Source organism: Argiope bruennichi, chromosome 4 (assembly GCF_947563725.1).
Source record: "Argiope bruennichi chromosome 4, qqArgBrue1.1, whole genome shotgun sequence".
Classification (NCBI taxonomy): domain Eukaryota; kingdom Metazoa; phylum Arthropoda; class Arachnida; order Araneae; family Araneidae; genus Argiope; species Argiope bruennichi.
Genome location: NC_079154.1, coordinates 23805769 through 23877857, shown reverse-complemented (window position 1 = coordinate 23877857; position 72089 = coordinate 23805769). Strand labels below are relative to the sequence as shown.

Here is a 72089-nt window from a genome sequence, read left to right as displayed (position 1 = left end):
AAGCAATTATTTAAGAAACAAAGGATATTTTTAATTGTATATTTATTTTAAGATGTAAATGATCCAAAGCATTTTGAAAGTAATTGAGATATCTATATAAATTTTAAAATTAATATTTTAGTCTTTGAAATTGAATGGTTAATTAATCACTCTAATAATAACTGAAAATATATTATTTAAAAAAAAAACTTAATCTGATAAATAATTAGCAAACAGGTTATATATTAGTTAATAAAGTTATTATGCTTTATATATCAAACGGAAATATTTTTAAGATATTACAAAATCATTTGAATTAAATAACAGTAATAGTTCTAAAATTGTGGGTGAGCTTACAATAATAAAATGAAAATTAAATGATAAATAATAATGAAATGTTATCAAATTTTATTTTTTAATCTAAAAATATTTATTAAAATTCAGACATTTTTAAGAATATGACTAATACTTCAGAAAACTTATTCATATGTAGTTTCTCTTATCTGTAGATTTGAACTTGAGTTTACATTTATTTCTTTTCTAACTTCAAGATAATAGAACTGTATTTTATCGCAGTTAAATGGTTTATTTATTAATTATTTCAAACTTTTCAATTTAGTAACTTTGTCATTTTAAAAATTGTGATTTTATTTTGTCAAGATTTTAACTTTTAAAATTTGTTTAGAGTATTTGATCTATAATAGTTTTCAATATATTTGCACCTAGACAAAATTATTCTATTATTAGTTTTCAACAGTTATCACTCGCACATAATGTGATATTTTCTTTTATTGATTTTCTTATATTATGTCATGTTAAAATTTTCTAACCATATATAGTAATGGTATTTACATTTTCAAAATAAATTTTAGTTACTTAAACTTATGTATGGGGTTTTCTTACATGATTAAAATTTTATCGGCGATTTGATTATAAGAATTTATTTTTAGGAAAATTCATTTTAATGTATAGACTATCAAAGAGGTATATTTAGTGGTAATAAGTGTTGAATGGCTCCTGCTGGTTATTAAAAGTAAATTTGGTAACAAATTTTTAAAAAATTGTAATTTTTTAGAATGCACACATTTGACGAGATGGAAGAGAAACCTCCTGCCCCTCCAGTCAGATTGACAAGTACCAAGTAAATTATTTCTTTATTTGTGTTTAGATTTTTAAAAAATATGCATAAACTTGTATTGGATGTATTTATTTATTATGCATGTAGTTGTCATTATATGCCTTTATTAAAATACATAAATGTTGTAGAATTTTTTTTGTAACACATAAAGAATTTAAAGACATTTTCATCATAATTATTATTTTGTGATTTTAGATAAAACTTTATGTATTTACTTTTTCTTTGATAATTAATTTCTTTTCCAAATCATATTTGTATTGTACTATTTAAAGAAGACTTGTTAAATTGTATTTTTTGTTGCTTATCATCAGCTTAATCAAAATAGTGCAAAAAATCTGTAGGCCTTTTTTTTTTCTCTCAGCATTAGAAACAAAATGATGCAGTTTAATATGAATTTATATTTAATGTTGCAATTTAATATATAATTATAATTTTTTAAATCCAACATAAAATTTGTTTGAGATTCAAGATTTCAAAACATACTTTTAAATATTAAGTTTATATACTTTGTTTCTCTTTGAGAAATAAGGTTTTAAAAGGAAAAATTCTAAATGTACCTTGGACTCAATAATATATGATATAAATAATGCAATAAAAATAATATACTATATTTCTAAACTTTACTTTTGGTTAATAAATTTCATCCAACATTTTGAAATTATGTAATATTATTGTAACTTTTCAGCTATTTCCATAATAGATGTTTTAGATAAAATACTGAGCATATTATTAATTGTGCAAGTTTTTGATAATTTTTATGTGGCATATAAAGACGTATATTTTTTTTTTACTAATGAAGCAAATTTGGAATTGAATTTTAGAGATCCTGTTCATTGTGTGGAGCTGAAACCTTTACCCAAGGAACCAGAAAATGAAAAATGGAAGCTGAAAATAAAATCATCTAAAAGTTTGTAATCTATTAATCTCATCATTTTTCAATATATATATATATATGTACAAACTTTTGAATATTGATTTCTTTTTAAAATATTTGATGTAAAATATGAATTAAATTAGTGTATATTTTTGTTTTATAAATGGAACTAAACAAATGTTTATACGTTAACAATGTTTAGTTATAAAAAAATATTAATTGCAGTATAATTCATTGTTATCTCTGAATTATTCATAATTTTCAGATGATCTGTTTTTTTGCATTTAAAGAAACTTTTTATCAATATTCAATCTTGTTTTTTCGTGCAAATTCTATCAAAACTCTAGAGACAAAATGTGCGAGTTGTATAGTTAAAGTATAGTATTAGAAAAGTATCAAATAGTATGATAAGTTTATTTTGCTATTTTTTTTTATTTTTATTAGCATAAATGTGCTTTTATGCAACAAGTTTACCAATATTGCATCTAGAATTTGAAATAAAAAGTTGTACATATTATATGTGACTCATTTTATACTCTTTATGTCTGTTTTCAAGCTATTAAAATTGTCTTTTCCTTACCCTTGAATATATCCAATAATTTTAAGTTGTATTTTCCCATTCATTGATTTTGATATGCATTTGAAAATTTAACCGTTTTCAAAATAAATGTCATAATAGTGTTTTAAGCATTTTTATTGGCTAAAAGATTGTAAAAAAATTATTTAAGCATATTTTATAAAGCTTCTTGCAATTTTGGACTATTAGATTATTAATTATCATAAATATTAGGATTTAATAATTTAGCTGCTTCTCTTCATGACTTTTACTGTTTTCTTGTCATGATTTTTAGTTAAATTCTTCCTGATGGAAAATAAATTTAAATTCATAGAAGTTTCTATTTAGAGGTGAAGATTAATAGAAAAATTTTTGTAAGATTTTTTTTATTTTTACAAATTTTTCCTTGAATCGGTATAATTTAATGATCAAACTAATTTGATTGTGAACTGAAATTTGAGATAGGGAAAAAAAAAATTATTATTATTTTTTAATTCTTTACTTAATTTTAGCAATATTACAAGATTTTTCTATTTATATTCAGTTCTGTAATGCTTAAGATTATTAGAACTATTAACTCTTAAGAGATGTTATGTAAATGTTTTTCTTTTTCCTAAAAGAATATAAATCGTGTCTTTAGAAAGTTGCTGGTTTCATTTACAGTGATTTACTTATTGATCTTTTTCTTGAATGTGCAAATATATATAATGAGATTCATAATACAGTATATTTTCTGCAAGTTTTTACTGAAAATAAAGGCTATTTGTTTGCTTTTTATAGATGTCAAAGAGAAGAAAAAAGATCCAGATAAAATAGTAATCTCTCCTCCTCTGAATTTTGAGCACACATTGCATGTAGGTTTTGATCCTGATACTGGAGAATTTACTGTAAGTAAACATGGCATTTTCTCTCTTTGTAAGAAATTGGTTGCTGTAAAAAGTTTAATTTTTTCAATGAACTCAATGTGTAGAAAAGAAAATTTAATAAATTGCAATTTTTTTTTTTTTTTAATATGACAGTTTTAAAACTAAAAATTTTAAATCAATATGTTTGCATTGATATATCAGGAAAAAATAAAAAATTCACTATGTTGCAGTCAATTTTTTATCACATGTTTTGTAAGTGAATCAGTTAATGAAAAAATATACAAGTTTAATTTATCAGTTTTAAATAAAATATCAGATATTATTTGATATCGTAGGGTTTGCCGGAAACATGGTCTATGCTGCTGAAAAATTCAAATATCACAAAATTGGAACAAAAAGAAAATCCACAAGCTGTTTTGGATGTTTTGAATTGGTATGATACATCTACTAAAGAAAATGAAGATTCAAAGTACATGACCATAAATAAAACTTTAGGTAGGTTGAAAATTTTTGTGTCAGACTTTGAATATATGCTTTGTTGATGTGATATATCATTGATCATACTGAACATTTGAAACTTAAGATTATGTAAAATATTATATAATATTAATGTTTGTTATTTTAAATTTTAAGTTTTTCTTGTAATGTTGTTCAAAAAAGGTGTTATCTTTTTATATGAGCAAAATTTTGTCTTATAACAGTAGTTAGATTTCTTTAAATTTTTATTGCAATATGATTATTTGGAGTCTTTTTTTTATGTGCCAAATAATCATATTTAGTTTCTATTTCAGCAAATTTGCTTTAGTTTCATTTGTAATTGTAATTTTTTTTTTTTTTTTTTTTTTTGTGTCAGTTATTTCATTCAGTCTTTTTTTTGTTGTGCTATGTTTAAAATAGGAAAATTTGAGTACACATGCATATTATATTAGGAATGACATTCAAAGGGCTATAATAAGATTTTTGGTTTTGAACATGCAGAAAGCACATTTGGATGTTGTAAATAAATATTGTACATCCTCAAATTTATTAATTATTTGATATGTGCATTTTATGTTAAAACTATCCATGCTTTGTATGATCTAGAATTTTATCCAGATCTTTATTTTTAATTAAAAAAGGCAAAAGATTTTTGATTTTTCTAAAATATATTATTACTTAACTTAATTAACTTTTTTTATAACTTAAAATTAGTGAAAAAGAGTATTAAGTCAGGCAGATGCATTTTAGCTAAAAATATTGCATATTATAAAATATTTTTCTTTATTAGAGACATAAATGTAATTTAGAATATAAAAGTTTTTACAATCACACAAATATCTAATCAAAACTTTATCATATTTATTAATATCCATACTGATATTATTTAAAAATGTTTAGTATCAATGAACTGGTGAAATAATGAAATGGTTAGAAATTAATTCAACTTATTGGTGGTTTACTAACACCATTATTCTTCTATAGCTGAGCTTGTGAGTCTTTGGTGTCCAAGTAGGTAGCATCAATTCACTCTTTTATATTTTTAGTAGAATGTTTTTTTAAAATTATTTCTGCATGTTTGTATTGATTACTCTTAGTGTTATAAGAGAATGCAAACTACAGTGTTTCAAATTCTGTTTTAGTTTAACCTGCTTTTATTGGTTGGCATGAGATTCTAATGTGAACAAATTGCAAGGAGTATGCTTAGTTGCATCTTATGATTATAAAATTTGTTTTTTTAAAAAAAATTGGTTTTCTTTTTTAAGATTTTCCTCCCCTTTGACTGTTCTTGATTCTCATTGGGAGAGTGATTGGCATCATTTTGTTGTAACATTTTTACTTTCATTCTTTTATTTCTTTCTTCTGGAAATTTATTATATTTATGGTTGGTTCAAGATATGAATTCCTGGATTTTCAATCCTCCTATCGCATATGTACACTTAATGATTCAGTATGAAAATATATTGATGTAGTTATTCTCAAATTTTATTTTAAATTTTATGTGCTATAAATATAATTTTTCTTCATTTTGTTAAGTTTGTTAAAATTATTCTTTTAGAATTGCATTTTTTTGCTAGTTGAATTTTACAAATTCTTGAAAGACAGTTTTATGTTTTTAAATTAGATTTCCCCATCTAGTCTCTTGCAATTGCCAGTGATTTCTTTTGTTTCTTCCTTCCTTCATAAATATATCATCTGAAATTAAATTTTAATAACTGTATTTGTTCATAAGTTTATTTTGTTATCCACGAACCTGTTTTTATTAGAAATGTAGAATTTAAATTGCATTAAAAAGCTTTGCATTGTTGCATTTAAAAAGCTTTTTAGTGTTATTAAGCTTTTTCCTGTAATACAATTTTCTTTGAACTCCTGATTGCTTCAAATTACATTGAATGTGTCAATTGAATTGAACTACTATACGAGTGATGGCCCATTTAATGACATTTAACTTTTTTTGACATCCTTTATATTTTATCAAATATGAATTTTACCATATATTTTTATTTGGTATTATTATCCATTTTAAATTTGTAATCCACTTTGGGACTTAAAAAAATTAGCATAAAAAATCAGGTGTAATTCATCTTATACAGAGGATTACAGATTGTAGTGGATATCTGATTGATTAAGCTTTTTACATATTTTATCTCCTTAAACTTATTTTTACTTTCCAATCTTTATTTAACTTTAAAAAGGGGAATGCCCTTACTGCTCATTTTGGAAAATTTAATTATTTTTTTAAATTAGAATTATGAATAATCCTTTATGCATGAGCAATTTTTAAATGTTTACATGAATATTTAGAAATTAATTTCTTTTCTTTATCTATCATGCCTTAATGCATGCATGTTATTTTATATTTTCTTAACTTTGTATGAAAACTTAATTTTTTTTTTATAAAATTTGGATTGGGCATGAACTTAGTTTTTAATTTTCTTTGCCATTTATTCTTGTCAGTTTTGAATATGTCTCTATTTTTATATAGATCCTGCTGTAGGAATAAGTTATTTTAGTGATCCTGGATCATGCAATGCTTTAATGAATGTAGCTAGTGTAAGTATTTTACTTTCATTTAACTATTTTTTTATTCTTTGTTAGGAAAATATATTTATATATTTTTCAATCTACAAAAGAAAAAAATTGTATATGTAATTAAAAATATGTGTGGATGTGTAATAAAATTGTACTTATTTACACTTTTGTTATAAGAACTGACTATGAGATTGCAGAGTCAGTCATATGAGTCTATTTGTATTCAAGAACAGGTGAATATAACTAGGAGGATAGAGCATTTGCTACCTGAATTAACTTTATTTTAGTGGTAGTTTTTTAAAAAAAACTGCTTTAACAATAGAAAAATGTTATTTTTGACATAATTAAGTTGCAATTCCAAAGTTATTAATAAAACACTTATTACAAGGAAATGTCTTAATTTGCATTTTATAATATCTTAATAAGAAATCAATTTGTTTAATTATATATCTAATAAGACAGAAGATCTATAGTAGGATGAAATCAGTAATGTAAAAAAAAAGAAAGAAAAAAATAAGAAAAGAAATTGCATTGATTAAAAAAAGAATTGTTGCTTTTGAAGTTAATGTTTTACTTTTCTTTTATGTAACAATTATTTTTCTCTTGTATTAGCAACCTAAATCAGATGTGGTACAGTTCAAGAAAGTAGAATCTAAAGAAAGTGTTAGTGTAGTTTCTTTGCCTCCTTCTAGTCCTGAAAGCACCCATACTGTTGTAAGTTATTTTAAATACTCATTATTATTTCTTCTCTTAAAATAGTATAATATTATGAAAATTTTCCTTTTTTAGCTGTACATATTCAGTCTGTGTAAGCTCCTCAAATAAAATTGTTGTTTCGTGAAAGTCAAAGTTCTCTAAAAATCTGCAGTTGCAAAGTGTTTAAAAACTTTTAATTCTCTATCAGCATCAGAGGCTTGATAGTACATTAGTATGATCTGTAACAAAAGTCATATTGAGAACACTGTAATTGTATAACTGTGTGTGTGTGTGTGTGTGTGTGTGTGTGTGTGTGTGTGTGTGTGTGTGTGTGTGTGTGTGTGTGTGTGTGTGTGTGGAGAGAGAGAGAGAGAGAGAGAGAGAGAGAGAGAGAGTTTATAAAAAGCTATTATTTAGCCTAATTTTTAAAATAAGATCCTGTTAAAATTTTTAGGTATTCTTTAATCTTTAATTCTGAACCAAATCATAATGACAATCTTGAGCTTATGAAATATCTTGATGTAAACTAAATTAGAAGTAATCAATGCTTTGACATGAAAAAAATATCTAAGATTTGTTTATATGATATTTAGCATCAAAATTTTTCAAATTTTTACAAGGTTGGAAAAATAAAATATTTTTTAAATAATTATATGTCTCCATGTATAATTTAATCATCATAATTGCAGTAGTTTTTAATTTCATTATTATTTTTATTTATTATAAATGTATTTTATTAATACAAAAACTCAGAGGAATATTCTCTGGATTAAATAAAATTTAAACTGGCCAAAGATTTTTTTTTTTTTATTCTGTTATCATAATCATTGTAATCATTTTGTATTGTGCATATTAATCATAAGATGTTTGCGTTTTACTTTGTTTCCAGATTACTAATTGTGAGAAAGTATACTCTTTGAAATTTTTTCTTAGTATTGTAAATAATTTTGAAATTTAAATAAATTTGTTTTTTAAGTGAATATAATTTTTATTTTTTAGTATATGAACCCACTTTCAGAAGAATTTGATCGAGCTTCCTCTGAAGTAAATGTTGATGTTCAGTATACCACTGAACGTACTGTATCGAATAATAACAACAATATTACTAAAGTTAAGAAAAAGAAGATATCTGATGAAGAAATTATTGAAAGATTAAAAGCTATTGTATCATCAGATGATCCAAATACCAAATATCTGAAAAATGAGAAAATTGGCCAAGGGTAATCTTTTTTTCGTTACTGTCAAAAGAATTTATTATAATTGTATATAATTTCATTATCACTATAAATAGTTAATTACAAAGTTTGTTATTGAATAGTCATGCATACTAATTAAAATCTTCTAAAAAGATATAACTTATATAAAGCATGAAATTTCAGATGAATTATTTTATTTATTTATGAATCGATTTCATAATATGATTAAAAGATGTTTATTAAAATTGAATTTTAGGACAATGAAATATATTTATTTTATTTTAATCTTAAGTTAATTGATCAAAGTATTGAATTTTGGTATTAGTATTGTATAAGTTATTGATATTATGTCAATGGAAATCCCATAATGGTAGAATAGTTATTTAAAAAAAAAAAAAAAAAAGGAGAGAGAAAGATAAATTTGAATTGCATGTTTGCTTAAGTAATTTGTTTTGATTTTTGAAGTTTGAATGATGTTTTCATTTTTCAGAGCCTCTGGCACAGTATATACTGCTAAAGAGAAAAGCACAGGCTTAGAAGTTGCAATAAAACAAATGAACTTAGCCAACCAACCAAAGAAAGAACTGATCATCAATGAAATTTTGGTAATGCGTGAAAAGAAGCATCCAAATATTGTTAATTATTTAGATAGCTATCTCATCGATGATGAATTGTGGGTAAGAGATATTTTAAAACTTTTGTTTTCAAAAGAAATTTAAATTTTGTAATTTTTTTGTAAATTTGAAGTACTTTTGTCCTGTTTATTTGGTATTATGATTTATTGTATTTATTTATGTTGTTTTTAATTATTGTAACAATAAAAAAATAATAAAATCTCAATAATAATAACAACAAAAAAAATATGAAGCATTTATTTAATTGATGAGTTGTTTAGCTAGATTTCAGAATTTTTAAATATTCTCCTTGATACATGTTATTGTATAAAGTTACTAAAACTATTATTTAGTTAAACTATTATTGTATAAAGTTATATGCAGGTGCATTAATATAAATATAAATATTGTTTTGATACTTTTTTAAAAATAAATAACTATCAAGAAATTGAATATAAAAACATTTTACTAAACTGTATTCATTGTATTTATTTAAATAAAAAGTGACTGAAGAGAAACAGACTATCTTCCATTTTATGGAAAATATATATTTACAATTTGCTTTAAAGGTTTAAAAAATTTTGTTGCTAATTTCTTATTTTAACTAAATATAAAATTGCAGACAATAGAAAGTTATATTAGGTTACTTATTGGCAAAATTTGCTAGGAAGCATAAAAAAAATCACTAAAAGGCTAATGGGCATGATAAAGCTATAGAAGGTGTTTTATTTATATAAAGGAAAGCAAAATATTGTGAAGTTCTTTGGGGGGTTGGGGTCATAAAATTTTATTTCTTTAATATTGATGTCATTTTTGTCTTAGACTAATGGACAATTTCTTGTGATATTGCCCATTAGTTGTTGTTGAGAAATAAAGGCTGTTTTGAATATCATTGTTCTGGACAAACCTCAGCATGCTAATGATTTGCCTAACAGTAACATTTTCTAATCTTTCCAGTGTCATAATGTGGGTTTTACAGCCGTCATCCATATGGAAAATTTATAAGAGATTAGAGGCTGCAACATTATAGTACAGATGATAAAAAAAAAATTTCCTTGAGAGTTTGGATTAGACTTATGAATTGGATTTAGTTTTTTTGGATATGATTTCTAAAAGTAAGATGCTTGTCAAGTGTTTTGCCAAGATAGGGGGTATAGCTTTTCCATAAAATATTTTTCCTAAAAAGTTTAGATGGGAGAAGTCAGTTTTTTTTCCCCTAATACAAGTATACTGCTTGTCATTTACCAATATTAATTTGGATTTTCTATAAGATAAGCCTTGTTTTTTTTTTTTTTTTCCCCTCACTTTTAAATGCTCAAAGTTTTTTGATAATGAAGTTGGAATTTTTAGCAGTATAGAGCACTGCAAAGAGACTAATTTAGGAATTTAGATACCTTATAATCTTGAAATACCATTAATGTAAATACTGAAGCAACTGAAACTGAGTTTTGGTCTCTGAACAACTGCTGCAGGGATATTTCTTGGCGTAGAAAATGAGTTTATTACTCGTACCTCAAACTGCTTATTGAATACCATCAGTTTAATATCATAAGGGATTTTAATATAAATCATTTTGTTGCTGAATCCATCAGTCCAAACTCAATCGCATGCTTTGGTGATAACTAAGAATACAGTACTGGTATCTGGACAATTGTTAAAAATTTGTTGGATGTTTTTAATCATCTTGAGAAGTTACCCACCAGTTGATAAATTTTTAAGCCAGTTCGGAAGGGAGAGATATGGTCTTCTATGTTTTTGAGTCTATTCAAAATAATTTGTTTTGTAATTTTGCTGACGCTAGTATGGAGACTTTTTGGACAAAAACTATCTGAATGAATATGGTTTTTGCCCAGCTTGTGACCAGGGACTACAATTGTAGTTTTCTATGTATTAGAAAGTCTGATGTAGAAGTATTAAATTGAGGATTTCAGTATGGCAGAACATTTGTCTGTGAAGAAATTTTTTAATTTTATTGGTGCTATTAATATCCAAGCTTTTGGTAATTTTAAAGTGACGACTTCAGATCTGAGGCACTGTGTTATTTCATGCTTGGTAGTGTTTTTTTTTTTTTTTTTTTTTTTTTAATGTTCTAGTCTAAGCTGTTCTAAATTCTTTTGAAGAAAGCTCCAGGGGTTGTTTTTAAATTGCTGTTCCAATCTATTTGCAACTGCTTTTGCCTTTTTAGAGTTTGGATATACTACATGGTTTTTATTAATAAAAGAAGGCATGCAACATTAATTTTTTAAGACATTATTATTAATCTCCAGATTGAAATATTGTTTGGGAGTGACTCATAAATGAAAATGAACCAGCAATTTTGCACTTTACTATAAAAGAGGTTTTGAAGATAAATTTGGGCCCAGTTGAAAATGTTTTTATTTCGATATTCCTTGGTAGACTGCCACTTTTGCCATAGTCTATTTCTTGTTGTAATTTCGTTCCTAATAAATAATGGAAACTGGCTAGGACTGTTTATGATTAATTTGAATGTTTGCATTAATGGTGTAATAATTTCTTCTGTAAATCATCATCAACATCTTGATAAGAATTGGGATGGTAGGGTGACTGAGAAGATTTAAGAAGGAGATTTTTTAAACTCCACCCAATTGAAGATAAACACATTGTTATTGGCTGGGGTGTTGTTTTAAGAATAATTTGAATTAGGTATTCACTGGAGAGTTCACTGGGAGTGTCAACAATGTATGGCTAGATAATTTTTCTTGTTACAGCAAAATCAATCATTTATTAATTATGGTTATTACTGTGCGTTTGCATAAGTGGTGCAATAATTTGGAGGTTGAGGTCATTGAAGAATGATTTGATTCCTTTGCCAATTTGGTCAGTACTGATACAGTTCAGTACATTGTATTTTTTAAAATGCTTTAACATTAAAAAATTATCTAAAATATTGCTATTATCTTTTTCTGTCTTTTCTTATTACTGAGAAAAGACAAAAATATAAAAATGGTAGTTATCATTACTGTATGTAACAAACAGGAATGCAAAAAATTTTACTTCATGGAAAATAACTTTGGAAGTGTAAATGCTTCTTGGATGAGATAATACCCAATTTTCAAATTTTTATATTTCGAAAATTCATTCTGTACATTACTGAAATTTTCTTTTCTTGAAATTGTAGTACATTAATTCTTATTTTGATTATCTTTTCTATTAGTTTTTGGTCATGTTTTTTCAACTTATTGTATTGTTAAGTTTTTAAATAATATTCATATTAATTTACTTTTTTAAACTCTGTTTATTTAGGTTGTGATGGAATATCTGCCTGGAGGATCTTTGACGGATGTTGTGACTGAAACATGTATGGATGAAGGTCAGATAGCAGCTGTGTGTCAAGAGGTAAATTTGAATTTGATGTCCCCCCCCCCTTTTTCTTTTATGTATATTGGAAAGTTTTGATCTGTAATTAATGTCTAAACAAATTGTTTGTATCAACTGCAATTTTTAAAATAAAAGTAAAGCTTCTGAAATATTCAGTTTGTAAGTTAATTATAATTTCTAATTATATGGCATGAAAAAGGAAAGGATTTTTTTAAAAACTGAAAATAACTTGAATATTTATCATTTTCAGGGACTTAATAGTTTTTCAGTTTTAGATACAGCATTTATTTTTAAATTTTCAGTTCCTTTGAAGAAACTACTGAATTATGAAGCCTTTATATTATTTTAAAATTTTCATTTTGTTTCAAAGACATAACACTAATGATCATTTAATTAAATGCATGCAAATCCAGGTCAGCCAATCTTATCTCTGTAAAAAGAAACATTGAATTTTCATTCCCTGAAATAGAGACATAATTGTAGAAATTAAGTCGTGAGGTTTATAATGTTTTTATAAATGCATATTGTATATATAACATTCCAGAAGAAAAAAAAAATCCTTAAATCTTCTCAAATTCAATCTGTCATCATTTCATTCTCTGTAGTAGATGATGCCAAGGACAAAACATGTTTTTGTTTATGGTATGAGAATGAATATGCTGGAAATTAGGAAGTTAGTCAACATATGTTATGGCTATTAACCCTTTGAATTGCAATTCATTTGCTGTTGGCATTTTTCAGGCAGATAACTTAATTTTCTTAAGAGTAAGGATTGATATAGAAATTTATTTTTTCATGAAGGATATCAATTCTCAATTTCTAATGAGTGCAGTTGTTATTTTCAATTTTCTCAAGAAACTTCATGAATAGTTGGACTTTTCAGTTTAAGGGGCTAATTGGCTTTCTGGGGATATTAACACGTGCTTTTATATTGATTATATTGAATTTGTTGTTGAAAATTATTTCAATAATAACAATGCAAAGTTGCATTATCTCATTGAAGGGCTTTTACAAGTGATGTTAAATAAAAATAAATATTTATAAAAATATCACATTTTTAATTTTCTGTAAAGATTAAAAGCTGTGTTTCATATTTTAATGAATCATAATTTAATTCCATGCTTTGATTGTGCATTTATCAGAAAGAACATGAAAGAAGTCACTCTTGAGAAATTTAACAATATTAATATGAAGAAAATCTAAATACAATATTTTTTTTTCCTTCTGCATTCTTGTTGATAATTTTGATTGTTGAGTTTTGCAAGGAGTTTGGTAATGAGATTCACCTTATATGTTTGTCAAAGAATATTCCCTTTACTTTGAATTAAAACAAGATATCTGTGTAGATTGTCTACATTTCTAGTTTTTATTATTCTTTTATAGTTGTGGGGTGAATCTGTAGTCAATAATTTTATTTTGTCCTTTATATATAAATTAATTGCAAGAGAAAAGCCAAGCAGCAGTTACAGAAAAGTATTGATCTTTTTATGAAATACTTGGTTGGGAAGAATATCAGAAAACCAGCATATTTGTCAGATGGGGGGGGGGCGTGTAACTGGAATACTCTCAAAGACACTAAACAAAGTTTATTAAAACTGACAGGGACATTTTATTTAGATTGAATTCCATTTATGAGAATATTTTGTTAATACCATTTTTAAACTCATATGTATATTTATAGATTTTATTTTGCAAAATCTATGTAGTATTTAATATCTTGAGGGAACATTTTTGATGATTCAAATTCTAGTATTTTAATGATATATTACATGACTTGGGAAGATGCTTGCAAACTAAATCTGGTAAATAAAATACTGCCAACTCCTATATATTATGAAAATAGAAAAGAAATCCATTATAAGATTATCAACACTTGAATGGATTACAATATATTATACTGAATCTGCATTTTAGAAAATATATCAAATCTTCGTATTGGAAAAGTGAATATATAATATTCATTTGTTGTGATGAATATATATATTGAAATTTTGCAGGTTCTAAAGGCTTTAGAGTTTCTGCATAAAAATCAAGTGATTCATAGGGATATCAAAAGTGATAATGTACTTTTGGGCATGGATGGCAGTGTGAAATTAAGTAAGACATTCAATTTCATTATCATTGTATAAAATTTATTAATGTAGGTGATTTAAAATAAGTGTTTAATTTTTTTTACAAGTTTCAAGAAGAATTATTCTAATATTGATTGTGTTTTCTTGCCAGATATTGATAAATAATTGGAAATCATCCATTTCAGTTATCATAGTGTTAATATACAAGTAGTTAATAGTAAGAAAAATATTTTTAAGAAAATAAGATTAGTTGATGCTAATAAATGTTTTGAATATTTTAGCTGATTTTGGTTTCTGTGCACAAATATCACCTGAACAAAGTAAACGAAACACTATGGTTGGAACACCTTATTGGATGGCTCCAGAAGTGGTAACAAAGAAACAGTATGGGCCGAAAGTAGATATTTGGTCTTTAGGCATCATGGCTATTGAAATGATTGAGGGAGAACCCCCATATCTGAATGAAAATCCTTTACGAGTATGTGAAAATTTAAGTTAATACTATTGGAAATATCTGATCATTTTTGAAATTGTTATATTTTATAAAAATTATAAAAGCTGAAACAATAAATGAATTTTCTTTCTGAAGACCTTGAAATAACTAGTTTTTTTCTTTAAGGCATTGTATTTGATTGCTACCAATGGAAGGCCTGATATCAAGGACAAAGACAAACTATCTTCCACATTTCAAGATTTTCTTGACAAGTGCCTAGAAGTGGATGTGGATAAAAGATATTCTGCATCTGCTCTTCTAAAGGTAAATGGTTGCTTTAGTGTGTGTGTGGTGATATTTTAAAATCTAATTTTATCTTAAATAAAATCTTAATTGTTAATGTTAATTAGCCCATGTTAAATTCATTCTAAAAAATTCTCTTTCTTCTTGATCTAATTCACAATTTTTTATTTATTTCTAACACATTCTCTTTGAAACTGATGTCTTTTTCATTCTCTCATGCTAGTGCAAAGGAATAAAAATCTCTTAAAACCCACATATACCTTTCAAAGATGTCTAAGATTCCTTGCCTAAATTGACACATGGCAAAGAAATCCCTATCAGAATCTCAGAGTAAAATCACTGAAGGGGAAAATTTCTGTCACTTTGCTCTTGTATTGTGGTGCAAACAGACTTCAATTTATCATTACCTCCCCCCTGTACAAATTATGACACTGTATAAAATAAATATAGGTCTAATTGTTAAAATTTCTCCTTTTCTGCCTCATAGCTGCAAAATTATCTTTATATATTCTATACTACATTATTTAACTAAAATATATATATATATTGCATTTTAAATGTGAGATATATATTTGAAGTGTTTTTTTAAAATAATAAATAAATTATTTATTGCAGCATCCTTTCTTAAAACTTGCTCAACCATTAGGCAGTCTTCACCCTCTCATTGTGGCAGCCAAAGAAGCCTTAAAAGGACATTTGGATGTCAGTTATTCTTAGTACAGCAGTTTCTTAGATGAAATTGCTTGCAGCTTACTTTTAACTTAAAGGAATGAACATTCCTAAGCACAGAATATGTTCTGCTCTATAAGAAACCAACCTTTAAAAGAACATGGTTTGTATATCTGAAGATCATTATCTGTATGAAGCCTTTAAAACCGTTGTGTTATTGTGGCAAGCAAGACTTTTCTGCTTGCATGTTGTAAGACAGGTATAATTCATTCAAAATGTGGATGACATGATTAGGCTTAGATAGTTGGTTATTTAGTGCTTTTGTAATATAAAGTACTTCAATTTATATCTCGGTATAAACAAATAATACAAATAATGCTTCCTGAAATAAAGAAAATATTCCTGGTAAATGGAAAAGGTACCTAAAAGCTATTGTATTATTTAGACCTCTTAAACCTCAAAAATAAATTGTTTTATATTAAAATTTTAATTAAAGTTAATTGTAAAAATAATCCATCAAAACTGAAGTTGTCATATTTGTTGGAAAATACTTGTATACCTGCCTGAAAAAATATAATTTAAAAATATTTCTTGCTAGCACATTAAATTCTGTGCACATGTTCTGTGTGATAAATATTGCTCCTACAGCTAATTCTGTGGGCAAATTTTTTGTAACGATATTTGACATTTAACGTGAATGTGTATACAAATGTATTAACATGCTTGCTAAATTTAAAATTCATAGCACATTAGAAATATTTAGAATGGAACTTCGGTAGCATTTTCCTGATTATTAGATTATTAAAATGCACTAATTTGTTTCTAAATCTTTGTCTTCAAAACTATATACTGTTGATATCAAAGTATGTCTAGTCAATGTTTGTATATTTGTTTGAGAATCACCTAAATTGTTAATTTTTATTAACATAGCAGGCAGTCCTGAAATTTAATCTTTGTTACACTAAATGATTTTCAATGATGAAAGCATTTGTTATACAATTTGATTAAATATGAATATTTAATAGTTTGTAATTTCGCCTTGGTATAAAAGAAAGATTAAAAAAAAACTATCAGATACTTCAATATATCTCTTCATCATATCTGTTTTAATGGGTTGGAATTCTATATTTTAGATATGCCTCTTGTTGATGAGTTATGATTGACTATAAAATGAAGCATTTTAATTTAAACTTTCATCCTGTAGTTTGATGATTGCTGAGATTGTTCCTTAAAATTTCATACCTACTTATTCAGGAAGTTACAAATTATTTATTTTTTAATTAATGTAATTATTATTTATTTTTAATTAATGAAAAGATCTAGAAAAAAAATAACAAATGTTACAAATTATTTTGAAGTTGATTTCTAATTTGAAAGGCAATTTTTAATTAGAACTGTTTCATATACATATCATGATTTATAAAGTGATATTTAAAATAACTTATTACAATTTTTATAACTTTTTTACTGTTACTACTCTTTCATTTACATCTAAGCATGCCATTATATAAATATTGTTAATATAACCTGCACTATAATCCTTAAAGAATAAATTTCTGCCAAAAATAGACTATTTAGAAATTTTTTATTTTGAATACAAATATTTTTCTCTGGTATAAAGTTTACAGTATTTCAGTAAGGATCATATTGATTTTGTTAGAGGTATATTTAAGTAATAGAATGCATGTGTTTAATCCTTATTCTGCTTTATATTAATTTATTACGACTTTTATAATCCATTATTATTGGATCAGGCGATTTTTCAATGCCTTATGTTAATTGCAGTTGCAGTTTTCTATAATTCTTATTGTGTTGGAAATATTTAATTTGCAATATATTTTGGAAAAATGCAAAAAATATTTATATGAGTAAATATCATAATTTTTAACAAGAAATTTAACACATTTCGTATATTTTCAATTATCGCCTATAAAAAAGTTCATTTGAAAATTTGTTTGTTCCTGAATGGCTGATCTGATAGAAAAGCTATTGTTTGCAATCACTATAATAATCACCTTTATACAATTTTTGTAAAAAACATATTGCAGCTCAAAGCTTCAGTTTTCAGAGCAAATAAATAATTATCTTTTGTTTGCATTTATTGATTTGAAATTGACAAAGACAGGATTTTTGTACATATCTGAAGCAGTTTCGCATTAACTATCCACATCCCTTATCTCTTTCTATTCTGCAGTTTTAAAATAAAAGGGACGGGAAGTTTAATATGCATATTTATTTCTAATGTTCTATATAATAAGTTTTTATAAGTTCTATGTATTGCCAAATAAGTATATTTTATTTGGAAATATATATAAATTCTATTGCTATTTTATAGGTTGTATTTTTTTGTAAATAACTGTATCAGTTATTTGTCTTAAAACGTTTTTAAAGCTACTTGGCATTAAACTAAAAAATGTTCTTTGAAATCTAATTTAGAACTTGATTTTCTAACAATAGATCAAGTTAGTTGACTTTGATTATTTTTAATTATGCAGAGTATAAATTAATTTTTAAATGCATTTTTCTATTTAATTCATTGCATTTAAAACTTATTAATCATCAATAATTTTGCAAACTTTCTTTTTTTTTAATGCTTTTAATATTTTTTGTATAAAAATTAATATTTATACATTATTGTGCATTTAAGCAATTGTCTTTAAAACAATTGATTTTACATTAATTTTCTTAATTTTCATTTTATATTCCTCTTACATTTAAGAAAACAATATATTGTAAATTGAAGCAGCATGTGTCATTCAATATTTTGTTTGGTTTCTTTTAAATGGTTTTGATTCAGGTCATATACATAGCATTTTCAGTTTTATTTACATTTATAACTTCTTTTTTACTAAAATATACATTTGGTTATTGTAAATATTATATATTTCAAATGAATTTAGTTTATTTTTAAGTAATTTTTCAGTAGTTAATTTGGGCATCTATGTGCATTTATTAAACTATTTTTGATTTCTTTTTTACATAATGTTCCATTATAAACATTATTTGTTCAATATATTAACCAGATTTTTTTACTTATTTTCTGTGAATACAATTTAATTTTTTATTTGTACTATGTACTCATCTTAAGCAATTTGCAAAATTCTTTGTGAAGGATTTGCTTTTCTAGTTTATTTAATTCTATTTCTTTTTCTGGTAATATACTTTTTGTGTGAGATTAGTACTTATTTTGTGCTTAATCATATATGAACTTAATAGTTCATTGGTTGTTAAATCTATGAACATAGATTTGTTACTTTTAGTACACATCAAGTATTTTGATTTTTTTTTTATACTAGAATTTAAAGGATCCCCTTTTCCAAAGGAATTAATGAAGTAATAATTGAATGAAAAGATGTCACTCAGTAGCTTAAATCTAGCTATTATATTTAATGGAAAGATAATTTTCTTGTATCAGGCATATTAAATTTTTTAGATATAATTAAATTTGAAATGTTTATGTTAAGAAACACATGAAAGGACACATATATATGTATATCATTTACAGATACTGGAAGTTAAATTTCAGTACTAAACTTCTTAACATGCAATCAATTACCTTTATCCCCTATTCGATTTGTGTAATTTTGTATACAATAATGTATGCAAAATTTACAGAGAACAAATAATTGTGTTATTACAATGTCCCTCTTTTGCCTGTGTATTAATAATTGCATAAAGTAGTATAAAAGAATATTTATAAACAATTTGTTTCAGCTAAAATTCTCAACAATAAAGTGCTTCTCCCTATTTTTAGATTTATATTTCATTGAAACTGCCAAAACTTAAAAACCATATCATGTTAATACAAGACAAAAATCGAACCTACAATCTCTGGGGACATTAATAATTTGTGTTTGAAATTTCAATTCCAAATAAAACTTTTCCAAGTTTCTTATGAAAAATATTGCTTCTATAATATGTAAATTCAAAGTTTAAAAAGTGTTAGTGTAACCTGTTATCTTAAATTATAGTATTTTCAATTGGTTCTAAAAATTAAGATTAAATCAGGTCACTTCTGAAGTAATTATAAAAGAAAACAATATATTTTGTAGTGTAATTGCTGTGTTTGATATTCCTTTAAATTTTGGTACTGATATTTTTCAAATGTTTATGTGCAATCATTAACTAACATATTAATAAGAAACCAGTCAAGTAATATAAAATTGTGGACCAAAACATTCTATTAATATTTTGAGAATTTTAAAACTTTTTCATATGTTGAAGTAATGATTCTTGGTATTTGAATGGAAATCTTTATACAAATCAACTTGTTTATCAATTAATATTTAGGCAAATGGACCGAGATCCTAGATGTATAGTGCTTAATCATGATGAAACTGTCTTGTGTATCACTTTTTGTAATCTATTGTGTGCTTACATATGAATGAAGGTGTTATTGGGAAAACTTGAGACTCATGTGTTCATACTGAATATTTTAAAAAGGTTGTGTGATATTTTATTTACTTTTTTAATTGTATTTGTATATACTCTTTTGTATGTATGTTAATAATATGAGCAGTTACCAAAAAATTATATCATTGCAGTGTTCATATTTTAAAAGTTTTAACTGTTTTGCAAGTATATTATGGTGCATAAGGTTTTGCTCAGCACATAAAAATCATTTTAAATTATAATTCATGATTTTAAGGTTTGATTGTTGTTCTTTCTCATATTTCATTTTGAAAATTATAGTGTATGTAATTGTTTTAAGAAATTTATTTGGATATGAAAATGCTGTCATCTTTATTTATACTTTTTTATGTATTTTGAAATAAAATTTTACAGAAAAAAAAATGTTTTAAGAAACGATGCATGTTAAATAACAGCCTCGCATGCATACAATGCTGATTAGATGTTCAGCTTAAATAATAGATCTAGATCAGGTGTTCTGAAAACTGAATTCATTTTCATCAGATATTTCTGTTAAACATCTTGCAAATAATTATGAATAATAATTAACTGCACATTAATCATTTTAATGTATGTTTTATGACCCCCCCTCCCAACTATCAGATTTAAAACAAGATAATTAAGTAATGGGAACATAAAGTAATATTACAGATAATTACACAGTTTCCTCTAATAGAAAAAGTTTTTATTTTAAAAATTGATGTCATTTGTTTAAGATTGGGATAATGTGAAATAATTCATTACCATGCCTTTATAACATTGCTATATTAGCAGATTTTTTTCCCTTCTACACCTCAGTACAACTATGTCAGGAAATAATTAGTTCCACTTTTCTCATGTAATTTTATGTAACATTTAAATGCAATATTACTTTGTTTCATTATAAATGTGATATTGAGATTAGACATAGTATTAAAAGATAGCAATCTTATTTTTAAATGATTTAAAAAGAAATGGAGTGAATTTTCTGTTCCTAGGTCAGATGCTTTCTTTTTTAATAATATTAGAGATTTCTTTTAGGCCTTAATTTTTAAAAGTCAATCCTATTTTAATATAATATTCCTAGTTTTGATGTATTATTAAATTTTAAATGGCTGTAATGCTGCCTTTTATAAATTATCAATTCGGTTTTCATGTTACTTTTATCTTCATATATCTGTAAAATGGTTAATTATTCCTCCTTAAAATGCTATTAAATTGGTAACTAATTTTTTTTTTTGAAAACAACTTCTAGTTAGAATTATTGATCATGTTTCATGTAATTTAAATCATCTATATTATCCATCAAAATTCTTTTAGCAACATATTTCATACTATGATAAGCATTTAACCTATACTATTTATGAGCTTTGTGCTTGTTCTGTTTTTTTATGCTTATGCACTTGCCAGTGATGCTACATAAATATTTTAGTTTTAATGCAAAGTTCAGCTAATACAGCATACCTTTTATTTAAATGCTCTTAAAAATGTTTATATTTCTGCACTAAATATGTTTCATATCTTGAAAGTTTTTTTTTTTTTTTCCTTCCCCCTCCCCATATAGATACAACAACAAAAAAAAAATCAATTAATAACAAAGAAAAATGCTAATTTGAAAGTTTTTTATTATCATAATATTTAATTTGTATCACTTTTGAAACCTTATATTTCTTGTGCCTGCATCTGCCCTATTAATTTTTTTGTTGTTGTCTCAAATGAAATTTTGTATAATGTTTTTATTCTGAATATCATAATTCAAATTTTTTAAAACTGCTGGAAGGTTTATATTATTACATCCTAAAATCTATATGTGTGAAACATATTAAGTAACTCATGTACAATTGTCTTTGTAGGGTGCGAGCATACACATATTTGCCTTCTTATTACAGATAAAAACAGCACAGTAAGATCCATTAGTAGGAAATATAATTTTATTTATCTGTAATTTGTCTTTAAAGAATCATTCATAAGATTAATATCAGACACTTGATTTTTTTTATTAAAATAATTTAAAATTCTCAAATATTATCCAAAAACATAAGTTTTGTTACATTTTTTTTAATCTGAACTAAACTTTAAATAGTTAAATATATTTTTTAATAGAGAAAATATGATTAAATTGAGTCAAATTATATTTACCTACATTCATCTTACAGCTCCAAGGTAAAAATTTCAAGAATGTTTAATTACTAGTACATTGAATTATTAAAAGTATCAAACAAATGATATAAATAAAAAATGTTCATTGAGAATTAATAGCTATTTTGGTAACTAATGATTCTACAGGAAAAATTTTAATGTTTTTGCTTATCTTGATGATTGAAGGAATCTATCATGATTCCTTCTGCAGAATATTTATAAGCATCAAATTAGATGCAATTAAAATTGTACCATTAAAAATTTAAGTGTGTGAATAATATATTTCAGGTTGCATTTTGTTTTTGCTGTTAATGAAATTTCATTTTTATTCCTCACATAAACTAAAGAAATTAGCAGTGTTCTTTCCTTAACTTTCAACAATGGAAGAAAACATATGATATATTAGTGAAAACTTTATTTACTTAGTTTCCAGCAATTTATATTTTTAAAATATTGTCAAAATTTAAGGGGAAAAATAGCTTAGCAAATACATTGTATAATCTAAAAATAAATTTTTAATTAAAATTTCAAAAACAATCATTCTGGAGTGAATATTTCCATTCTTCAAATTCTATCTATGCTGAATTTGGTGGCTGTAAACCAAATAGATATTCTATCAAGTGCTAATACACACATACATTCTCCTTTATTATAAACATATTTCAGAATCGAATTTTATCATTCTTGAGATCGATTTCCTTTTATGTAATAATTCTACAACATTTATTATCTCAAGCACTTTTTGTGCAAATTTATTTTATAACTCATTTAATCAAACTTATTTTATTCACAGTGTTTATTTTTAAAAAAATTTGTTTGGCACTATTCATTATTTCATTTCAGAATTTTTTTTTTAATCTGTCTGTTATTATTAGAAGAGATATTACATTTTAATTTTAGTAGCAGCATAATGAGTATGATATTTAACAATATAGACAACAAAAATATTAATTACACAATATATTTTCAAACATAACTACTTTATTTCAAAAACAACAAAAAAGCAGGGTTCAGGTAACAAAATCACTAAAACTGAAAGAATAACACAACAAAATCAACAAAAAAGTACATCAAAATATCTTTAAGTAATACCTGGCATCACAGCACATAAATTTAAATGCAAAAGGGATTTTGCTTTAAAATACCCATAAAACTTTTCATATTTTAGATATATTGATTATTTTTAATACCAAAATTTAAAAATAAGATTCATAAACATATAAATTTAAATGCAAAAGGGATTTTACTTTAAAAAAAACTTTTTTATATAATTTAATATAATCTTTTTAGTGCAGAAAGAATTTTTCCTAAATATTTTCAAATGCAGAAATATAAATTTAAAAATAAAATTCTGAATTTCAATACACTTTAGAGAGTGTAAATGTAAAAACATCTCTTTTAAATCAATATATATTTATACTGACTAAACTGGCCTCGAGATTCTAATTTTAATGAAATTAAATAAGGCATTCATTATACACTTCAAACTCCTAGCAGAAATTTAGAATAAACTTTATTTCATTCAAAATGAATTTTAATAAAACCTTGTTATTATGGATTGAATATTCAACTATTTCCTCAGATATCTCACTCTAAGTTAGATTTATCAGAATTCTCAAATCTATTAAAGCTAGACTACTGCCATTTGATTTTTTTTTAAATAGATATTTCATAGAAAATATTTAATCATAATAGTAATCAGAATTTGACAGCAAATTAATATTTTTGTATTTCAATACAATTAAGGGTCTGGCCTATAAGATGGATTGTTACTAAATAATTTTAATTAAAAATATATCAAAGATAGAAATAAATCAGTAATGAATTTTTCCTCATATAAGTGTTTTTCCCCAGCTTAAAATTAATCATGGCATTTCTTTGTTTAACAAGAAGGAAATTTGATAAAAATTATCAATTCACACATAATGTGGAAAATATACTGTTATAGAAACATACTGAATGCATTTAATATAAAGAAAATAGGAAACTCAAAAATGACTTTTTTTAATTATTAAACAATTGAAAGCATTCCACTAATATCACTAAAGGCTTACTCCCAAAATTCCTCATGTGTAGAACAAAGACAAGGATTATTCAAAACATTTCTTAGTTAAATATCAAAAGATATAAGTTTAATCATAAACCAATATAAATCATTTGCATTTTGAAAGGTATATCACAAATATTCATGTCTTCAACTTGATAAAAAAAATAAATTATAAAATGCATTCATATCATGGTAAGTACTGCAAAATAAAATTCAAAATAGCAAACTTTATTAATTTTATATAATAATGTTTATTTTCACACGCATATATTTTCTTATATCATGCAATAAAAATTCTTTTTAAAATATGAGATTTTCTAAAAGACTATCTGTTGACATTTTTTTTTTTTTAGCAATTAATAGAATTACTGCAAGTTGCTGCATTTTTCTAAAATATAAGTAAACCTCATAAAATTATTTCATCTTAAAGCTTTTCGTATTTTTAATTTAATTCCACTTCTGAAAAAAAAAAAAAAAACATTGACTTCTTAAAAACACTTATATTTCATCAATACATATCTAGTTATATGTATTGGTGAAAACAACTTATTTATCATTGGAAAAGTTACCATTTATCATTCAGCAAATTATTTCAAATACAAAGATACAATTTTGAAGTATTACAATTAGAAGAAAATGCAAACATTCCAGCAACTTGAAAATTTTAAGAAAACAGTAATGCTATTGCACAGCATAAAACTGCAACAAACCTATTATGTTCTTAAAAAAAAAAAAATACTGATAGAAATTAAATACTATTTCTAATAAACAATTTATAGTTTTATACTCTACTTTAATAGCAAATCCAATTTATGGTACTTGAATTTGTGCTATCTTTTTTTGAATGCTGTTTATATATATATATAATGTGCAAGTTCAAAAAAATTACAATTTATAGTTATACAAGTTACATTTCTGTAATAAACCTGTAAATGGATTGCCATTTACAGGTTTATTACAGAAGGAATCCAATCCAGGTTTATTTTAAGAATCCAAAGGCACCATTTCTATTTAAATTGATTTTTTTAAAAAAAATTTCACTTTGTAATCCAAAAATGGCTTACAAAAATATAGCAAGAAAGAGGGGAAACAAATGTAAAACTGCATTAAAGTTCACTGCAAATTCCACAAAGATGAAAGCTGAATATATAAAAGTTTCTCACTAAGTGAAGAGAACAATGATATATATAAGTAAGAATAAGTAATACTGTGTTTTAAGGCTCAAGCTGCTGTGTTAATATTAGTTATTTAAAAATAGTTATCAATAACAATTCGCACTAAATTTGTAAGAGTTTTTAATAAATATACTTTTTAAAATAAAAATTCTTTAAAAATTGACATATACATTGCATAGCTTTCAGGAACAATTATCAAGAAAAGTTACATATATTGCATAGTTTCCAGGAACAAATATTAAGGAAAGGTGGGTTTTTTGCATTAGATACTTAATTTTGTTGCCTTGGTTATGCTAGCATAATAAATATTTATATTTTCAAACATTCAACAGCAATATAAAAATCAATATATTTATAAATACTCTTTTATGATTATCACTTTGGCACTTCTTTCTGTCATGATTGATCAATCTCGGGAAAAGTAACAACCAAAACTGTGACATTATCCATTGAGCCATTTTTCAAAGCTTGCATAACAAGACTACGTGCTCCTTTATATGAATCACTGTTAATATTGTCTTTCATAAAGGCAACTGCATCTTCATTATTAAATGTATCCCACAAACCATCAGTAGCAAGAATCATGAATTTGGGATTTAGATCTGCTAGATCAAATGTCAATATATCTGGGCAAGCAATGACTAGATTTCTGTCTTTCAGTGGAAAATCACCCAGGGCTCGGGAAGTAGCAAGAATTCCAGCAACCCTCCACACACCATTAAAGGAAATAAATCCACCGGCTTCTTTGATGCGACGGCATTCTTTCAACTGAAAATATCAATCCATGTTGTAAAATTAAAATATTTCACATTATCAATACATTTAAATTGATAGAACAAAAAAAGACATGTAATCACAGCCCCAACCACTGTACCAATTACATTTTTTTTATATAAAAGCTTGTGATTCTGGATGCATTATCAATCATTGCCCTGCCCTCCAATATCCTCTAGTTTTGAGAGAGAGATACTGCAAAATAAAACGTCAGCGGATCACCAGTTACAGAAGCTAGTGATTTTAACAATTTTGTCACTTTGTAAACATAATTAACCAAACAGAATGCTCTTGGCTTATTATGCAAGTACAATACAATTTCAATTTTAAATAAAAATTTATTCATCGAAATTAACTCACATAGTTAAATTAATGCTATTAATATACTAGATGAGAAACTAGACACTGAAAATGGCAACAAAAAATCAATTTATAAATATGCACTAGTACTATTAATATTTTAATTAAGAATGAACAAAATTTTGGATTTGTATAAATTCATTATCTTCTCAAATTTTGTACTAGAGTACAAATCTAATTTAATTATTTTTTGAACTTTTAAAGTGTATGAAATTTAAGAAGAATTAATTTCTTATCTTCTCCTCATTATGAACTACCAATTATTAATAAAGGAAAATATGTAATATGTAAAATATGCTTAAAACTAACAAAAAGTTAAATTAAATTTAGCACATATTTTTTGAAATGTTTATACACCTAAACTGTAAAATATAATAAAGTAAAATAAATTAAATGCTAATCAAATCTTTTAATTAAACTATTTGGTTTATTAATGGATTAGTTAAGAATTATGCAAATATGAATATTATTATAATCTCACAAAGCAATTTTTCAGATTTATGAAATTAGATTGTAATAAAATTCTCATTATTGTTTATATGATGGATTCTTTTCTTATCATTGGACAACTACAAAATTTCTTCTATAATTTTACATTCTTATAATAATGCACTATTGTCAACCAATTCTGGCAATATTTTTATGTCAACAATGCTAAGTAATAGCTATTCTCTTATTAAAAAAAAAAAAAAAAAAAAAAATGTCAGCCAAAGATTGTATCAACTATTTTTTATGTTTAGCATGAAGTATAACTCTGCATTGTCTTAGTTTCTAAAACATGGTCGGTTTATGCTCATAAATTCATCAATATGAAATTTATCTAATCTAAATCAAGAACATTTTTAATTTCCAGGGCTCACTAATTTTGCATTTTACACTCATTACTTTGAAATGATGACAAAAATACAAAACTAAAAATGATTATGTATGTATTATGTATAAAAATGAAATCCTATGAAAATCATTATATTTTTAAATTTTGCAGCATTACATATTCATTATAACTTCATATAACTGATTACTTTATATAATAGTATATCATTATAATTTTTAGGTGAATAAAAATAGCATTAGTAACAGTGTCCAGCAAATGGGATACTTAAATCTGGTGGTTCAAGAAAATTTCTAAGATGAAACAAAATTTCAATTCTCAACAATTAGCAACTGTAATGTAAATCATTCAGAATGATGAATAACATTTTTGTTAAATGTTTCATATAGCACCAAGAAAAATATTTTTAGAGTAATATTTGTTATTCTATAAATAGAGTAAAAAAATTAATTTATTTTATTTTTATATCCTTTTTAAAATTCTAATGTTAACATCTGAATACATTAAGGAAATCTTTATACAGGGGAAATATATCTAATACTTGAATAACTCTATATGTGCCTTAATTAGCATTCAAATATATAAATATTAAAAGTGTAAAAATACAATAAGTTAATAAAACAATTTTTACTTTCTTGTGAATTTTCAATATCATTTAAAACATACTTGATAAATAAGAATAATGAAACACTTGGAAGATTGCCACAAAGACCACTGAACTAGGTTTCACTCTAAATCACTGCAACATTTGTAATCAGTCAGGACTATTTTTATGTCAATGACTCTTCTCTTTTTACTTTTTTTAATGATAAACAAAAGCAAAGTGCTGGCACTTCTTTGAAGTAGAATTACACAAGGGTTCAAGGGATTCTTAAAGGAAGGGGAGGGTGGAGGAATAAGGGCGGCTATCAACTCAATTTCTTTGTTTCAAGCAACTATAAACAAGTTTTTTATGGTAAACTTTTAATCAGTTAAACATGTCTAATGTTCAAATTGATGTATTGATTTTTAATAACAAAAAATAATATTTCTTTTCACACATAGCTTTATTAAAGTATAGGCTGTTATTAAAAGACGTACATAATTAGGAAATATATACAAAATAATAGGTACAAAACATTTAGTTCAGACACAAAGAACTCCAGAACTAACTATTAAAAATATAACAATCATTCAAGAAATTTTATACATTTACTTTAAAAAAGAGTTAAGTGAAAATATGAATACTTTATTATAAATATTGATTAATTATAAATTTCACATGGGCAAAAAATTCATTAATCTCAAATTAACAGCATCAATATTTTCTTTGCTCTTAAACATTTAAAACTCATTGAAACAGGAGACAGTAACAGAAAATAAATCTATAAAATATATAAGAAAATATATTTTAGAAAGACAGAATAGGATAGAAGCGAAATGACAAAAAAAATTAATGCTCACCTGAATAGGTTTATGATCAAATGATAAAGGAATTGTATTTCCTTTAGCATCACAAATAACACCCCTAGAATCACCAACATTAGCTACAATCAGACGATTTTTATAAACAATTGCTACTAAAGCTGTTGTGCCTGTAAAAATATTTTTAAAAAATAATAAAATTAAAAATACAAAATGTATGATAATATAAAACAAAGAATATCCTATTATTAATGAATCCTAATCCTAGTTTAATAAAATTCAAACTGATAAAAAAAAGAAATGCAAAAACAACAATGTTTTTATTTTTTTTTTTCATGTATTTTATTCTCTGATATAGAAACATTTAATTAAATAAAATAGGCAAAGAAAAAATTAGAAGGAATTAATAGTCGAGAATTTTACAATTAAAATAGTAATGTCTTTTAAGAATAAATCAGATTATAATATCAAATTCTACCTAATATTAGATATTATTTTAAAAAAATCATAAATCTAATAAAATCTGGCATCATACTACCTAAATCTTTGTAATATTTTCTTAAATATAAAAAAATAAACGGATAAATATCTTTATATGTATAATTTATGAGTAATTCTTTTAAAAATAATCTAAAATTTGTTTACCTGCAACATTTCTTGCTGCTTTCACTTTAATTAGCAATTCCATATCAACTTCTAAGATTTCTTTTGTTAAAAGACGTGCAAATTCTTCAGTTAATTTATTTTCTTTACTTTTGTCTAGAATTGCAGCTTGCAGTTTCTTCAAAAGTCCTTTAAATAAATGTTTTTCTACAAAATCGGCAGCAAACTAAAAAAAAATATTGAAAACATTTAATTAATTATTTGAAGATGCAATTATAACATAATTAATATTTCTCTAAGTTTAAAAACTTTTAAATAAAATAATTTTATTTTAATAAACCATATTAATTTCAAATGTTCAATCTCAGAACATCAAATTAGATGATGTTCTTACAAAGATGTATAACAAACAACTTGGAAAAAGTTTGAATTGAAATCAAGTAATATTTTTATTTAAGCCAATAATAGATTTATGATATGAAGTTCAATGTTACCAGATTTGGTATATTTCTTTAAAATGCTATAATTTAATATGTAAACAAAGATATGGCAAAGAACATTTTAGAAGTTGAAGCAGTTTAAAAATGTGTTTGTAAAATATATTATTCATTTTCCACTTCAGCCAACAGACAACAGTTTAGGAAATTGTTTGCCTTGACAGGGAGAAGGAAAGTTTAATATCAAGATTTTAAAGGACTTCATAATTATCTTCTTCAAAGATGAAGGCTTTCATAAAAGCTTCATCTCTGAAATAAAATCCACATTTTGGTGGGAGGTAAAGATCATTAAGCATAATTCACTTTCTCATATTATTATAGCTTGAATTCATTTCTCTGTAGTTAATATAATAATCTTCATTCATCAATTCGCCTTCTTTTTTCAACAGAAAAGAAACTTTCCTGACTGTTTGAAATACATGAACAACACATGTACAATATAAACTGGTTATCTTCTACAGAACAATTACCCCACTGAAACTGTGCAATTCATCCTTATTTCTTTCAGCTTTTTTCTGAAACAATAGTTGGTAAAAAGCCAGATTATAAAAATAAAATTAAAAGGATAATTTTTTCCCTCTCACAGAACAATCAGCAATATAAAAAAAGTTGTGGAGTTTCTTATAAGTAATCTCTTTAAGTTTTTTTTATAAAAAATGCTTAAGAATTTATTATTTTTATGAATTAGTACATCTTAGTACTTTATTTATCTAGAAAACTTAGGATTGGGACTTTTTAATGTTTGTTGTTATTGAAATAACTATTTAAAATCATTGATTATAATGAAAAATTTACTTGCATAATACTTCTAACAACAATACACATAATTAACTTCATTGTTTCTTCAATGAATTAATATTCACCTTAACAATTTACAGGAATGCTGAAACTGTTTGGATTGTCACACTTATTTTAAGCTAAGAAGAGATAAAAGATAGCATTTAAAACTTCAATGACAAAATTTATTTTGAAAATGAGTTGAAAAACATAATAAATGATAAAATATGAAAAATATAATCTTACCAGTGCAAATATTTTAAAAATCATTCCTTATCAAAATACATTTTAATTGTAAACTTGAAATAGTTTTCATTTTTTCAAAAATTTGACTAAGTTTTTAATACACAAAATTGCTGAATGCATACCATTCATCCTGAATTTTAACATAAGCTTTAACCTTCTATATATTTGATGTTTTAATTTAATTGCCTCAAGATTTGAAAAATTCACTTTACAATTTAATAAATTGAAAACTTTTAATAAAATTTTTAAAGGCCAAAAACAGAACAGACACTTCACTTCACAGACATAGGGAAACCACAAACTAACTGTGAGAAATTATAGCTAGGCATTATTCTTGGTGTCATTACAATAGTAGTAGCCATGGAAATCAAGATGTACCATAATGACAGTGAATGCTTATAACAGTGACAGCAAACTTTTTTAAGATGTGGATCAAGTGTCATTATTTTTTAATACTAGACCCAGAATTACTAAGTCAATGATATCACTTGGTGAAGTGCAAGCAGCCTGCAGTAGCAATACTAATTTGACAATACAAAAAAAAAAAAAAAAAAACTATGAACAAAGAATTAAGAAAAGCCAATATATATTATAAAACATTTTTCAATAATAAACATAATTATAGATATATAAATGCCCGTCAAAACTCATTCATTAAAGTATGTATGAGTAATATGAAACCTGTTATTTATTTTCAGATAGTTTCTTAAAATTAGATTCATAGTCTATATTCCTTAATATATCACATTTTGTCATCAATTCTTTTCAAGTTTATTTCTATTGGTAAATTTTTTTTTCTTTAAGGAATTCATTGAAAAAAAAAGTTTTTCATATGAATATGTCTGAAACATTATTTAAATGTGCATAGCAAGTTTCTCCACTGATATAAAAAATTTTGTTACAGAAACCCATACATTAAATAATGTTTAATTTTCAGAAAAAGGTCATTATTATCTCTATTACTTTCATAAATTTCCCCTTTCATTTTAAAAATCAAGTTTCCAAAGTAATTTTTCTACACTATGCTACTATGAAATTCAACCAATTCCATTCTTAAATTATGGACAACTAGCATATAAATTTGACTGACATCACTATTTCAAATTTTATTTTGCATGGATATAGAATTAAGTCAAATGTATTTTCCAAACTTTTAAATTGATTAAATCTCGCCTGGGAACCTTGTTAAATCTTTAAATACTTCAAGATACATACACCAGTTAGTTCAACACATCAGAATTGATTCCAATATGTGCACAATGCTTATGACTAATTATCATGAGATGCAGCAATAAGATAAAAATCAGAAAAATGACATCTACTTGGAAATTTTTTGGTACTTGTCGGTTTTAACAACAACCAAAAAGTGCCAAGAAAAAATTTCAACAATTTAGCGATTTCAGTCATCAAACTATGTAGCATGTGATTTGCATGTTCATAAATGCATGTTTGCAATTTTTTTTATAAAACAAGCACTATTAAATATTTATACTAATGCTGATTTATAAAAATATCTTAAGCTTTTTAATTATTTGCTCTTTCTTTCATGATGTGAAAAATACATTTATGGAAAATATTGCACAGTCATTTAAAAACCTTCATTCGTTAGTGTCTAATATGCAAGTCATAGATTCATCACCACTAGTATAAAAAATAATATATTTTCTGCTCATACTCTTAAAGCTTAACTAGCAAAAATCTGAATAGAAAATTTCTTTTCCTTTTGATCTTAAGTATTCCTCATAGGATCCTGCATATCTTACAATTACTCAACTACATTTCATTTTTACAAAATTCAATAGCCTGATAAGAATCTGAAATATAGATTTTGTCATACTCATGCATGAAATTTAATGCACGATACTTAAAATGCAAAATAAATAATTGTTTTTTAATTATAATTCAATAATACTCAATAATCAAAAAAAATTATACCCATTATTCTATAGAATTATTAAATGGTTATATACACACTTTCTTAATTTATAAACTTTAAAACAGATGAGAATAATCACGATTTAAATTATGATCATATAGAATTATTTATTAAGATAATGTTTTTGTGTATTTGCACAGAAAAAAATAGATTTCTTAATAATTTCATCTTTATCAATAATAAATGTATTAATTGCCTTGTATATATAATAAATGTACTAACAATATTTTATAATTCTTTATTCTTATTTTTAGAAAATTGCTCCAACAAGTTAAAATTAAAATATTATAATTTAAACTGAATGGTTTTTGCTTATAGTGGCTTAGGATAAACTTGCTTATAATTGTAGAATGTAAATATATAATTCTGAAGGTGGGAGGGAAATCACTTGTGTATTAATTGTAAGGTATTGGTGATCTCTCAAATTAACTGCATACCATTGGCAAATACACTCAAATATTAGTAATAAAAGAACCTATTAGTCAGTAATCCTTTGCAATTTTTTTTGGTGATTAATTATTAGCATGCAGCTAAAACACATTTGCCAAAATTTTCTCATTCTATTACTTAATTTTTAATATCAGAACATTTAATTATAAGGCTCAAATTCTAAAATCATTCTTCATTTTTATAATGTTATTAACCACTTAAAGAAAAATATTTCATCATTGAAAGTGTTTCAATTAATAAACATTTATTATCATTCAATTTATTTTGAAAAGATATAATTTTATTTTTTATAAAATAGATAAATTATTTCAGTCTTTTAAATTGATATTTTTAATAATTTTTATTATTTGCTCGTTACAGGCATTATACTAAATTCTGTTACTATACAAATAATATTGCATAATACATATAATATCTTATATATATTGTTGGTAAATTAAAATTTATGATATAGAATAATGGAGTAAAAAGTTACAAAAAAGGGATAAAAAAACATGCTTTATGATAACACTAAATAATGCTACAAATTTACAAATTCAGTAATGTAATTTTTTTATTTAAAAAATTACATTACTGAATAAACGCTATAAACTTACCTCTCCACCATGGCCGTCAAATATTCCATATAAACATACTCCAGTTTCTTTATCTTGAATAACACTAAATCTATCTTCCATTTTCGGTCTTCTACCTTTAACAGCATAAACGCAACAATTTTCTTCTTTCAATTCCCATGTATCACGATCTCGAATGAATTGGACGGTATTGACTAGAAGCGATCGTTTAACTCGCGCGGAAAAATAATACGATAAAAACCTTCGTAATAATTCAATTGACTGGTAAAGAATGAAAGCAAATGTTATAATAGCAAATATGGTTAAGCATATTTCTAATTTAGAAGTTTGAATGCAGCTTTGATCGAAAAAAAGATTAGAAATGTAAGTAAATGGAAAGCTCCAAAATACACCAGAAACTAAGCGAAAATATTTCAAAGCAGCTTGATAAAATGCCAAATCTTCTGATTCTTCTTCCATAGTTTTAGTTAAAAGTGAAAATGCGAAATAAAAACTGTTTGTTTTCTACAGTAAACAAGTCATTGAGCTTCCATGCTTTTGATTTGTTTCATAGGTTATTGCATGTTGCCACTCAAAATAGAATGGGTTATTACAATTTTTTTATCCACAATTTATCCCTCTTTGCATTTTATAAATTTAATTTTTTTCTAGATTAAAAATAAATTGGTAGAAATTCATTAATTATTATAATATGTTATAGTAATTTTTTGGTAACTGTTTATATATAGATAGATATTATCAATGCGTGAAATTTTAATTAGATATTGCACTTGTTTTGGTAATCTAATCAAAGGAGTTGTCAACACACTTTTGCGTGTACTTGCCCATCTATTTGCAAAGGAATTAATTAGTCTTAGACACACAATTTTTGGAATCTAAAATATAAATTATACAGTTAAAGCTTACTGACAATGGAATAAATTAATAAAATATACATTTACTCTTATCTGAAATTTATTTGCACGTTTTTACTAAACTTATTGTTTCGTTTTATATGGATTCGTTTTGTTTACGAAGATTGTTTTTATGATAAATAGCATTCAGGTGCTTAGAAATTTTTTTTCACTTAACATCCATTGTTATTAATTTGATTTCACATAGATTCAACTTAATGACAATGCAATTTTTCAGATATTCATAGAAAATTAAAAGCGTTTCTGTTGATTAATTATGTAATATTAGTTTCATTTTCGCTTTTTTTTACAATTTTTACTGTTCTAATTATGCAAAGAAAGTTATTCAAATTTTCTTATTAAATATTAGAATTGGTAGTCGAATTACATTTATAATAAATTGTCAATCTCATACTTGGAATCAAAGAAGTTTAAAATTAAATATAAACTTTATTGAGCTCACTTGTCTATTTTAATGGATTTAAATTTTTTAAAATTTACAACATTATTAAACATTTTCTAGATTTTATGTATGTTATCTTCTTTGATAAGGCTATTTACATCTGAAACAATATTAAATATTAGAATGTATGGCCGTAAAAATTTATTCTGCACAAAAGGATGACTAATTTTTTTAAGTCCGCATTTGTTTATTGCTTTTTTTGTTTCTCAATTATAAGAAAAATCATTCAAGAAATTATATTATTAAATTTAAGTGAATGACATAAAATTGTCCATAAAGATACAACCAAGTGATTATGTATAGGTATTCATAATTGCCTAGTGTCCAATTCAGAAAAACCTCTTAAATATTTTTATATTACTTTGTTGAAATATCAAAGAAAAAATAGTTGTTCAAAACTGAATTCTGGTCCTTATTTAGAGAGGAATTTGGACATATGGATGCTATTTAAAGAGAGTAAATATTAACTTTTATACTCTTCATCAAATTATTTACTTTGAAAAATCTATAAAAGAAAATAAACTTATAGTGCACTGATCTTAAAAAAGAACCTTTAGAATGTAGAATTTCAGTCCTTTTAATTATTAACTAAACAAGCATTTTTGGTTATTAAAAAATAAGAGCTAAGTTATTGTTTATCCTGTTTTTGTAATCTTTATATTATTAGTATAAAATTTATATTGCTACTTTTAAAGCTTCAACTGTTTATTATGTTCCTTAAAATATTTTTTACAATTAGATCATGAATCATTTCTTGGATTTTATCAAATCAGTAATTTTCTTTAGTGAATTGAAAGTAATAATAAAATTTAAATGACAACATAATACATAACCTTATTAAAATTCCAATAGTATGTAATAAATAAATTGTACAAATTATGAAATATACTTTGCATCAACTTCATAGCTTATATTTGCAAGTCTTCAAGAAACCTTTGTTGCTAACGGAGATTTCATTAAATGCCATTAATTAAGAAGTTTACTTACTTTTATTACAGTATTTATTAGCTGTTTTGATCTTTCATTATCTTTATATTCTATTTTCAATAATTGCACTTATAATAAAAGAAAATTTTTAACTGTTTTAGTTGAATTTCATTTTAAAAAGTTAATTTTATTTTTATAGGAAAAGATTTTTATGGGGGAAAACACATTATCTCTCACATGGAATTGTATAACTTTTTCTCTGGTGCAAATGGTGAGTATTAATATCTTATAGTACTGCGTGCCAGTAACTAACTGGAAAAAAAATCACAAAACTTGTCATGTTTATTGTACCTATTGATTTATTGCCAAAAAAATCACTAAAGATGTCATGTTATTCTATTGATGCAATTAAGCCAAAAATTTGCCCCTTGCTAATGGCATACAGTTAATACACAAATTCCATTTAATATATTTTTTCTTATATAATAATCTTAAAAATAAGTACAATCTTTTTTTTTTTTTTTTTATAAAACTTTCTATATTTAAAGAAAAAAAATAATCTGCTCATACAGTTATTAACTTATCATCAAATTTATGTTCTGTTAATTAGTTCAATATTTTGTTTGATGTTTCAACCATGGAAAAATATTGAATGCAGTAATATGTCTTTGATCTTGATTTATTAGTCTTGCAAGTATTATCATTTTTAATTATTACCTTAAAAATTATATGCAATTATAGAAAATAGAATGATTTTTTTTTTAAATTTATGAGCTTTATTGATAATATTGTTAAAGTTGTAAATTTTATTCTGTTTCAATATTTAAGTCACTTTATGTTCAACTATATAAAAGTATTGTTTTTGTGATTCATGTTTTCATAAAACCCTGACTGTCCTATATATCTATCTAGTTGCAGCATTATGAATTAGTTTGCATATATTTGTTTAAAAATTCTTCCTTTGTATGGTATTTTGGTTATATGAATTTCTTGCTTTTTAGGTCAATCAGCTAGTATAATTGCTAAGAAAGAATTCAGTGATTTCCCTCCTACTTTTGACAACATATGGATTTTAGGTAAAGAATATCACGCTTTGCATGGTAAGTATTAATTTGTCTGAATTTCCATTTTAAAAGCATCATACTGCACATATTAGCTTGGAAATTTGATTTATTTATAAAGCATTTTGTTTAGTGCTTCCCCCCCCCTTTAACCTTTCGAATGATGTAACCAGCTCATTCTATTTTTATATTTATTTCAAAAGTGAATAATTCATATTATAAATATATTTTTTCAATATCATGCAGAAAATATCCTTAACTTTCAGAGACATGATTAAATACGAAAGAGTTTTGTTTATTTATTTTTTCTAAGCTGAATGATAAAAATAATTGGGCACTCAAAAGGACAAACCTCAAAACTTTATGCAAACAGTATAGATGCTATTTGCACAGATTTCTTTCTCTCCCCCTGCTCCCCCCTATAAAAATAAGTGATAAAATTGCTATTTTTTAATTGACTGAATTTTATTGCCTAATTCTTGGATGAAATTTATTTTAGCAGATAATTTTGCTGACTTGCCGTTTTCACTGATTTTATATGTGATAAATAGATTGATTGCTATTAAGAGAAGATATTAATAGTAATTGTTTATGGAGTTGAAGGAGTCATATACCTTGTGTTTGTATAAAGAGGGGAGGAGGAATTTCCCCTGTTTTTTCATAAAAGTCCCATTTTTAAAGGATGCTTGCAATTTCCTTTGGAACTTAAGATTTGGTTGAATATGGAACAGTTATATATAAACAAGAAATTGGATTAAAAAATAGATTTTTATCTTATTGAAAATCAAGAGGAGGATTTTATGTTTTAATGAGAGAAAAAAAAACTTTGATTCAAATCTAGAATAGCTAAGTAGAGTCTTTCTAGTTAAAGAATGTTGTTCATATTTTAATTATTTATAATCACATATGATGTTTTGTTATTTAATCATTCATTACGGAGGAGATTTTATTTATTGAATATAATTTTTTAAATAGAGACTTAGAAGCAATAGAACATAGTAAAACCATTTAATAAAATTTTCGCATAAATAATTTTCTCACTTATGAAGCCTTTATGATATGGATTTAGGAATATATATATGTAGCTCCCTTTCTTTTTATGTTTTGAAAATGTATCTGTGTTAGTCATTTTGACTCTTTGTATCCTTACCTACTTACTTTTAATGGATTATTCTGCTTGTTATACATTAAAGGATACAAATGGGGCAAAAGAGTATAACTTATTACAGAATGTTTAGAGATTTTGCAATTTTGCCATCTATAGATAGTTTAATTCTTAATGGCTCAGTGTTACCATTGACTGTAAATATATATATGTATATATATATATATATATATATACACACACACATTAAAGAAGTTGCTGTTATAGCATTCATATCAGCAATAAGGAAACAAAGGAAGTTCTCTTTGTTTCCCAATTTTTATTATCAATCTATATAAATTCTTTCATAGTAAGAATATGTATTAATTATGTAATAATCTATAAATAGTCAGTCGTAGATCATCATTCACATTTGTAGGATTCATGTAATAAAATGAAACAATCTGACAGTTACAGTGATGAATTTTTTCATTTTTGAATTGTGTTTGTAAAAACTTCCATTGAAATTTTTTATGTGATTTATATTTTTATTTGATGAATTTCACTCTCTATTTCAGATTTAGAAGATTTAAGGACAGTTGTGAGAAGCAAAATATGGTTTTCATACAGAAGTGGCTTTCCACCTATTGGTATATAAAAATTTAAGTTATATTCATTTTTTCATGTTATGTACATTTTTTTGACATTCAAATAAATATAAAATGACATTAAAAATATATAAATAATATTCATATTTTGCTGTTATATTTATGCTGATTCGTGTGTGCTGTCAAATTCTTTTCATCTCTTTGAACTAAATTATTTAAATTGCTATACCTTGTAATATAACAACTCTAGATCTCTATGCTAAGAAAACATATCAAGGTTGCCACGCTACTAAGAAAATAAGGTAAAACATAGGAAATTTTAAAAGGAAAATTTTAAAATTTTCATAAAAACAGAGAAAATACAGGGAATTTTAAGCTTTAGACTTTTTATCATCCAAATTGTGCCAAGATTGGAAGAATAACTGATCATTGTCACAGCTTCCAAAAACGAAACAATACCATTTGTATAATGGGAGACTCGCCACTTTTCTCTCTCCCTTTTTTTTCCTGTATAAATCATTCCAGTTTCGATTTCAAGACAGTTGTTCTTTTTCCTTGAGATTCCAGAATTGCAGCTAATGAGCATTCACGAGACTTCTGCAGTTGCACATAAGAATAGAATACATATCTCTGGCAAGATTAGACAGCCAGTTTGCAGAAACAGTGTGGTGGTGTTTAGTCTACCATGTTTGATTTATTGAATGATTTATTTATTATTTGAAAAAATGTGAGTTTATTCAAAGTAGATTAAAGAATATTTTAAAATCAATGAGCTGCTCAAACTCCATATGCAATATGAATTGGATGGATAAAAGAAACAATCTTTTTCACATGAAAGGAAGATAATAAGCCTAAGTAAGAAACAGGCACATACTAGTCAAAAGAAGAAAACATACAAGTCTTGTTGAGAAGGTGACTAATATACAAACTTGTTGCATCGCCTTCATCCTTTAATTCATTCAATGATATATCAGAAATATTTTCACATATGTTCAATGAAATTGAAATAGCTAAAAAATGTACGTTAGGCCATACAGAAATGTTGTATCTTATTTGTTACAGATTAGGTCCATTAGCTCCATGAAACTGATGATTGAAAAATCGGCCAAAATTGATGCCCAAATACTTAAATTTGCAAAAATGAGTAAATAAGAAAGAAAAAATTTGTGATATTTATGTTAAGTGATTTTTAAATGATTTATATCATGATAATAAAAATGTTTTGTGTTTTATTTTGACCGAGTCCTTAATTTTGTGCGACTTACAATTCAAGAGTATGAGAGATTATATATCCACCTCCTCACTATATAAATTTTATTTTGCTAAATTCTAGGTAATAATTTTTTTTCTGTCTATAAATATAAACCTTCTTTTTGTATGCTATTATTTCAAATAATATTAAATTATTTCTTCCTTTCCTTCCCTTTACCACTCCTTAAAACCATATTCCATTCTAACTAGCCTATGAGTGTTATTCGCACATTTTCTCATATCATGAATAAATCTACAGAGAAAGCACAGGATTTTTTTTTTCTTCCAGATTTGAATGGCAACTCTGATATATATAATAAATTATATCTGGTAAGGCATCGAGAGAGAAATTCTTTTGAAATAAAAGTTTTATATGCTTCTTTTGGATTAAGCAGAATGTTCCTTTTTTTTTCCCTATGGTTTTTTAAAACTTTTTGGTAAATCATGACTGATTGATTTAACAAAGAGCTACCCAGGTGACACATTTTGCAAAGTAAGGCAGAAAAAGCAGCTTTATGAAAATATTTAGAGCCTGTATAACTTTAAGGGCATTTATTTGAAATTTGACTGGTCAGACATTTATTTTAATCACTTTATTTTCATATGATACTGCAGCTTAACATTGGACAGACAAAAATTAGTAAAATCCTGTGGAGGATGGAAAAACGAATGAACTCAGAAATTAAATGAAATTTATTTTCAAGTCACTAGATAATAATTAATTTTAAGAATGCAGATAAATAAAATTTATTACATATAATAATGATTGAATGTATGAAATAATGATTAAAAAGAATGATTGAATGATTTAAAAGATTAAAAAGAATTATAATTTTTTAAAAATAATGATTCAATTTTAATTCAATTTAAAAAGTTCTATTTCCTACTAATATGTATATTTTTTTAAGCAGAAAATTATTTATTTTGTATTAACTAAAATATATTTCGTGTTGTTTTTCTGAGTCAGTATGTTGATTTATTTCATAAAAAAATGCATACTCTTCAAAAATTTGTTTTAAGTTTAAAATAGTAATAATAATAATTTCTCAGTTAATAAATTTCATTTTTGTAAAAATAAGTGATTTATGTATGTGATTTTATTATATAGTGGCAGAAGTGATTAATTATTGTTTTCTGAAAAATGTATTCATATAAAATTAATTAAGTTTTTTCATTATCTTCATCATATATATATATATATATATATATATAATGATATTTTAACTCTAATTTCAGTTTAATTAATTTTCAAGATTTTATCTTAATTTAGCCCATAATAACTTCATTTAAAATATTCTCTTATTTCGTGATCCAATTCCACTGTCTCTACTTAATTAATTCAAGAGAAGCTTTGTTAAATTGCTGAATCAGCTAAAAGCCTAACTTGCCCACACTCCACGTGAAGAGCCAAAATACCGCTGATCAGGCAAATTCTTTTTAAAATCTCCCTGTGTTTCCCCTACCTTGTCCACACATGTAATGAAAATCCCTATCGAAATCTCATAATACATTAGCACTGTAAAGAAATATTTTCCCTATCAAAATCATAGGTTATATAAGACCAGGGATAAAATGTCCAAGAGCTTTTTCCTCATTCCTTTTCTGTGTGCTCATCGCTTGTACATATGTCTGCTTCTTCAAAGTGAAATAAATGACTTCACGAAATTAAAAGTATCTTCACTGTCTTCAAACTGCATTCTGCTTCACATAAAATAATGCTTACATATATATATATATAATTACATAATAATGAGTTTGCTCATTCATATGTAGTTATTATGAGTTTACTCATTATTTGCTATTTAGAATAAAATAAAAATCCTGTAGTGTAAGCTTAAGGATGCAATTTATATATAGTAACTACATTTTTATCTTTTTATAAAACACAATTAATTCATAAACTTCAATACTTAGAAATTATGATTCATATTCTTTCATGCTGTGTCTTGAATTAAAGAATAATTATAATATAAAAATTAATGCTTTTTGAATAGGTGGCACTGGTCCTAAAACAGATAAATATTGGGGGTGTATGTTACGATGTGGCCAAATGGTGATGGCTGAGGCTTTGATATGCAGGCACTTAGGAAGAGGTATTGTTTGCAGATGTTTTTGTGTTTACATATTCTTTTTATGCATGTATGTGAATTTCTTTAAGGGATTTTTTTTACTTCTATTTTTCAAATATGAATGTGTTTATGCATGTCTTAGTTATTAGAAGGACCGCGTTAAACTTGTGGTAAGGTCTCGGCTTCAGAACCGGAGGGTTTCAGGTTCGAGACCCGATTCCACTGAAGAACTGTCGTGTAAGGGGGTCTGTTGCACGTTAAATCCGTCCTGACCAAACGTCCTCCCGCTGGTGTGGAGAGGGGGGTGCCAGCTCAGGTGTCGTCCTCGTCATCAAACCACGCTTCAAAATTACAAGGTCCGTCCCAAAATAGCCCTAGTGTTGCTTCAAACGGGACGTTAATATAACTAAACTAAATTAGTTATTAGAAATTTCAGATTCCTAGACATAAAAAAATTGAAATTTTTGTGAACTGAAATATTATCTACATTTTTAAATAATTTTAATAGTAAAAAAAAAGATTTTGATATAGCATAATGTCAAATAAATTTATGTAATATATGATTCACAGGCACCTAGAATTATGTGAATCACTCTAGTGTAAAATTGAGGTATAACAGTATATATTTTTCATTGTTTTTGTGAAAACCAATAGTTTTCATTAGTATTTTTATTATACATTTGATTTCATATATAAATGCTTTTTAAATTTTGCAATGAGGATATACCATTCTGTTATACTTTTAATAATTAAATAATATCATCTTTTCAACACAGTCATCATTTAAAAAAAAAAAAAAAAAAAACTACCTGATATTAATTTAAATTATAGGTTGGACATGGAATCCCATTGATCCAGTTTATATGGACATTTTGAAAATGTTTCAAGATAAGAAAGATTCTCCATATTCGATTCATCAAATTGGTAATTTTACATATTTATTTATATTAATTTTTATGAATCAACCATAAAATATATTTAAACTAATGTTTAATTATTGTTGTTGCTGGCACATATTTAGTATACTTGTTTTCTTCAAAATTTTTATTTCTGAAAGATTACTCTTATTAACTACTCTAGTTCCATTAATTTATTTTTATCTTTTTAATCTGAAGTAATAATATTGATATTATCCGTCACTCTGTTGTTTGGCATTTAATTTATTATTAAAAACATATTTATTGTAAGGTTTCTTTAGAGAATACCTTAAATAACAGCAGTATTTTTTGAAAGTTTGAAAATATTGTGATAGCCATAATTAAAATAGTATGTTAATTAAAATAATTTATAACTATGCAAAATATAAAATGAGTGATTTTTTCTTATATAATGCAAATAAAAGTTATTGCATAAAAAATGTAAAGATTTTGTTTACATTTATAATCCATTGTTAAAAATATTTGTCTATTATTGCAGCTTTATATTGTTTTTTGTTTTTTTTAGAATGTTTCAAAAAGCTAAACAACCTTCAGAAAAATTGCAGAAGTGAATAATTATACATTTGAAGCATTGACAACCAAAATAGACACACTCCTAATTTTTGTCAAGTTGATCTAGGCATCATATTAAAAAAAAAAAAAAAAAAAAAAAATTTCTTTTTAAATTGTGTGGATAAAATTCATTCCAAATATGATACAATTAACTCATTCTTAAAATTAAATAACATAGTTAAGTATAATATAATTGATAAATTTATAAATTAATTCATTAGCATAATAAGATTGCAGATCTGAACATGAGAATGCAGTCAGATGAAAACTATATTTACATGATATAAAATTTGATTTAATCAATTGTCACTAGAGCATATTGGGTTATGTATTCCACATACTGTTTCAATTATCAAAATTGTTTCTCTTCACCAATTTAAAGCATGTTGTGGTAAAAAAGGTATCTTTTGAATTCTTTTAATGAATGCTAGTATAGCTTTCTCAATTTATCTAAACAATTTAAGTTAAAAGAAAAAGCATCATAACATCTCGGATATGAAATTCTCTTACACTTTTTATTCCAATTTTTCAAAGTTAATCCATATAAATTAATTTCACCTTAGTCACCTTAACTTTCCATTTTTGTAACAGTTGCTAAAAATAGCAAATAAAAAGACAAGATAATTGTATGCTAATATCAAATACTTTAGAATACAAATACAAAGGATGATTGTATTCTAACATCATATGCTGTATATAATGTATATAAATTTTATGTATGGTCTTGTCAATTTTAATTGACCTGATCATACATAAAATTTTTTGGGGGAGTGTTATGTTATATGCAAAAAATAAAATCTTTTCAGATTTTTTTTTTTTTTTTCATATGCTCCTTTTTATTTTTAATTAAAACAATCGAAGACTAAATTATTTTTGAGTGGAGATAGAATGTTTGAAAGCTGTATGTGAGTTTGCTGTTATCAGATATATTTCAGCAACAATGTGAAATTGGATAATCCTATAAATTAGTCAGTACATAATAAAGCACAGTTAATAATAAAAAAAAAATCTGAAACATTGCCTTGTTTAAATTAAGTGATGAATGGAATTTTGTGTAGTGCAAGAACAGTTTTTGTCTGTTATGTATTGATCAGAATGACAACTAGAAATGATAGTAGTATCTCAGAATAGAGTAAAAGTGTATGTATCAGCAAAATTGAAAATGCGTTTAGATCTGATGTAAGAGGAAAATCAAAAGAAACTAAAACATAAGCAGCAGGTGGCGAATAAAAATTCAAAGTAATTTTTTTATTCTTACTGTAAAAGCTGATTATTCAGAAAGTGAAAAATTGTTATATGAATCAGTTAAGAAATGTGTAGAATTTCATGTCTATTTATATTGATTATTGAATTATATATTTTTTTAATCTTTTATGTAAATTTATAAATGCATAATTTGTTATTCATCTTTAACGCTAAATTTTTCATTTTTACAAAGAAGTTATATTTAAGTTTGAACTAGTTATATATTAACAAAAATCTTTTTTTTTAATACTTATCATTAAAATACACAAAGAAATCAAAATGTATATCAAGATAGATTGTTTTTATCTCTTTCATGCTTGATTTATCTCTTATATTTGTCATCTTTTTTCTTCAAATTTGAAATGTGTTGAAAAAATTGTTTTTATTGATTATTAATATAATTTAAATACACTTTTTTTTTAGCACAGATGGGTGTCTCAGAAGGCAAAGCAATTGGTCAATGGTTTGGACCTAATACAGTTGCTCAGGTTTTGAGGTAATAAATAGTTTAATGAATACATATTGATCTAAAATAAAATAATTTTTATATACTTTTAAAATTATATTTTTGATTAGTAAATGAAAAAGCATAAAATTATTTTGTAGGAAATATATACCTTTTTTAATTATATGTGTCTATTAAGTTACATAAAAATATATATTATTTTTTTTCCATTTGCTTTTAAAATTTGAAGAAAACTGTCTGTGTATGATAAGTGGAGTTCCTTGGCTGTTCATGTTGCTGCTAATAGCACTGTAATTCAATCTGATATTAGTAAGTTCTTAGTTTATTCTTTTTAATTTTATTTGCTTTATATATTTTATTGTTCTTTTCAAATGTGCACTGAATATGAAACATTTTTATTGATTTATTATTATTATAACTATGAATGTGAGTAGTTATATATATATATATGTTTCCTCTTAATTTATCTTTTGAACCACACAAATCAATAAATTCATTGAAATATGTGGCATTATGTTGTCTGAATCATTTTTTTTAAATTTATTTTAGATTGATATTTATATTAAAAAGCAATATAAATAATCAAAGTATATTTAAATTTTTGTATTCTTGAATGTATTGAAATTATTTTTGAATCAGGTTTTTTAATTTAATTTAGATTTGATGTACTAGCAAATAAAAGACTAATAGTATATTTTTTGATAGATTTTAAAGCTTTTTTTTTTTGTTCAAATTTGTTAGTATTTTTGAATTTTATATTTTATATTCTATATAGTTTTGTGATTTTATTTCTTTTATAGGAACTCTATGTCACTATCAGCCATCATCTCCAACGCCTAGTCCTTACCTTAAATCCTATAATACAATTTGGTATACAGATTGTGTCGATCAATCATGTCCTCGATGGCAAGCTGCATCATTAACAAATACAGACTCTGTTTCATGGAGACCCATGTTATTATTTATTCCACTCAGGTTGGGGTTGTCTACTTTCAATCCTATTTATAGTAAATGCATTAAGGTAAGGCTGGTTCTCATGCGCGAAATTCTATGTTGTGTTCTAGAAAATGTTAATTGATATTGTATAGTGTTACGGCTGCATGTAATTTGCATGTTTGTGACTAAATCTGTTTAAAATATCTTAATTAGTTTGTTTAGAAGTGATGAAGAATACTTTAGAAGCATCACTTTACAATGATGTACAAATTTATTTAAAAGGATTCTAACTAACATAAAGGATAAATCAAGCATGCTCAATTTCACTCAACAAATGCTTTACATCTCAATATATTGTTGAAAAATTATGCTATGTGTGAATGATGTAGAAATATAAATTAAAATAATTAAAATTGCAAAATAAGTTTATTAAGCAGTGAGCCATATTTTTTTTTTTTTTTTATAGAAACACTCAAATGCTTTATCTTTGTAAGTGTTAAGTGTATAAAAGATCCAGCTTTTCACAGTTTCTATTATGAGCATATAAGCAATTTATGTTGAGGTCTGCAATTGTTTGGAAATTATTCACTTGTCCTTGTTTATACAATAAACCCACATCTGCCGTTATCATAACATTTTTGAGTGGAATAGTGACCAATGTTGCCTAATTTGTTCCTTTAACATCCATTATTAATACGCACTCATGACATTCCATCTTCATATTTCTTCGTAAAACGGATTTGTTTTGGTATATTTGACCTATCTTTGAAATTAGATGGAATCTTTTCAATTTATGTCTACTATCAGTTAATACTATTTGTCCTTTTCTTATATTGTTTATCTTATACAGACAAAGTATAATCATACTTATTTTCCTGAAATTTTAGAAAAAATAGTTACCCTTTTTTGTATTATTTAACCTCATCTTTCTTTCAAAGTTTGCAAACAATTATTTACTTATCATGATAAAATAAAAATATAGGAAATAAATTTGAGCAATTTAATCTAAAAGACAAAAATTTTATGAAAGAATTATGAAAAAGTATTTCTAAAAGTTTTAATGATTCTGTCTTGTTTTTAATGAAAGCATAGTGTTATTTAATTTTTGTGTTTTTTCTGACAGAATACTTTCACTATGAAACAAAGTCTTGGGATTCTTGGTGGAAGGCCTAGGCATGCTGTATGGTTCATTGGATATACAGGTTAATTTTATTTCTTTGCTTTGAAATTCTTTATTAGCAGTATTTTTAATTAGTGGAAAAAACATACACAGAAATCTTATGCTTACTTTTTTTTAAGGGAACGAGCTCATATGTTTAGATCCACATGTTACACAGCCTACAGTAGATCTGGAAGACAAATTTGATGATAGCTCATACCATTTACCATTGGGAGGTAGCAAACGCATGCACATTTCCGATATAGATCCTTCAGTAGCCTTAGTAAGAAAATCTGTATTTATTTATATTTTTATGCTTTAATTCTCTTTTCCTAGTCATGCTGTTTCATCTAACTATATAATTAATAATAACTATAACTAACTATAATAACTATATAATTAATAATAACTATAACTAACTATATAATTAAGAATTCTTTTGTATAAAATGAAAAAAAATCTTAAATGCTAATTTTCCTCAATTTTTTTTATCTTAAAATTTCAGATTTTATTATTCTGAATTTGAAATTTATTATGTATTTCAATTATGATTTCAAATATTTTTAAAATAAAATGCATAGAAATGGTGTTTGAGTAGAATTCTTTATTTTAATAAGCATCATAAGCTACTGTAAACACATTAAAGGTGTTTAAAATAATTATTCCATTTTTTAAATATGTCTATTAAATAATATGCCTTATTTTAAATAGATTATTTTAAAATATATTGTTTAAATATATGAATATCTTTCTTTTCACATAAAACTTATTTAATTGAATAAAGCATCAATTTATCTTTAATTACATAATTATACATTTTTAATTACATGGAGAGGACAAAGGCTGAAATAATATATAATAAATAAAATTTTGTCTATTAATTTTTAAAAGTGGGTGCATTTTTTCTCCATAAATCATATTATATGCTTATTATTCATATTAAAATTTATTATGCATTTCAGTGTTTTTACTTTGATACAGAAGAGGATTTTGATGACTGGTGCCAAGAAGTGAATAAGGTAATTATCTAATTATTATTTTAGTTAACTATTTTTTAAAAACATCAGAACTTTTCTCAAAGTTTTTCACATAGGAAACATGCAAAATTCATATCTATAGATGAGACATGAAGTTATTTTGGACAATAGAAATGTCACTTCTTTCTGTTTGAAAAAAAAAATTATTCAAAATGTTTTAAATAGTTTACCTACTTTTTAAAATTATAGTTTCTTGGAGAAATAGCTAATTGGAATTAATATAAGTATTCCTGTTTTATACATGTGAAGTTAAATTTTGTTTCAAACTCATTATTTTATATATCCTACTTAAAAATTAACTAGTGATTTAACTTAATAAATTTAGTGTGAATATTACATCTATTTAAAAGCTTTCAATTTTATTATTTCTTTCTCCCCTCTTCTGCCCCCCCTTTTTTTTTCTTTTCCATGTAGATATGCAAAACCAAAATTCCACTGTATTAAAATTTATTTAAATTATGCTAATAATATCCTAAAATAACTATGTTTAACTGTTAGCAAATAATATTTCTTTTGTTTACAGTCAAATTCAAATCATTAAAAAAATCATACTTTAAAATACTTATAATAAGAAAAAAATGTTATTATGCATTTGTTATTTTTTTAATATAAGATATACTTCCCACCTTTGGTGACCAGCATGTTTATTGAAACTATTAATTGTGTTTAATTTCAATTAAATCTTTAATACATATTTTGATATTTGATGTACTTTCAGAAAGTTTTTTAAAAACTTAAAATGGTGGTTATTTTACATGGCAGATTGTTTGCTGTAATGAATTTATCAGGTGGCTTTCAGAAATCTAGCATTTACACAGTGATAAAATCTTCAGCATATGTAATTGATTTGAAAGCAAACTATGTGAGGGACATTCAATGTAAATTCTTTATATTAAGTATAGGCAGGGTTTTCTAGCAAAATATTCAAGAACTTTCTGACTACCATGGCATTGACTATAGATAATTTTAAGGAGTGCCTTTTTCTTATGTATAACATGAGTATTTGAAGAGGAAATATTTTCTTCTCATAATTTTCATTTAATTCAAAAATGTCATCATAACACTAAAAGTTATGTCATCAAATTTCTTTAAAAAAGGATATAGTTATTGAGTCTCCAATCATGTTTATATTTTTTATTAGTAAAACATTTGTTAATAACAGCCAAGCCTAATTGACATTATAAAAAAAGTAATATTTAAATCCAGAAATACTAGTTTATATGAATAAAACTCCTCTGCTACTATTATGATCATTGCCACATCAAATTATTTTTGTCCCTGTATATTTTTCAGAATGTAAGAAGATAAATATATGAGATGTGTGCATATGCAATATATATATATATATATATATATATATATATATATACTAAATAAATTAATCTCCCTCTCTCTCTCTCTTTTTTCAACACATCATAGTCACTATGTCACGTCAAATATCATGTGAAGCATTTTTTTCTAAATATGTTGAAGATTTTGTTTCAGGAAATAGGTCTTTCTTAGGTCTTTTAATTAAAATTCTATCATCCATATTTCAATTACTCATGTTCACAATAAGGAAGACCAATTAATATTAAAATAACTATGTTTTACACAAAAAGGTCAAATTTACTTTGAAGGAAAAAAGATTTTAAACAGTAGAAAAACATATATATGTAAATTTGCATTTGGTCCTGTATGGTTCTATACGGACTGTGATGGTAAAACTGTCTTTGACTCTTCGTCTCTCTGTCTTTGACTCAGTGGCTGCATAGCTACTGCCACTGGTAGATTGACTGCATGTTTATTTTTCTGTTTAATTTGAAGCTTTTAACTTACTTTAGTGTTCTTCTGTCGAATGGCAACGGAGATTGATTCACTGCCATTGAAAATGTAATATGTAATTAGTCAAAGGAAATAAATATGGAAGTGCTGTTATTTTAATTTTACATTTACACATTCTATGTATTTTCCTAATAGAATTAGTTAAATTTATAGAGTTATTCCATAAAAAATTTTGTTGTCTACATTATCTGACATGTAATTGCATCTTGCTGTTTCCTTTTTTTCGTACACTGTTCATTTTATTAAATAGGTTTGGCACAATTATATGTATTATATAAGCATATGTAGCATCATTTAAGCTAGATTGAAACATGCTGATAAAAAAAAATAAAGGAATGATCAGTATAATTATACTGCAAAATTATGTTAATTACCTGGTATATGAAATTTCTTAAAAGAGTTTGGAAAAAAAATGAAAGAAATAAAATCAGAAACTGAAAATCCATTATGATATTGACATTATTATGACAATTTGAAAATATAAACAGAATCGCCATTCTGTAGCATTTAGCAATAAAAAAAACACAAAATAAAAAATGTTATGAAATAAGGAAATAGTGTTAGTTTTATTGGAACTATAAACATTTTTGCAAATTATAAATAAAAAAATTCTTTAAAAAATTGCAAAATATGGCAAAAAAATTTTATATTATAAAATTGATAGTAAAAAATTATTTAAAACAGTGTATAAATAACTTATTCATGCTATAGCAATTTCATAAGTTATTGATAAAAAAATCAAAATTTTGTTAAATTTTTAATTAATTTTTAAAAATTCTCCAAGATGCATATTCTTGCCATTCAAAGTATGCTTGTGCTAAATTTGGTAGCCCTAAGTCCAATAGTCAGTTCTGCAGAGTGCCATTAAACTGACATAATCACTTTTTTTTATTGAGAGTGATAATTATGTTTTAGGATATATGCCCTAAGTGAAGAATATTCGAGATATATTTTAATCAAGCTATTTTAGCACCACATATTAATGTGCTATTGAATTACTCTGAAAATTTATATTAAATGAAAAATTGTCATATTTATTTCAGCTGATAGTGCCTGAGAAGCAACCGCTCTTTGAACTTATAGATGATCGGCCAAGACATTGGCCTCCTTTGGAATTGAGGCCAGATTTGAATTGCAGCAATTGCAGCTTAGGTAAGTTAAAATAAGGATATAAATAATGTGTATTTCACTTATTAAAAGAAGATACAGTTCATAAATATGAAAATAAAGTCTGGTATCATTTCAAAATACTACGTTGTTTTTTTTTTAATTTTAATTTCATTTTTTAATGCAGAATTATTGAGAATTTCAAGACTGCTGATGTAATTTCTGATTCTGCATTCTTTTTGTGCATTATATGTTATGCATTCATATCTATGATTTATTGCATAAATTGTTTTTAGGATATAGCAAGTCAAGTAATAGATTTTTGGCCTTCTAATTCTGTATCTTTCCAAAATGATATATATATAATATTAGAATACCTAACTGGAAAAAAAATGTCATTATTTTAATCTTGTTTTGTTTATTTGCATTCATCTGTGTTTTTACCAGATATACGTTTTCAGCTGAATATACCAAGAATTTTTATTGCCTGGCATATTTATCTTGAACTGCATGTAATTTGATCATATTATAAACACATTATAAACATATTATTCTTATATGTGCTTGATGGTTCATTTTATGATCACATATGTATATATGATGAAAATATCACATATATGACTTGCTTATGTAAAATTATTTTTTATTTGAATTAATATGATACCTTCAGCAGCCAGCTTGCAAGTCTATATAAATTGTTTGGTCCCATTGTTTGTCTATATAAAATCATTGTTAAGATTTTTTTAAAAAAAGCAATCTCACAGCCACAATCACTGTACTGATTTTGCCAATTTTCAGTTCTTTTTAAAGTTAATGATATCTAAATATGCCATCCAGTTTACAACCACTATTCATTTTTGAGAGGAATCTCAAAAATACTATAACATTTAAAATTCTCTCAGGTGAAAAACTGTGTAGAGATATGTAGAGGTCATATGCATTCATATGAAACAAAAATTATCAAAATCGAACTAGTGATTGGGATTGGGTGGCTAGGTTTCCATAAATATATAAATTATTATTCAATATATTTAAAGTATCTGATGTTTTAATTTATATTTTTAAACTATTTTTATAGAATACTACTTTGTGGAACAAGAAAGTAATGCTGATATTTCTGATGAAGATTTTGAAAGTGTAGAATCCATGGTGTGCCTCCCAAAGAATAAATGAAAAAAATATATTAAAATTTTCTTTGGTTGTACTGAAACTCAACATGAAGCTTGGCATAAGCTTAACCTGTACTAATTCTGTTGATTAATTTATATTATTTTGTTACTTTCAAATAATGAAAACTCTTTCAAATTTTATTTAAATGTTGCTTATTTGAAAGAGAGCATAATCAATAGTCTGCCTTATTATTGTTTTTTTTTTTAATGAAGAGGTGAGTGATTTGTGAAAAGCAGTATTCTTGTAATTTATTTTTATACCAAATGCTTATAAATTAAGTTGTGGTCCTGTATATACCATAAAATGATTAAAAATATCTTTTTTAAATCCTGGTTGTACTTTTTATTAGATTGGTATAAATATTTATTTTTTCAACTCATAGGAATTTTTTACATGTAGCAAACATTTACTATGAAATAATATGCATTCAATAAAAAAATATATTATTGAATTTGAATTTGAAAATTTTTAATCAAGCATTCCAAATAAATCAATTCACTTATTAGAAGTCAAAAGGATTACTGATTAGATTTGTTATATTAGTATTTGAAAGATTTGGACTTTTGTGCCAATTGAAATATTTAATTAGCCAAAAGCATATCTGGCTACATATTATATTAGAATTATGAAGATACACATGCATAAGATAAGTTGAATTTATGATATAATTTACTGAGAATGTTTGTAAAGTGAGAAGCTAAAAGCTGATGTGAGTTTAAAAGTATTCATACAATTGCTGGATTTTTAAAGAAGCTTGGAAGAATACAGTCTTTGTGGATTTCTACTAGGAAAAATCCTGAATTTTTTTATAACAGTGTGGAAATAAGATATACAATATATAATAAAATGTTCAGAGGAATATCTTAAGAAAAATTTATGCATTACATAAAAATTTTAACTATGTTCTTGGGAATTAAATATTTTTTTTTTTATATTTATGCAAATTATTTTGAATATTTGTTAAAATGCGTTACTAGAATTAGTGGCACAGATTAAGAAATTTTTTTTGTTATATAGATTTGTAGCTTATAAATCATATAGATTCATTTATAGTCTTGAAAATAGAAGTAAGAGGCAACTATTACCTTTGGAGAAAAAAATGACTGTTTCCTTACGGTATATTTAAAAACTTTTGATAGCTTTTCTGATTCAGTTTTCTTTAAAATAGAAGAATTGCATTCGAAGTTAACAATTTCTAATTGTTATCTATGTATCAAAATAAACAACAACATAAAAGGGTTTAATATTTATAATTCATTCTTTAAATTACTATTGTCATATTTTTAATACTTTGTACAAAAAGACAGTTTAGGTATCAGAGATTTACAAAGAATGATTGTGATATTAAATAAATAAAAATAATAATTAATTTCTAAGTGAAATTGGTGTAGTAATGGGGACAAGAAAGATATAGAAGCCTTGGATACTGCTGTGTAAGTCTTGTCTGTGTCACTTTTGAAGACCAAATATGATAAGAAGGCATATGTATGAATATATTCTTGGTGCCATTTACACTTGTTAAGTGACTGATAGTTGGAGGTAAAAAAATATCCTGGATGTCACTACTTTCATTATATTACTATAAAGCAATAGTTTAAATTTTGTTTTGCTGTTTAATTTCTGTCTTAAATTATTGGTTTAAGTAAATTTAATAATGCCCTCTATTTTTCGATGTTATATTAAATCAGATTTTTTTTTTTTTATCAGTGTGCCTCAGAGCCTTAGATATTTGGAGATATTGGGGTAACAATGCAGGCCCATCTTTATTTTTTCTCTGCCATAATTAATTTTATTAATATTTTAGGAACTTTCTATAGTTTAATCGAATAAAAAGTTTTCCAATAAATATCTCATTAACAAACCACTATTTTTAGTTTTGATTCTTATATAATCCTATTAAATGAGAAAGAAATATGGCATTCAAAGTTATTTGATGTCAATAGCTTAAAATGCATAGCTTACTATGAAATCTATATGATATAATTTAGGTCAAATGTTTATTTTCAAATTATACATTATACTTTATTTATATATTTGAATTTCAACAGAACACTTCCCTTAGTACCGTCTTATTATTGTTGTATTTTTTAGCAATCTGTAGTTTTTACCAGCTACTTTTTATGTTAGGTTTTCTGTATTCTGTTGCTATCAAATAAGAGGATCAACATAAACTAATTAGTCATTGATGCATTCATCGGTATGATTTTTTATTTAATTAGAAAGAAACTTTATTTCTGATTAGATTGATAATTTCGTGACTTGAAAAGTAAAAAAGATATCAATAGAAAAATTAAATTTTTTAATTTCTTAAAATAAAATCCCAAATTGTTTCTAAAATAATCAATATTTTTTTTTTCTTTTAATGTGAGTGTTGCACTACACTGTTACTAATGATTTATTTATTTTTCTCCATCAATACACTTGGTAACAATAACAAATTTGGGCGTGTTTTTTTTCCCCCTCCTCTGATTTTTGAGTGTTGGTGAATCCATCATCTGAACTTTTTTATTTTTATTTTTAGATAAGGAAAAACCTTTTTTTTTTAAATATAAAAGACAGCTTATTGCAGTACATTTTATATATATATTCTTCCATTCCCCTTGTGATTTTTTAAATGAAGCAAAACTGTTGGTAGTTTTCATTTGCAAAATATTCCATTGCAAAACATCTTATTCCTTTTGCATGCAAATTCATCTGCTCATTATAAAGAACTTAAAATAATTTATAGTAAAATTACTTAAAATAGTTTTAAAAAAAGCTTTAACTAGTGGTCTTTAACTAGTTTGATGATGAGATTTGTTCTAGTTGTTCTGCAAAAATGCAATTATCAGTAAACAAATTGTTTTTATGGAAACAAAAGTTAAAAAATTCGAATGTTTATTAAGTTAATATTTCTTTTTACAATTATTCTTTGCCAATTCTGAAAATTCGCATAAATGTTCAGTGGCAAGAAAGCTTTAATGTCATTGCTCATAACGCAACTTAGCAAGAACCAAAATATTAATATTTTGAAAGAAATGAAGGCAATTAAATTCTGATATGCTTGGAGCAAGAAAATTTTCATACGGATTTTAAATTATTATAAATGTTAAAATAAATATCAGATTACTTACTGTATGTTACCTTTTTTCTTAATGTTGAAATCTAAAAATTCATAAAGTAAACTAAGTTAAAAAAAAAAAAAACTGTAAATTGATTTTGAAATCTAATAACTCCTTAAACATTTCATTGTTACTTATTCTGAATAATACTGGAAGAAATTACATTGCACAGTATCGAAACTATATGATTCGTTATTCAACAATATTAGAAAATTTTTGTCTTTTTCACTTTTTTAATGTTATAAAGCAATTTCATGCAATATTACCTTCTCAACTTTCAATATTTCTGCTATTAATACAGATGAATGTGTGTGTGTTGGCGCTCTACACGTCAGATCGTTCGACTTTGAGTTAGCAAATTTGGGATAGATATATATGGGGGGTGAAAATATGTACTTCTAAACAATTTTTTTGCAATTTTAATTAGAATTTTAGTTAGTTAAATTTATGTTAAATTTTAGCATTTCCTTCGAGAAATTCAAACGATTTCAAATTTTTTTTAAATACCAATTTAACAGTCGTTTTTGCCTAATTTTCAACAATATATTACATTTATGCCCTAAAATTCAAACCATTTTCATTGTTTATTCAAATATTTAATGCCGTGCATTACTTCCATTGTTGAAAGCTAAATAACAATTCTGTTTAATATCTATTTAAAGTTTACAAAATAAATAAAAAAGTGAATTTGTAATATCTCGAAACTTAGAAGATAGATGAAGCGGACATTTATGTTGTTAATAATGCTAAACTCATCGAGACGGATCTCCATTAGAAAAATTCTTGTACACAATAACAGAATTTAAATAAGATAATTAAAATTACATGACTATAATGTCATCCTGTTTGAAGGAATCACGGATATGAAGTTATATCTAAATGATTCATCTGAAGCTAAATATGACGAATATTCTCGCCGAACTTGTCACCTGAAGCGACTATTATACAATATAGAATGTTACTTGGAACGGGTCCATTTCATCTCATCAGTCACTATTCATGTATTCTTTGAGACAGTGTTTCATAACCTTCATTTCCCTTCTTGGATTAGACTTATTTTTGAGTGCTGCCTTACTCATCTCTTTCACCCTTGAATCCCATCGTTTTTAAATATCTTTTCGAGCGAAATTTCTATTTATAACATTAAACGCTTAAGACTTGAATAGGAGTTAATTTTGTTTTTATATTTTATTCCATTTTACTAGTATTTCATCTCTTTACAAATGAAAACAGCAATGAAATAATTACACATTAACTTATGAAAAAAAGTAAAAATCGTTCATCATGATTATAAATTATTTAAATGGACGACAGCTTTTATTGTATACTTTGAGCTATAATTTTCGAAAAAATTAGATTCAAATAAGGACATGTATAATCTCATGTTTATAACTTCATTAAGCTTGTTGACTTTATTACTAGTGGCCTTTGGCTAACATTTGGTTCGCTGGTATTATTGATTGTTAAAAATTTCAATTAAATAGCCTCAAAAATATTTGAGAGACAAACTACTCATACTAAATTAGAAGCTTTATGCTGTTCTGTTTGTTGCGCTATGCGTTTCCCTAATTTTCTGTCTGTTTCTTTATACATCCAATTGTATCTCTATAAAGAGCCACAAATGTGGAAGTACTTTCTAAAGAAAATTCATCATTGCTTCGTTTTGAAGTTAAATGTAAGAAAGACAAAATTTCAAATACTTTATTTAAACGTACCATCTACTGAAACTTCTCAATATGGTTAAAATAAAAAGTTGAATCTTTTCAGAATACGTAGCATCATGAAAAGTGCTTAAATTTGGAAACCGTTTTTAAGCACCTTAAAAGTGCTTCATTTTGAAATAAGGTCCTTAAAAAGTGCTTAATTTTCTCGAGAAGTGTAAAGGCAGCATTCCCCCCCCCCATACGTTAAAAACAATAATTCGAAAGCATAGGCATGAAGGCTTGTTTATCAAAAGTTTCAAGAAAGAAAACCAAGAAATGGGGAAAATTCGGTTAAGGGATCCAGGGTGAAATAGATCCAGGGATTCCAACACATACTAAGAAAACGCTTAATGAGTCTTTTTTTTTTTTTTTTTTTTTTTTCCGGCTGCCTTTTTCTTCAACAATGTACATTACTGTTTATTAAAATACTGGGATAATTATCCGGTAGGGGCAGTACGAAAAACGTATTGTGCCATACCTGTTGTGGCTCGAAGTCCGTTAGATTTTCTTTTTTTTTTAAATTTCTCAAACTTAAAAAAATTGAGATGTTGTTAAGTTATGCCTGGTAGGTACATATGCACATCTTTTTATGTGTTGTAAAAAAAGAATACTCAGATTGGCCTTATCAACGGAAAATAAGAATACAACAGAATGAATTTGGAACCACTGAGATTTTTCGAATATGGTAAAAGGTACTGTAAAAACACTTGCAGTGTAGCCTCTTTAGTACGTTAAACATTCGATCACCATTCTTATTAATATGTTGTTTTGGAGCAATCTTTTGAATGGCTTATTAGAGAAATTTTAAAGTACTATACTGAATTGTAATTAATTGCGGTGTGTCATTTTGTTAGTCGATTGTGTAAAATCTAGTATGATGAAATTTTAACTTCAAGCCGTATGTTTCCAGTGATCGTGATTTCTTTCACGGTGTACTTTTTAAATGACCCATCCATTTGAAAATGATTATTTGTTGCACCAATCTCGCCAAATTTTAGTTTTTACTATGAAAAACAAACAAACAATGCCAGTTCTGCATTTAAAAATTTTAAATAAATAAAATACTTTTCAGAACTTTTATTCTTCAGGGCTAAGATTCTATTATTTTATAATGATTTTTCCTTTCTTTTTATTTTTTTATAACTCTATAGAATTTTTTCCCCATTGAAATCTCTTTTTACATATAAAGGTTTGTCCTGATTGACAGAGCAATGCGCAACATAAACCACTCATGTTAGAAGTATGAAATTTAGAAAGTTACTTTCTGGGTGTTAGATATTGTGGTGAATAGCTTATAAGCCAGTTAGCAACTACGCTGCACGAGCAATTGCTTTTGTATCATGGTCATGTTACTGGACTGCAAACTACAAGGTCCCAGGTTCTATCCTTGCGCATCTCAATTCGCCACAATATCCACTAAAAACGGATATTCGAAAATTTTAGTCTGAAGTTTAATTTAAAAATAAAAACAATTTTAACTTGTCGCTGCAACATCAAAGCATAACTGCTAAAAATTATTTTTATACCATTTTAAAGATTTTTAAAAAATAGCTTTTGAATTATACCAATTTTATTAGAATGAATGCATCCTCCCATTGAGTTTTAGCAATTTTTGAAAAATTAGTTTGGGCATAGTTTGTAACAATCATTTTTATTATAATGAAATTCAGGGAATAGAATCGTTGAATCACATTATTCGTGATAAAGGGGGCGGGAAGACTTTCTTTGCTTCAATTTAAATTTAAAAGTTTTTAAAGCAGTGCATTGAATACGACTCTTAATTTGATGAATTTTGTTAAATTTTCGTACAATGCGATATATTGCTTTGCGCTGGCTTAAAAAAAAATAATAACGTTTTAACTAACAGTTTTTATTTTCATTTTACAGTAGACTCCCGATTATCCGCGGGCGGATTATCCGTGGAGCGGATTATCCGCGCCTGCCGCACTAAGTGTTTGTTTTTGCTTCCAAGCAAAGAGAAAATGCTTCCAAAGCAAGAAGCAAACACAAATGACTGAATTCTTCAAAACGGTGTAGTTTTACAGTTATGCTTTTGTAATTACATAATACATTATAGTATTAAAATAGTACATATGTATTAATTTTTCTGTGTATCCTTGATGCCTCTCGTAAGTACAAAGCACTTTTCTATTTTCATTAACAAAATGCATTTTAGGTTAGTTTTGAGTGATATACTAAAATATTAAGCGTTAGTTAAACATTTCCTGCTGTTTATTTTACGTTGTAATGTACATAAAACGATTTTTCAAAGTTGGAATGACTGTTTTCTCTTTTGCTATACCCGTTTTTAGCTTTTTTTCGGATTATCCGCGATTTTTGTTATCCGCGGCGGCCGCGCCACCCAATACCGCGGATAATCGGGAGTGTACTGTACTTCTAACTACAGAATTTTTTTCAACTTCTCGAATTTGTTTTCGTTATTTATGGAAACTGGAAGTTGTTAGAGCATTTTCATTTCTTCGAAAAAATGTATCATTTAATTTTTCTGCAATCATTTTAAAGCTAAAGTAAGATTTTATACATAAGTTAAAAAGCAAGTTTTCATTAAATTTTTGGAATATTAAATGTAAAAAAAAAAAAAAGCCTTTACTAAACTTTAAAAATAAAAAGCGATAATACAATTTTTTTTTTTATAATCTGGCCATTAATGAACACTGATATTCTTTTCTATTTACAAAATGATTTAGAATATGACTTTGTTCTAAAACACATTTAGAATATGACTTTGTTCTTATCGTGACTTTGTTCGAAAACACATTTAGAATATGACTTTGTTCTTATCGTGACTTTGTTCTAAAACACATTTAGAATATGACTTTGTTCTTATCGTGACTTTGTTCTAAAACACATTTAGAATATGACTTTGTTCTAAAACACATTTAGAATATGACTTTGTTCGAAAACACATTTAGAATATGACTTTGTTCTTATCGTGACTTTGTTCTAAAACACATTTAGAATATGACTTTGTTCTAAAACACATTTAGAATATGACTTTGTTCTAAAACACATTTAGAATATGACTTTGTTCTAAAACACATTTAGAATATGACTTTGTTCGAAAACACATTTAGAATATGACTTTGTTCTTATCGTGACTTTGTTCTAAAACACATTTAGAATATGACTTTGTTCTAAAACACATTTAGAATATGACTTTGTTCTAAAACACATTTAGAATATGACTTTGTTCTTATCGTGACTTTGTTCGAAAACACATTTAGAATATGACTTTGTTCTTATCGTGACTTTGTTCGAAAACACATTTAGAATATGACTTTGTTCTTATCGTGACTTTGTTCTAAAACACATTTAGAATATGACTTTGTTCTAAAACACATTTAGAATATGACTTTGTTCGAAAACACATTTAGAATATGACTTTGTTCTTATCGTGACTTTGTTCTAAAACACATTTAGAATATGACTTTGTTCTAAAACACATTTAGAATATGACTTTGTTCTAAAACACATTTAGAATATGACTTTGTTCTTATCGTGACTTTGTTCTAAAACACATTTAGAATATGACTTTGTTCTTATCGTGACTTTGCTCTAAAACACATTTAGAATATGACTTTGTTCTTATCGTGACTTTGTTCTAAAACACATTTAGAATATGACTTTGTTCGAAAACACATTTAGAATATGACTTTGTTCTTATCGTGACTTTGTTCTAAAACACATTTAGAATATGACTTTGTTCTAAAACACATTTAGAATATGACTTTGTTCTTATCGTGACTTTGTTCGAAAACACATTTAGAATATGACTTTGTTCTTATCGTGACTTTGTTCTAAAACACATTTAGAATATGACTTTGTTCTTATCGTGACTTTGTTCTAAAACACATTTAGAATATGACTTTGTTCTAAAACACATTTAGAATATGACTTTGTTCTAAAACACATTTAGAATATGACTTTGTTCTAAAACACATTTAGAATATGACTTTGTTCTTATCGTGACTTTGTTCGAAAACACATTTAGAATATGACTTTGTTCTTATCGTGACTTTGTTCGAAAACACATTTAGAATATGACTTTGTTCTTATCGTGACTTTGTTCTAAAACACATTTAGAATATGACTTTGTTCTAAAACACATTTAGAATATGACTTTGTTCTAAAACACATTTAGAATATGACTTTGTTCTTATCGTGACTTTGTTCTAAAACACATTTAGAATATGACTTTGTTCTTATCGTGACTTTGCTCTAAAACACATTTAGAATATGACTTTGTTCTTATCGTGACTTTGTTCTAAAACACATTTAGAATATGACTTTGTTCGAAAACACATTTAGAATATGACTTTGTTCTTATCGTGACTTTGTTCTAAAACACATTTAGAATATGACTTTGTTCTAAAACACATTTAGAATATGACTTTGTTCTAAAACACATTTAGAATATGACTTTGTTCTTATCGTGACTTTGTTCGAAAACACATTTAGAATATGACTTTGTTCTTATCGTGACTTTGTTCTAAAACACATTTAGAATATGACTTTGTTCTAAAACACATTTAGAATATGACTTTGTTCTAAAACACATTTAGAATATGACTTTGTTCTAAAACACATTTAGAATATGACTTTGTTCTAAAACACATTTAGAATATGACTTTGTTCTTATCGTGACTTTGTTCGAAAACACATTTAGAATATGACTTTGTTCTTATCGTGACTTTGTTCGAAAACACATTTAGAATATGACTTTGTTCTTATCGTGACTTTGTTCTAAAACACATTTAGAATATGACTTTGTTCTAAAACACATTTAGAATATGACTTTGTTCTAAAACACATTTAGAATATGACTTTGTTCTTATCGTGACTTTGTTCTAAAACACATTTAGAATATGACTTTGTTCTTATCGTGACTTTGCTCTAAAACACATTTAGAATATGACTTTGTTCTTATCGTGACTTTGTTCTAAAACACATTTAGAATATGACTTTGTTCGAAAACACATTTAGAATATGACTTTGTTCTTATCGTGACTTTGTTCTAAAACACATTTAGAATATGACTTTGTTCTAAAACACATTTAGAATATGACTTTGTTCTAAAACACATTTAGAATATGACTTTGTTCTTATCGTGACTTTGTTCTAAAACACATTTAGAATATGACTTTGTTCTTATCGTGACTTTGCTCTAAAACACATTTAGAATATGACTTTGTTCTTATCGTGACTTTGTTCTAAAACACATTTAGAATATGACTTTGTTCTTATCGTGACTTTGCTCTAAAACACATTTAGAATATGACTTTGTTCTTATCGTGACTTTGTTCTAAAACACATTTAGAATATGACTTTGTTCTAAAACACATTTAGAATATGACTTTGTTCTATCGTCAATTTTCTGGCAGTTTTGCCAGTCTTATGATGGTAGCCCTTCCGGAATGCTTAGTCCATAGCATTATAAAACTGCAGCTAGAATTTCTAAATATATCGAGTTAGTGCTGGAGCAAATTTTCACTTTCCTTCCTATTATGTCAAATCTTTTTCATTGTTGCATGCATAAAAATCAAATATAAGTTGTTGGCCATGCTCTGCTTCTACATCAGTGATATTTTCAGAACCGATATATTCATCTAAATAAACTAGCAATTTGTTATATTAAGAAACAATGAAAAAAAGATCATATATCCTTATTGTTTATTTTACAAAAGTTGTCTTAATTTTTTGGTATTGATAGTTTTTTCATTTTTGAGATCCTTTTTTGTTTTTATCAAAACCAAAATGACGTGTATTTGGAAATAAGACACAATATGCAAATATAGAAATAAATATTAAAATTTAAAGAATCAACATTTAAAATTAATTAAAAAATTTTTTAATAAAATTATGCATTATTATAAAACCGAAAATATTTTATGCTTAGAAAATATGCAGGTTTATATATGCCTATATGTTCAAAGGTGCTTTTTTTTTTTTTTTTTTTTTTTACTAAGGTGCTTAAAAAATACTTAAAAGTACTTCATTTTTACAGCAATTTCTCACTACGCACCCTGTTTTCCTCATATCTTGACCATCAAGTATGAGGAAAAAAAGCCAAGATATAATATTAGTAGCAATAATCAAAACGATTTGAGTTTCACCTCAACAATAAAATACATTTGCAATATTTTTAATTGGTTAAGAAATATATGGTAAAAAACATGATTGAAAAAATAGTTTATTTAATTTTAAAATAACGCAAAATAATTTTTGTGATGTACTATTTTCTGAAATATCGCAGTAAAACGCAAAAATTTCGCTGAATTTTTAATTAGTTAAAATTATTATTAATAATTCAAAAAGAATCATTCCTGGGTGCATAGTCCCACCGCTCAAAGTATATATTTACTAAGTTTGTTAACTCCAAATCAGCAATCTGGCCTGTAGAATGCCTACACACAGATGCATACACATTCTCCTTAATGATTAATAAAGATTAATATACCCATAATATGAACTTGTTCTTTTCAAGAGTTCTATGTTAATGAAAGGTATTATACAGGGTGTCTCAAAAACCTTGACAGCGGCTTTTATTCCTGAAATATTGATCGTAGACATGTACTGTAAATTACAAAGTTGCGTAAAAAAAAGGTGCATATTGTTATGAAATCAATTAAAGTTTTCAGAGGATTAAACTTTTAAAAATACAAAATGTAAATTTTTATACGGACCTCATACAAAAAAATTCCTAGTGAGTTAAATGTGCCGCCTCCTCTAATAAGGTCATGTACGAAATATCAGCATTTTATCATAAAAAGTCTCAAAGATATGAAACTATATAAATGCTGACTTAAACCACTTTTCGATGCCTGGATATGAGTTAGCAAAGAGGAAAAATCTTGTCGGATGTTCGAGTTTTAGGAGTCGTAGACAAATTAACAAAGAGAGTAATGATTGAATAAATACATAATAATTTTGCTATTTATTGGTTCAAAAGTATTAAAAATTTGTAGAAATAATAACTTAAAGGAAAGATTACATAACTTAAAGGAAAGATTACATAAAGGAAAGATTACTTAAAGGAAAGATTACATAAGTTTTTTTATAAGTGCTATTTTTAAGTTATATTCGGTAATTCATAATATAAAATTTTAAAGTATTTTTCAGGAAGCATAGATTTTAAAATTTGTATTTAAAACTAAAGATATGAAGCATATTCAATTTTCTTATGATGCATTCCTGCGTCATCTGCACTGAAGCTGTAATCATTTGCATTTTAATTTGTGATTGATCCTTCTCCAAATTGGTTTTAACATATCTTTGATAATTTTCACTATAAAATTCTGAAATTTTGTACATGATATTATTAGAGGATGGGGCACATTTTACTTATTGGGATTTTTTTTTGTACGAGGTCCGTATAAAAATTTAAATTTTGTATTTTTTTAGTTTAATCCCATGAAAATTTTAATCGATTTCATAACATTTTGCTCCTTTTTTTACGCAACTTTATAAGTTACAGTATATGTCTATGATAAAAGTCGCGTCAAAGTTTTTGAGACACCTTATATACTGAGTAGTAAGCTTTTTTAACTTTCAGTACTAACTTAAGGAAATAATAATTAATTACTTAGGTTTTGCGTTTCCTGCTATTAGTAGTATTACTTTCCTGTAATATGTTAATAGCAGCAACATAGGATATGCATATTACCTCCAGAAATATGCATATCATATACTGAGAATCTCCAACTTTCTCTATAAAATTCGTAATCGCATTTATATTTCCTTGCACATTATTTCCTATGGCTTGGTATAATTTCTTTGTATTTGCATGATTTTATACTCCGGCAATGTTTTTGAACATCAAACATTGAACATTGAACATTTTTTGTGAATAGGTAGCTTAATATTCGATTATACAATTTAATCCAAAATTAAATAAGAATATAAATTGCAGGTATATTTACAATATAATTGCAGATTTGCAATTATTTTTATGAAGTTTCCGAAACTTAATCTAAGTTAGCTACCTTTTCTTTGTTTTTTTCAAAATAAAAATTAAGCCGTCTTATGCATTTACTCTCATTTGTAAATGAAATTGCAATTTAAAATCTGTTAAAAATTTTCAGTGAAACTAATATTGAAAGTAAAGATGGAATTCATTTGAGCATTAAAAATAGGAAATTTGCAATCGAAATTTAAATATGCCTTCACTTACACGTTTTTTGGTGACTTCTCAGATTGGTATGGGGTTTTCTTTCGATACACATTTTGATCAAAAACGGGACAAAAATGCCATTAACAGCTAACTATTTATCTGGATATTCAAGAGTAAGTAAATATTCCTACGTGTCAAAGAGTTCAAATTTTCTCTTATGAATTTCCATTGGCTAATCCAGAAAGAATCTTTAAAACCTTTAACCTTTATATCGTCTCTCCCCCCCCCCTTTTTTTTGTAACGATTCCTCAGGAATTCTTGCATTTCTTTTTTTTTAAGTCAGTTATTTTTTTTTTAACATAAGGGCTTTTTTGTCATTCCAATATAAACAGGAAGAAAAGAAAGTAAGAAGGGAAAAAGAAAAAAAGTTTTCTAAATATAACCGACTTATTTCATTTTTTTTTTTTTTTTTTTAATATTCATTTACTTTCGTTAATTGTGAACTTCTTTCTAAAATTTTTTTTATCTTTCTATAAAAGGCTGTTAGTTAAAAATCTTTATCTAAATTTTATCTTTAAAAATTATAAGAGGTTTAGAAGTTTTGAAAATTTAGATTCCATTTAAATGCTCGAACGTCATTTTTTTTAGATCTATTTCATTTGATTTATTTCTCGGAATATGAGCTGAGATAAAAAAAAAAAAACGACTTTTTCATATTATTCATATTATCATTTCATATTATTCCTCATTTCATTCAAGGATTACGTATTTAATTGATATATATATTTTTAAATTCTGAAGTGTAGCTCTCATTGTATTCAGTTTATAATGGCAATTCATTGCCTTTAGTTTTTCTCTACGCCTGTTTTTATAAAAAAATTTGTGATCAAGTGTAATAATTTATATTTTATTATTTCTGCATAAAAATTTGAATTGCACATATTATATTGTATACCAACTGCTTTTAACAACCAGCTGGTATTAGTTAGATTTAATATATTGGTTATATTTAGTTTCGATTAAATCGTTTAGAAATAATTTCATGTCCATGATTCCGTCAAACTGTCAGAAAAAAATGTTATCTTAATAGTCTTATTTTTGTTCGGGTTTATTTATGCATGAATTTTCCTAATGGAGATCAGTTCCATGACATCATTGCTGAATTAAAAATGCGTTGATATTGTTTCTGATGGCACTTGTCATAGACAAGCCCGCTGACTAAGTGAACGAATTTTTTTGCGTCTCCTGGTTTTCAGTACCGCTATCTAAGGCCAAGAGTATGACTCAACTACTTACACGTCACAACCCTTTATACATGTCGGACTTCATTCATGCATTTTTTTTTCATTCAACCACATATCGTAATTTAGGCCTGAACCAGAGAACGATCATCTCTGATTCATAACCCCCAGTGGTATTACTATCGATATGGAGGATTTTGTAACAACGACAGATTTATACGTGCGCCAGCCACCACCATACACGGAGAGTCTTCGGCAGCCGGCTTTAAACTCACAACCCAAGGAATGCGAGTCCAACGCCCTACCAACCAGGCTGTCCCGGCCTCGTTGACAATGTAGTTACTCGTTCGTCTCTCTTCTAACTTTCGCAGTATTGCAAGTTCACTTTTCATTCATTTTGTAAATACACAGGTAAATACAGGTAGACATTATTCTTCTTCTTAGCTCTCAACAACAAAATTTTAAAAAAATCCTGCGACTGAATATCTGATGATGAAAGCAGTTTGAATTTCAAGGCAATAATATAATGTATTGTTAAAAATTTGACAAAAAATATATTTTTTTAAAAAATAGGGAAATTTTGCTTGACTATTAAATTGATATCATTAAAAATATATACTTTTTAAATCTTTTTAATAGCTACATGACGGTGTAAAAACCAGTGATATTTTTAACAGATATTGCAAAATAATATTAAAATTCAACTTAATTTATAATTAATTATTCTAAAGAAAATTTCGAACAAAACTCTCTCCGAAATCCACATTCTCACACTCCAAGGTATATATTTTGGTTTTTGTACCAAATTTGGTTACTGTAGGTCAAACGGTTTGTCCCATAGAAAGCCAAAATACGCACGCTCATCTTCATTTTTAGTAGAAATTATTAAACTGTTATTATTATACTTTGTACAGTACTGGAAAGTATATTTAGGTATCAGTGTTTGATAATATCTGCAGTATTTTTGTCCTGGAAATAAATAGGTGAACTATTAATTCCTATATTACAAGTTCACAATTTCTTACAAATAGAAATTTTCTAACTCATCGAGTTTTTATTGAATCAAGTTTTAAAAATACAGAACTAATCTTTGGCATTCAAATTCAAACGTGGAATAACTTAAAAGCTAAATTTATCCTACTGTGACATTGGTGTCTTTCCATTTCTTAGTTGGTACTTGGTAATATAAGATGATTATTGAATGGCTGTATAATTCTAAAAGCTGGGTAATTTTTAGTTCTGGTACCATACTATTAAATTTCTATGTAAACTCCATTGAACTATTAAATAATTTCTCATTGGATTAATTATTTCTGAAATTACAGAAATATTATTAAATACAAAATTTAGCAAATAGGTAGGCACACGTAGTTCTTTTTTTTTTTTTTTTTCTTTTCTACCACTTAATTAATACATTTTATTTTGAAAAAATCAGGCTTTTTTAGCTGTAGTCATTAAAGGGAGATAAATATAACCAGACAAGGCTACTGCACCCCATCTATTCATAAGGCATACGGATTTAATTTGAATGATCGGACTAAGATTGTGTCTTAAAAGCCATCACCGGTCACAGTACAACCTTTCCTATGAGAATCATATCCCGTCACCGGTAGGAAGTAGCCGACCCCCAATATTTCTGTTCCCACTCGGATGGTGGGAACCTACCACCATGCCGGAGGCTTCTCATCCTCATATCTGAGGTGTCCCACCCACGATGGGAGAGGGGATAAAAATAAAAGAAATTCTTCCAACTATGAACAATTTACCTATTATTTGAAGACTTAGATAATAACATTACGATATAAATTCGATTTGGGTAGAAAAATTTAAAATCACTGATTCAGATTGATTCCGGAGTATGCAGGACTCTGATTTTGATACAGCTGTAATAAATACCATGTTCGGTTCATGTTTCTTAGTATTTATGTGTGTTTCCTTATTGGAATCAGGGAACGTATCGCCCTAAGAATAGTAAGGATAATAATTTTATAGATATAAATTAAAGTTAATTTTTAATTGAATTACATTAGAAATATAGTATTAAATTATTATAGAATGCAAAAGTAAATAACGCTATTGAGGAGTCTTTTAATTTTCTGGTCAAATGTATATTTAATTAATTACCTTGTTATCATTGTTATAAAAATTATAGGAAAATTCTATACTTATTAATAGAAAATTCTATGCCGGCGTCCTGGCATAGGGGTAGCGCGTCTTCCCCGTGATCTGGGCGTCCCGGGTTCGAGTCCCGGTTTGGGCATGGTTGTTATTCTGTTGTTCTATCTGTGAGATGTGTGAATGTGCCCTCCTGTAAAAAGGGGTTGTGCAAGCGAATGAGTGATGCGTGAGTGGCAAAGTCGTACTCTTGGCCCTAATTGGCGCTGCTATAAAAAATAAGAGACGTTCCCCCTCAGGCTTAAATCGCTGTATTCGTAACAGTGGGCTTGTCAGTGGCAAGTGCCATAAGAAACAAACAAACAAACAAGAAAATTCTATACTTTTAAAAATGAATTGTATATTTAATATCGATGCTCCACAAGAAAGTATTTGAATTTTTAAATATTTCTTTTTCTGTGGAATTTCGACAATTTTTAAATTGGTTAACTGTTAATACGCCCCCCCCCTCCTAGGAATAAGTTATGGTTGGAGGAGGCGAAAATAAATATTTTATTTTTCTTAAACATTTCAAAATTTTGAAATCTTAGTGTAAGATTTTCTGGTTAAATTTAAAGATTTGTTTTTAATGTTAAAGGAGTATGGCTTTCAAGTGAATCTATAATCTATAATTACGTTTAAATTCTTATATACCTAAAATAATTTAATCTTTAAGTTTAATAGAAGGCTATTTTTTCCCTAATTGTCTCAGAGGAAATGACAGTCATTGTTTTGAAATTTTAATAGAAAATATATTTGAATCATTCATTGTGAAAATTGCCCTCTTCAGTTTTTTTCACAAATTCACATTTTGATGATTCCCCAATCCTTTAATATCGACTCATGCATTCTATATGAAATATGTTTCCTCCATTGAAATATTACTATATAGATCACATTCCAGCATTCATTTTTTAAATTGATAACCTCTTAGAGAATGATTTTTATCTCCGCTTCTACAAATACGCTGACTGTCTGAACTTACAACAAATATGAAAAAATCCAAAGTAGAAAATGTCTTACGTCGAGATGTAGCTGATTTTAAGACACTTTGACCAGCCTTTTCTAAAGAAAAAGCCATCTCCATTCAGAATTACTGAAAAGTTGATTCTCAAGAATAGAAATTTTACTTTGCAGTTAGCGACTATAATGGATTCTATTTTACCAGTAAAGAATCGAGAGATACAGAGAAAGAATAAAGAATCGAGAGTTATCATATCCAATCACCTTAGAGGGAAGGTTTTTATAATTGTAGAAACAAAAAGGCTCTCAATTATTCATCCCAAATCTAAAAAAGTTCTCATCAATAGTAAGAAAATGCAGAACACCGGGATGATCTCCCAGTATATGATAACCAATTAAAAATACTTTTATAATGAAATAATAAATAAAATACTAACAATAACAATGGGGGAAGAGCGCATCAACAACTGTTCTTTTTCACTTATCTCGCCTATTATATGTAAATCCAGCAAGGTTTCGCAACGGCATTTGTTTTATATTATGGTATTCACAGAAATTCATATCTTTGCTAGTTAAAACGTTACTGATCTTTCACATACCCTAGTTAATTTTGATTACGGGTCTTATTCTGAGAGAAAAAATATCTTTCCTGGATATCTGGCAAGAACATAAACTTACTTAAATACTTATACTTACATAAATAATTATGTAAGTATTTTCACATTGCGTGTAACCCACTTTAATGATAGAAAATTAATAATTTGCGTTTTTTTGAGATAATATTTTTAAAAAATGAATTTCTGCTTCTCTTGAAAAATTTGTAAAAGTGGAGATGACCCCCTGTTTTCAAATTGACTAGTTCATTTACTCTCGTGGCCAATTGAGAAAGTTTGTTACTCTTTTGAAAGCTACAAGATTTTTTTTTTCAAACATAACGACGCATAGAAAGAATGACGGAAGCTCACAGACTCACAGTAGAATGACGGATGTTTTTCAGAATGGGATAGTAGAACTGACCATATTTTTTTAAGACGTCATTTAGATGTTTGTGCCATTTTAGTTTGTTACGAAATGTAACAGTGTGCCTTTTATATTATTATGATTTTTCTATTCAGAACGTTCATGTGAAAATAGTAAGGCTTTTCTTTTTCAATCTGTCTAAATAGATTATAGTCTTTTTAACTATTATTAAATTCCGACAGATGCCTCTATTTAGGTTTTATGCAAATAGGTAAATATAAAAATGAACAAAAACGCTTCTGCTTTCTTTTTTTCAGTTCAATCTACGACCCTGGTGCCAATCACAAAGGACCCAGACGGAAAAAACAGCTATTAAGGCGACAGATTGTTATATTCTATTTCAACAAAGTTGAAAGAAAGTATGCAAAGTTCCAAGAATCTCGACGTGTATTTTAGAAGTGTAAAAACAAATCAGAGCCGATATCTGGTTTAAATTAATATAAAGTATAACTTCTTAACCTTCCAGCTGCGTATCCCGCGATTTCCGCGGGTTGGCAATCAGTCCATTTTCTATTGCATCCCGCGTTTTTCTCAGTTTAGAGTATTTATTTTTACGATTACAGATTTTTATTATATCATGTTACTATCGTGTAACATATAGTATCAGTTCATTTTGTTTGAAAAATATCTGAACTTATTTGCAAACATCGCATCTAAATAAGGATATTTAAAAAATTATTCAATCAGAAAGTTACCTGCGGATAGAAACCCCACAGGTGAATTCAGAGAAAATTTCTTATTTCACAGGAGCTCGTGCAGAATTTTCTTTTCTCAAATTCTGTGACATTATCGTATCTTATAATATTTCGTTAAAGCTCATTAAATAAAAAATTTTAATAAAATTCTCTTATGGTGTCACATATTAATACTTCGTTTTTCTTATTTATTTTTGAGTTGGAAAAATTTTTGTGATGAAAATGTGGTCACAAAATAAACAGATTACAAATGGAAATTATATAAATTTTTCCTTAGCGCAAATCGTGTGTTTTCTTCACCATTGGCCTCCTTTTACATGAGAACAAGAAAGAAAGGGGAAAA

At 25.9% G+C, this 72089-nt stretch overlaps 3 protein-coding genes across 6 annotated transcripts in view; 2 read left to right on the top strand and 1 right to left on the bottom strand.

Moving 5' to 3' along the window:
• LOC129967096 (serine/threonine-protein kinase PAK 2-like) overlaps positions 1–15903 on the top strand; it is a 16850-nt gene extending 947 nt beyond the window's left edge. The window contains exons 2-15 of one of the 2 annotated variants that reach the window (XM_056081765.1): positions 1055–1120; positions 1939–2024; positions 3328–3434; positions 3749–3908; positions 4875–4901; positions 6376–6443; positions 7035–7136; positions 8118–8338; positions 8805–8991; positions 12193–12285; positions 14265–14364; positions 14621–14817; positions 14959–15096; positions 15691–15903. In XM_056081765.1, coding sequence (XP_055937740.1) covers positions 1055–1120; positions 1939–2024; positions 3328–3434; positions 3749–3908; positions 4875–4901; positions 6376–6443; positions 7035–7136; positions 8118–8338; positions 8805–8991; positions 12193–12285; positions 14265–14364; positions 14621–14817; positions 14959–15096; positions 15691–15792 — 1654 coding nt within the window. In that variant the 3' untranslated portion in view covers positions 15793–15903. The remainder of the gene's footprint in view (positions 1–1054; positions 1121–1938; positions 2025–3327; positions 3435–3748; positions 3909–4874; positions 4902–6375; positions 6444–7034; positions 7137–8117; positions 8339–8804; positions 8992–12192; positions 12286–14264; positions 14365–14620; positions 14818–14958; positions 15097–15690) is intronic. The other variant, XM_056081766.1, reaches the window with a different exon arrangement.
• An 8888-nt stretch (positions 15904–24791) lies between these two features.
• Positions 24792–34509, bottom strand: LOC129967098 (protein phosphatase 1L-like). Its single transcript, XM_056081770.1, has 4 exons — positions 33970–34509; positions 29510–29693; positions 28904–29034; positions 24792–26262 (listed from the first exon to the last, which is right to left on the bottom strand). Exons 1-4 carry the CDS (start codon positions 34405–34407, stop codon positions 25891–25893), a joined length of 1125 nt encoding a protein of 374 aa, XP_055937745.1. The 5' UTR covers positions 34408–34509; the 3' UTR covers positions 24792–25890.
• LOC129967097 (cysteine protease ATG4B-like) lies at positions 34175–53029 on the top strand. Of its 3 annotated transcripts, none has more exons than XM_056081769.1 (14): positions 34175–34311; positions 36431–36502; positions 37233–37331; positions 38955–39026; positions 42230–42328; positions 43136–43228; positions 45463–45535; positions 45735–45814; positions 46306–46526; positions 47565–47643; positions 47741–47883; positions 48563–48619; positions 51505–51613; positions 52647–53028. In XM_056081769.1, the coding sequence occupies exons 2-14, from the start codon at positions 36469–36471 to the stop codon at positions 52739–52741; spliced, it is 1254 nt and encodes a 417-aa protein (XP_055937744.1). In that variant the 5' UTR covers positions 34175–34311; positions 36431–36468; the 3' UTR covers positions 52742–53028. The 3 variants fall into 3 exon arrangements, with proteins under 3 accessions (XP_055937744.1, XP_055937743.1, XP_055937742.1); XM_056081768.1 differs by lacking the exon at positions 34175–34311 and adding an exon at positions 34735–34992; XM_056081767.1 differs by lacking the exon at positions 34175–34311 and adding an exon at positions 35502–35760 and having other exon boundaries at positions 52647–53029.
• Positions 53030–72089: the final 19060 nt, after the last annotated feature.

Excerpts from the sequence above, each read along its gene's own strand:
- LOC129967098 (XM_056081770.1), bottom strand. The coding sequence starts at position 34,407 with ATGGAAGAAGAATCAGAAGATTTGGCATTTTATCAAGCTGCTTTGAAA. Across the intron at positions 29,694-33,969 it reads TTGACGGCCATGGTGGAGAG|TTTGCTGCCGATTTTGTAGA; the intron begins GTAAGTTTATAG and ends ATTTTTTTTTAG. Across the intron at positions 26,263-28,903 it reads TTGATCATAAACCTATTCAG|TTGAAAGAATGCCGTCGCAT; the intron begins GTGAGCATTAAT and ends TGATATTTTCAG.
- LOC129967097 (XM_056081767.1), top strand. Across the intron at positions 48,620-51,504 it reads GGTGCCAAGAAGTGAATAAG|CTGATAGTGCCTGAGAAGCA; the intron begins GTAATTATCTAA and ends TATTTATTTCAG. Across the intron at positions 51,614-52,646 it reads TTGCAGCAATTGCAGCTTAG|AATACTACTTTGTGGAACAA; the intron begins GTAAGTTAAAAT and ends CTATTTTTATAG.